General features: G+C 37.9%; 5 protein-coding genes and 1 long non-coding RNA gene across 8 annotated transcripts; 4 read left to right on the top strand and 2 right to left on the bottom strand.

Annotated features, from left to right (window-relative positions):
* The first annotated feature begins 15,136 nt into the window (after positions 1-15,136).
* LOC125469794 lies at positions 15,137-16,042 on the top strand. The gene is made up of 2 exons (XR_007252052.1): positions 15,137-15,334; positions 15,427-16,042. It is a non-coding gene; the product is annotated as an uncharacterized LOC125469794 (long non-coding RNA).
* Positions 16,043-16,407: 365 nt separating this feature from the next.
* Positions 16,408-18,223, top strand: LOC103933138 (UDP-glycosyltransferase 73C11). The gene is given in 2 exon segments (XM_048567644.1): positions 16,408-17,355; positions 17,357-18,223. Coding segments are annotated over 2 exon segments (1,497 nt in total). The 5' UTR covers positions 16,408-16,551; the 3' UTR covers positions 18,050-18,223.
* Positions 18,224-20,782: 2,559 nt separating this feature from the next.
* LOC103933139 (UDP-glycosyltransferase 73C1-like) lies at positions 20,783-24,066 on the top strand. Of its 2 annotated transcripts, XM_048567643.1 has the most exons (2): positions 20,783-20,903; positions 22,533-24,066. In XM_048567643.1, exons 1-2 carry the CDS (start codon positions 20,843-20,845, stop codon positions 23,951-23,953), a joined length of 1,482 nt encoding a protein of 493 aa, XP_048423600.1. In that variant the 5' UTR covers positions 20,783-20,842; the 3' UTR covers positions 23,954-24,066. The 2 variants fall into 2 exon arrangements, with proteins under 2 accessions (XP_048423600.1, XP_009341070.2); XM_009342795.3 differs by lacking the exon at positions 20,783-20,903 and having other exon boundaries at positions 22,406-24,066.
* A 55-nt stretch (positions 24,067-24,121) lies between these two features.
* LOC103933140 lies at positions 24,122-27,261 on the bottom strand. Of its 2 annotated transcripts, none has more exons than XM_048567646.1 (6): positions 27,065-27,261; positions 25,976-26,979; positions 25,832-25,883; positions 25,146-25,265; positions 24,938-25,057; positions 24,122-24,580 (listed from the first exon to the last, which is right to left on the bottom strand). In XM_048567646.1, the coding sequence occupies exons 3-6, from the start codon at positions 25,835-25,837 to the stop codon at positions 24,497-24,499; spliced, it is 330 nt and encodes a 109-aa protein (XP_048423603.1). In that variant the 5' UTR covers positions 25,838-25,883; positions 25,976-26,979; positions 27,065-27,261; the 3' UTR covers positions 24,122-24,496. The 2 variants fall into 2 exon arrangements, with proteins under 2 accessions (XP_048423603.1, XP_048423602.1); XM_048567645.1 differs by adding an exon at positions 25,653-25,725 and having other exon boundaries at positions 25,832-26,979; positions 27,065-27,259.
* Positions 27,262-34,629: 7,368 nt separating this feature from the next.
* LOC103933146 (UDP-glycosyltransferase 73D1) lies at positions 34,630-36,545 on the top strand. The gene has a single exon (XM_009342812.2). The coding sequence runs from the start codon at positions 35,020-35,022 to the stop codon at positions 36,487-36,489; it is 1,470 nt and encodes a 489-aa protein (XP_009341087.2). The 5' UTR covers positions 34,630-35,019; the 3' UTR covers positions 36,490-36,545.
* Positions 36,546-66,792: 30,247 nt separating this feature from the next.
* Positions 66,793-68,969, bottom strand: LOC103933148 (probable pectinesterase 15). The gene is made up of 5 exons (XM_009342815.3): positions 68,490-68,969; positions 68,209-68,380; positions 67,914-68,120; positions 67,456-67,706; positions 66,793-67,215 (listed from the first exon to the last, which is right to left on the bottom strand). Exons 1-5 carry the CDS (start codon positions 68,906-68,908, stop codon positions 67,008-67,010), a joined length of 1,257 nt encoding a protein of 418 aa, XP_009341090.2. The 5' UTR covers positions 68,909-68,969; the 3' UTR covers positions 66,793-67,007.
* Between the last annotated feature and the right edge of the window lie 2,087 nt (positions 68,970-71,056).

The raw sequence follows: 71,056 nt of genomic DNA, 5'->3' as shown, positions 1-71,056 counted from the left end.
TCTTATCCCTGATTTCAATATCAAATTCTTGAAGAAGAAGAATCCAACGGATAAGCCTCGGCTTTGCTTCCTTTTTCGTGAGCAAGTACCTCAAAGCTGCATGATCAGAATAAACGATTACTTTAGTACCAATTAAATATGAACGGAATTTATCTAAAGCAAAAACCACAGCTAGAAGTTCTTTTTCAGTCGTGGAGTAGTTCAATTGGGCATCATTGAGAGTCCGAGAGGCATAGTATATGACATGCGGCCGCTTGTCTCTTCTTTGTCCTAGAACAGCTCCTAATGCATAGTCGGATGCATCGCACATGAGCTCGAACGGAAGGCTCCAATCTGGAGGTACAATAATGGGGGCCGAGACTAGCTTCTCCTTGAGTTGGTTAAATGCCGAATTACACTCTTCATCAAACTTGAATGGCACATCTTTTTGAAGCAATCGGCAAAGAGGGTTGGACATCTTGGAGAAGTCCTTGATAAAACGCCTATAGAACCCTGCATGGCCAAGAAACGAACGTACCTCTCTAACCGAAGTTGGAGAGGGTAAGTGGCGAACAAGGTCTACCTTAGATTTATCTACTTCAATGCCTTTTTCGGAAATGATATGGCCTAGAACAATACCTTGCTTAACCATGAAGTGGCATTTTTCCCAATTAAGTACAAGATTTGTTTCAACACAACGTTTCAAGATTAAAGTCAGATTATTCAAGCAATGATCAAATGAATTGCCAAACACGCTAAAATCATCCATGAATATCTCAATAATCTTCTCCACATAATCAGAGAATATACTCACCATGCATCGTTGAAACGTCGCCGGAGCATTGCACAAGCCAAATGGCATGCGTCTATATGCAAAAGTGCCAAAGGGGCACGTAAATGTTGTCTTCTCTTGGTCCTCCGGAGCGATCACAATCTGGTTATATCCGGAATATCCATCAAGAAAGCAATAAAATTCATAACCGGCTAACCTTTCCAACATTTGGTCGAGGAATGGTAATGGAAAGTGATCTTTCCTTGTCATGGCATTTAACTTCCTGTAATCAATGCAAACACGCCAACCAGTCACAACACGAGTGGGGACAAGCTCTTGTTCTTCATTCTTCACCACTGTGACGCCAGACTTCTTTGGAACAACCTGCACAGGTGACACCCAACGACTATCAGAAATAGGATATATAACACCACAATCAAGTAATTTTATAACCTCCTTTTTCACTACTTCCATCATAGGTGGATTAAGGCGACGTTGAGCTTCACGAGATGGCTTGGCTTTCTCCTCCAAAAGGATGCGATGCATGCACGTGGTGGGACTAATGCCTTTGATATCCGCCAAAGTCCATCTAATGGCAGATTTGTGCTCTTTTAACACCCTTATCAACTTGTCTTCTTCTTGAGCCGTGAGTAAGTTTGAAATGATGACGGGTAGCGTTTGATCTTGGCCCAAAAACACATACTTCAAGTGACTAGGTAATGGCTTTAACTCAAGTGTAGGTGGCTGCACAGTTGATGGAAGTAACTTGTTAGTCAAAACCGAATCTAAAAGTGAGATTGGAGACTTACCAGAGTGGGAGGGCAATGACTCGAGGGCAGCGACCATTTCAAGTACTTCATCACAAGGGGGCACGGCAATATGGTCAGATTGCATGCCGTGGGTTGCCAAGACTCCCTCACACTTATTTCTTGTTCCTATGCCGTGGACTAAGGCTACCTCAAGTGCATCTTCGTTCATTTGATCCAAATGCACCTGTGCCAAAGAATCAACAATATCAATAGCAAAACAAGAATGGTCCTCAATTGGATGTTTAATGGTTTCAGAAAGATTAAAATGAATAATGTCCCCATCAAACTCCATGGTCAATGTTCCCGTATACACATCAATCTTTGTTCTTGCTGTTTTCATGAAGGGACGACCTAGCAAGATTGGCAATGATGGAGCATGGCTTGAATCCTCCATGTCTAAAACATAGAAATCTGCGGGGAAAATAAGGTGATTGACCTGCACTAAAACATCCTCAAGGACTCCCTTGGGATAAGCGTTAGAACGATCGGCCAATTGAATTATAACGCCATCTTGTTTTAACTCACCAAGGTTCATTGATGCATAAATGGAATAAGGCATGACATTTATGGATGCACCTAAATCAAGCATGGCATGTTCAAAACGATTATGTCCAATCACACAAGGAATCGTGAAACTACCGGGGTCTTTGCACTTGGTAGGTAGTTTACGTTGCAAAACAGCGGACACATTCTCGCTTACCTTCACTACCTCTTTGTTTGCCCTTCTTCTCTTTGTATTGCATAGGTCCTTGAGGAATTTAGCATACTTTGGAACCTGTTTGATTGCATCGAGAAGCGGTATGTTCACTTGCACCTTCCGGAACGTTTCAAGAATGTCCTTCTCGCTTTCTTCCTTTTTTTCTTGCATGAACCTGCGAGGAAAAGGTACATTGGGCAGATTAGGACGTGAAGTACATGAATTTGAACTTAAATTACCTGATTTCTCCGAGTTAGGGTGATTGGGGGCCTGCGGCATTGGGTTTTTCACTCTTTCCGTGGGTGAGCTAGATACTTCCTTAGGTTGTGTCGTCTCTTCATCTACTTTCTGGGCAGATTTGGGATTGTTTGGCTCGGTCCCAACTTCTTTTCCACCCCTTAGGGTGATGGCCTTGGCGGATTCGAATCCTCCCTTTGGATTGACTGTGGTTGAGCTAGGAAGCTTTCCTTGCTCTCTAATCTGTCCAAGGAACTCAGAAATCTGCCCTATTTGTTTCTTCATATCCATCATCTCCTTCTCGTTATTTTCTATCCGGTTGTTTTGATTTTGCAACCCCTGCGAAATAGAGGTTAGTAATTGCATAGCTTGATTACTTTCCAAGGACGTACCTGAATGAGATGATGCCGAAGGTTGTTGGGATTGTTGGGGTGCATACGGCTTGGAATAAAAACCAGGGGGGTTTGGCCTAAATCCTCCTTATTGGGCAGCTTGTTGTGGCTCCCTCCATTTGAAGTTTGGATGGTCCCTCCATCCGGCATTGTAAGTGTTCGAGTATGGGTTGTTTTGATTTTGTCCTTGGAAACCAATTGCATTGGCAGATTCCCACCCACCATTCTCGATTAGTTGAGGGCACTTGTCCGATGGATGCCCTTGAATTGAGCACACGCCACAAACTTGGTGTTCTTGTGCTTTCGGACCAATCACAACCTGAGAAACAAGAGAAGTAAGATTAGCAAGTTGTGATTGAATTTCAGAAATAGCACTCACCTCATTTACACTTTGTTGCCGTGGGGCTTCTCTTTGGCCCACTCCTTCATATTGTTGAGCGTTGAGCGCTCGATTGGCTATGAGAATCTTGGCATCCCTTGGTGTTTTGTCCACCAATGCTCCTCCCGCTGAGGCATCAAGCATTTGACGTTCGATAGGAAGGAGGCCCTCATAGAAATATTGAAGGAGAAGTTCCTCCTTCATTTGATGTTGAGGACATGAAGCTACAAGGCTCTTGAAACGCTCATAATAAGCCGGGAATGTCTCACCATGATTCTGTTGAATACCACTAATTTTCTTCCGTAGGAGAATCACTCTCGAAGTAGGGAAGAATTTCTCCAAGAAAGCACGCTTCATACTCTCCCACGAAGTCACAGTTCCCGGGGCTAGTTCGTAGAGCCAATCTTTGGCCTTGTCCACAAGTGAAAATGGAAAGGCCTTCATCTTCAATATACTCCCATCCACAGTGACGGGGGTCATGCTCGAACAAACCACCTCGAACTCCTTCAAGTGTTTGTTGGGGTCTTCCATAGACAAGCCATGGAACTTTGGAATATGGTGTAACAAACTGGATTTGAGTTCAAACACCTCAGTCGTCCCCTCTGCAGCCGTGGGGTATTGGATACAAAGAGGCAATGCATTATCCAAACCCGAGGCCGAAAGCTCCTTGATGGTTCTATTATCGGCTGCCATGGCTTGTTCTTCTTCAAAAATCTGATCCGTGGGCTTTTCTTCTATACCTACTTCGTCCTCTTCAAGCCCAGGTTGTGGTGGAGGTTGTGGTGGCTCTTGTTGACTCCTCGTTCTCCTCAAAGTGCGTTCAAAATCACCGTTAAAGTCGGAGATGTTCTCTTTGATAGGCCGAGAGCTACGAGTCATACACAGTACCTGAAAAACAAGAAAACAAACAAACTAAGAATCTGAAATAAGAATGCACGAAAAACAAAAAAATAAAATAAAAATAAAGACAAAGGATTAGCAAAGTTGCTAATCCCCGGCAACGGCGCCAAAATTTGATGCGAGATTTACTTGACACTCAAATTAAACCCTCGTTTGACAATTGTAGTAGAATGGATAAGTGAGGGATCGTTCTAGACCGGGGATTAGGAGGGCTTGCTAAAACCTTCTAAATTGACTTAAGAACGTAAAAACAATATAAAACACTAAACTAGACTCAAAGAATGCAAAACTAAAATTTAAAACATTAAGACAAACCAAAAGACTCAAAACTAATTTTGGACGAATTTAAGATTATGGCTTAATTCAAAATACTTTAAAACATAAACTAAACAGATTCTAAGCACTAAAGAACAAGAAAGTAAAGGGGGGGGGGAAGTTTTGATTTGACGAAAATTGAAATATCAAAACAAGTTAATAAACTAAGCGGAATGTAAATATGAATTTGTGATGGAATGAATGGAATGAAGGCTAGCTAAGGGGTTCTTCTCCACACATGTTATACTTGCATACAAGATTGATTCTCAGTTGGTCTTTCGATAAATTATGAAACTCAACACTCCGGATTAATTAGGTCCGCTTAAATTAACCGTCAAGTTTTCCTTAAGTTAATGAATTGGATGGGTTTGCGCAACGCAATTCACAACATTCTCCAAAAGTCCTTTACGTGAACAGCACAATAAAGATACAATCAAAGATCATTAAGCATTATGAAAACTATAAGTGTTGACGAGGCATTCATTACTATGATGAGCATGAAATTCATGCCAAGAATTCATTTAACGCGATTGTTTATAAGCAACCTCCACTACTTGTGAATATAAGTTCATAACGATTAGGTGAAATTCACTTATATTCTAGCGTCATATTTATGCATGAAAATTAAGCGCGCATTCTTAATAAACATTCATAAATAAGTTATCAATCAAACGGTTAAACAAATTGAATCCACAACTTATGAAATTCCAACGAAAGTTAATCAATTCATATTGCAAATATAAACATAGTTTCGAATCACCCCCTAGCTAAAGGGGGTTTAGTTCCTCATAACTTTGAAATCAAAGAAACACCTAAACATTCCAACAACTCAAAACTTGAATTGTATGAACGTTTAAGCACTCTTCTCTTCCTCGTTGTTGTAGCACAAGGTTTAAGGATAGGTTGTGTGATTGTATGAAGTGTTTTTGAGGGATGGGAAGTGGTTGGATAGTGGCTGCAATGGAGGAGAAAAACTGCACAGAAATGGAAGGGGAAGTGTTTGTGTATTGCAATGGAAAATGAGATGATTTGGTGAATGGAATGAATGGGTATTTATAGGAGGATTAGAGATGTGAATGGATGATTGTTTAAGGTATTTGGTGGAAGGGAAAAGGTGTGGATGGTGGGACTTATGGTGCATCAAATGCACGGTTTAGTGGGAAATTAAATGGGATAGTGCGGATGGAAATGGAATGGTGGATGCATGGTTTAGTGGGAAGGAATAATGGGATGAAAGGTAATGGAATGAATGGCTTAGAATATTTTATTTAGGGTTAGTGGAATTGCACGGATTATGGAGAGGAAATGGGAGATAATGGCTTAGGGAATAAGAATTAAAAATGGGATGGTGGTTGATTAGTGTTAAGGTTAATAAGGAGGAATTAGGGTGTGAATAAAATGCACGGATTGATGGGAAATTGAGGGAATTAATGGGGAATAATCTGTGATGGTGGCTGCACGGTTTTGGAGAGGAATTAGGGTGCATAATCAAATGGGGGGGCCACGGCTTAGGGTTTAGTTTTGGGTTTATGAAAAAGGTGCGGCTGATTAAGTGGGCTAAGATTAGGGTTTAGGTGCGGCATAGGCTTAGGGTCCACAAGGAGTTAGGGTTTAAGTCATCTAAAAGCCCAAAGCCAAGAATAGAAACTCACGACAATGGAAACCTCCAAGAATAGAAACTTCCAACTTTAGAAACTTTGGTTGCCAATTCCGACTTCTTTGCTCTTCACTTTCATTTCTTCATTTCTTGAACTCCTTTGACCTTCAACCACGTCCATTCCTCGTGCTCCATTTGCATACACCACATTCCAGCTCAGTTTTGCTCCAAAAGCTCCAAATTGCATCATTTCATGTAATATGTCCTTTAAACCTGAAAACACATGAAAGTAGCTTAAAAGACTACTTTAACGAAGAAAACATAACAAAAATGCATAAGAACTAGCTAACTAAGGCGCATAAATATGCTCCTATCAAGCGTTAACAGGCATAAAAAACCGTAGGGGAGAAATGAACAAACATAAACACTATATAGATACGTTATTCTCGTATACTTTGTAGCCTTCTTCAAGGCTTGGAATTATACAACTATTTTTTCCACTAATAGCTCTTATTTACATTTTTACTGGATTTGCATCACTTCTTTTATATTAATAAAATTAGAGGATTGCACATGCTTCTTTTTGGACGCCAAAACATTTTTTTCAATTATTCTAGTTCCTTGTGGTTGAATGGGATTCTAAGCTTCAGACTTCGAAAACGGAGAGTTTCGAAAAACCTCAGAGTCAGCACCAATGAGCTTAAACAGAACAGATGAGAGCTAATGAGATAGAGCTAAGCTACTTCAACACTTCCATAATCCTCGTCTCCACCCAAGCCTAGACATCCCAACATTGCCCAGATAGGTGTCCCATCTTGACCTACAAGTTTTACAGAGAATTGCAAAATTGGAAGAGGTTTAAGCATGAACAGATTGTAAAACGCAAAACTTTACAGCAGCAAATTGGGTTGCAAGCGAGCACTAACCATGAATAAAAAGTGGGTACACAAAATTGGCAAGAGACAAACTTGTTTCCTGAAACGCAGGTATGAGTGACGGCGATCAATCTCTCCATTTTTTACACAATTAAACTTGAACCTGTGCATAACTAATTCGGGTAGCGAGAGCCTAACTTTTATCATCTATTTTCAGGTGCTGCCTGTTGGTATTGAAAAGTTTACTAACTCAATACCAAAATATGTGGGTGATAAGTTTATAAACTCTATCACACCTCTCACTTTCACTCTCAATAAAATTGGACAAAAAATTGAGAAATGAGGGAAGCTACAAGCTTTGGCAAACAAGGCACTTTGATATTAAAAATAGATTGCAAATACACTTCTAGAATTGAATAACAAATCAGATGGGATTAATTCTTTTCTAAAGCCTTACGAGAGGCTTCCTTAAATACAACACAACCTACACCTTTACACCATCAATTGACAGCACACAGACAGCAACATATCTGCTGTCTTTAACACATGGGAACGTGAAAATGAAGAGACCAAATGTATTCCAGGTTGTCTACATTTGGCTAGCACACAGCAGCTGTCTTTCCAGCTGCAAATAACACAGATTCGACTAGCACATGGCAGCACACTGCTGTCTTCCTGCTAGCACATCACATGGCAACACACTTGCTGTCTTTCATCACCATTCGACTGAATAATGAAGGAGCAATGATGATTATATTTTGCTGGAAACAATCTGTAAAGAAAGGTTAGCATCACATGAACAGATCACATGACTTTTAATTTGAATTTCCAACATGCCCCCTCAAATTAAAACGCCTTCATGCCTAGCATTTCACGTAACAGCCGGAATGATTCAACTGGTAATGGCTTAGTGAAGATGTCTGCCACTTGTTCCTTCGTGTGACAATAGACAAGCTCAATTGTCTTTTGCTTCATATGGTCCCTTAGAAAATGGAACCTGGTATCAATGTGCTTGCTCCTTCCATGTTGAACAGGATTCTTTGCAAGCTTGATTGCAGACATGTTATCCACATGAATCACAGTCGATTCCACTTGTGGATGACACACTGACTTCAATAGATTTCTTAACCAAATTGCTTCACATACTGTTGAGGCTACAACAACATACTCGGCTTCACATGATGACAAAGCAACAATTGATTGCTTCTTTGAAGTCCATGAGAAAGCTGTTAATCCTAGAAAAAACACATAGCCAGTTGTGCTTTTCCTTTCATCTTGGTCACCTCCCCAATCACTATCTGAATAACCAAATAATTTTGCATTTTCACCAAAATTATAAAACAGACCATAGGTTAGAGTACCTTTTATGTACCTCAAAATTCTCTTAGCAGCCAGCCAATGAGACTCCCTTGGTGTTTCCATGTATCGACTCACGAGTCCAACACCATAAACTATATCAGGTCTTGTGATTGTAAGGTACCTTAGACTTCCAACCAAGCTTTTGTACACGGTTGACTTTACAAACTCACCTTCTCCTTCCTTGGACAGCTTCAATCCAGTTGCAACTGGAGTGTTGACAATATTGCACTTATCCATATTGAATTTCTCCAATATATCTCTCATGTACTTTTGTTGAGAGATGTAGATACCGTCACTTTCTTGCTTCACCTCTATGCCAAGAAAGTATGACATTAATCCATTGTCAGTCATCTCGAATTCACTGAACATGGATTGCTTGAACTCACAGAACATTGCTTCATTATTTCCTATAAACAACAAGTCATCTACATAGAGACAAATAATTAAGAACTCCCCTTTTGCACCATTCTTCATGTAAACTGAATGCTCGTATGGACATTTCTGAAATCCATTTTGGTGAAGGTAGTTATCAATCCTTGAGTTCCAAGCTCGTGGTGCTTGCTTGAGGCCATACAAAGCCTTCTTCAAACGATACACCTTTTCTTCTTCTTCTTGTACTTGGAAGCCTTCCGGTTGTTCCACGTACACTTCTTCCTCAAGAACTCCATTAAGGAAGGCTCACTTGACATCTAGTTGATAAATTTTCCATTTATGATGAGCGGCAAGAGAGATTAGCAATCTTACCATGTCAAGTCTTGCAACTGGAGCATAGACTTCATCATAGTCCACTCCATACTTCTGTTTGTAGCCCTTTGCTACAAGCCTTGATTTTTACCGATCTACACTCCCATCTGCAGTGCGTTTGATCTTGTACACCCACTTGACACCAATAGCCTTCTGATTTGGTGGAAGCTTTGTCAACTTCCAAGTGTCATTCTTCTCGATAGCATGGATTTCTTCCTCCATGGCTATTCTCCAACGATCTTCTTCCACAGCTTCATTGAATGAGAGAGGCTCGTGGTCTGCATACAAGCAGAAAAGGTTGGTTTCTTCTTCTTCTTATTGTCCATATATCTCGGTGAGACTTCTTAGCCTTACTGGAGTTGAGGAGTTGCTTTCTTCACTAGATGTCGGACCACTCCTTGCAGTTCTGTGCAATGGAGTTGTTGTGGTTGTTTGAGTAGGTTGTTGCTCAACAGGTGGTACAACTTCTGGTTCTTCAAAATCAGTGGAAATGATCTTCTCTTTACTGACTTCTTTGTTGTTCCACTTCCATGCCTCTTCCTCACTGAAGATGACATCTCTACTAACCACTAATTTGCCAGTTAGTGGGTTGTAGAGCTTGTATGCCTTGGACTCTTCACTATATCCCACAAACACACACTTTTCACCTCGATCATCGAGCTTTCTCCTCTTGGCTTCTGGAACCTGAGCATATGCAACACACCCAAAAACTCTTAGGTGTGCAACATTCGGCTTGTACCCACTCCAAGCCTCTTGTGGTGTCATCCTCTTGACACTCTTTGTTGGACATCGATTCAACAAATAAATCGAACAAGCTACAGCTTCTGCCCACAATTCTTTTGGCAAATTCTTCTCCTTAAGCATGGACCTTGTCATGTCAAGGATGGTTCGATTCTTTCTTTCGGCTATCCCATTTTGCTGTGGTGTATAGGCAGCAGTCAGTTGATGCCTAATTCCTTGCTCCTTGCAGTATGCTTGGAAAGCATTGGAGGTGTATTCTCCACCTCTATCTGATCTCACAGCCACAAGCTTGTGGTTGCTTTCAGCCTCTGTGAGTGCCTTGAACTCCTTGAAGATTTTTAGGGCAGCCGACTTCTCCTTGAGAAAATAAACCCAAGTCTTCCTACTAAAATCATCAATGAAAGTAATAAAATACCTATTATCTCCATAAGACATGGGATCCAATGGACCACATATATCTGTGTGCACCAACTGCAGTGGTGCCCTTGCTCTCCATGTATCACCAACAGGGAATGATAGTCATGCTTGCTTGCCAAGCACACAACCTTCACATACTTGGCGTGTGGCTTCAATCTGGGGTAGACCACGAACCATTCCTTCATTTGACAGCAACTTTAGGCCATTGAAATGAAGATGACCATACTGAAGATGCCATTTCCATGACCCATCTTCCATTACACCGATGTTGCAACTCCCAATCTTTGTGTTCAACTTCAACGGGAACATTCGATTTTTTGACATTTGAACACGTGCAATAAGCTTTATTCTTGCATTCCTGAGAGTGAGAAACATATCCTCCATATGTATAACATACCCTTTCTGGAGCAATTGACCAATGCTCAAAATGTTGCTCTTCATACCTGGTATGTAGTAGGTATCAGAGATGTATTCTTCTTTACCATCCTTCTGGATGATTTTGATCTTTCCTTTGCCTTCAACTGGCAACTTTGAGGAGTCACCAAGACTCACAGATCCATAAGGCCCATCTTTGAGTTCGGCAAAAAACTCTTTCTTTCCACGCATGTGGTTGCTTGCACCAGAGTCTAAATACCAGACATCTTGTTGGCTACTGATATCATGGTGTGCTAGTAAGACTGTAAGTTCTTCACCAGCATTTCCACTTGATTCTGCCATGTTGACATGCTCACCATTTTTATATGAACATTCATTTGCATAATGTCCATACTGCTTGCAACTGTGACATTGGATATGCGCCTTTCCTCGAGTAGATCTCCACTCCTGAGACTGACCTAGATTTTGTGCATAGCCTCGACCTTTTCCTCGGGCTCGTCCTCGGCTACTGTTGGATGAACTCCCACGACGTGAGTTCCACTGCCCACGACCTTTATTTGGTTTGTCAATATTCAACTTTGACTCCAAAGCTTGCTCTAGTGTTGTGGGGCTTGCATTCTTCTGAATGCGTTGCTCGTGAACTATGAGGGATCCTAGTAGCTTCTCTGCGCTCATCGCCTCCAAATCCTTGGATTCCTTAATGGCAGTCACCACATGCTCAAACTTAGATGTGAGTGACTGGAGTATCTTCTCCACAACTCGTACTTCATCAAGTCTCTCACCATTTCTCCTCATCTGATTTACTATCACAATGAGCCTTAAGTGATAGTCGGAGATGCTCTCTCCTTCATTCATGTGAGCAGTTTCAAAATCTGCTCGAAGTGACTGTAATCTCACTTTCTTGACCCGATCTACTCCTTTGTAGATTGTACTGAGTGTGTCCCATACTTGCTTGCTCGTTGTTGCTTCTGCAACCTTCTCGAACGTTAAATCTTCTAATCCTTGATAAAGAAGATACAACGCCTTCTGGTCCTTCTTTCGTAAATACTTGAGAGTGTTCCTTTGATCTGCAGTATATGTGGCTTCTTGCTCGGTAGAGGGTACAACATACCCATTACTGACAACTTCCCATAGCTCTTGTGATCCAAACAATGCTTTGAATTGGATGCACCATCTTTCATAATTTTCTTTCTTCAATGTGGGAACTTGGAGCTGCACTAAGTTGGATGCCATAACTGCTGCACCAGCCAGAATGGTATTCTGGCTCTGATACCAATTGTTGGTATTGAAAAGTTTACTAACTCAATACCAAAATATGTGGGTGATCAGTTTACAAACTCTATCACACCTCTCACTTTCACTCTCAATAAAATTAGACAAAAAATTGAGAAATGAGGGAAGCTACAAGCTTTGGCAAACAAGGCACTTTGATATTAAAAACAGATTGCAAATACACTTCTAGAATTGAATGACAAATCAGATGGGATTAATTCTATTCTAAAGCCTTATGAGAGGCTTCCTTAAATACAACACAACCTACACCTTTACACCATCAATTGACAGCACACAGACAGCAACATATCTGCTGTCTTTAACACATGGGAACGTGAAAATGAAGAGACCAAATGTATTCCAGGTTGTCTACATTCGGCTAGCACACAGCAGCTGTCTTTCCAGCTGCAAATAACACAGATTCGACTAGCACATGGCAGCACACTGCTGTCTTCCTGCTAGCACTTCACATGGCAGCACACTTGCTCTCTTTCATCACCATTCGGCTGAATAATGAAGGAGCAATGATGATTATATTTTGCTGGAAACAATATGTAAAGAAAGGTTAGCATCACATGGACAGATCACATGACTTTTAATTTGAATTTCCAACACTGCCTGCGTTTAGGTACCCTCTTCTCTATTCATACAATATTTTAGGAAACTGTTATTAGCACTTTAAAAATTTCATCTTACACTCCTCACAAATGTATTTTTTTTTTTTTTCTAATCATAGAAACTTTAGAGTGCCAAATAAGATTTTTGGAGTGCTAATAACAATTCCATATTATTATTGTTTCTCTATTCCTTCAATAATTTCCAGGCATGGCTTCTCACCAGAACAACCAGCTTCACTTTCTGGTATTTCCTTACATGGCTCAAGGTCACATGACCCCGATGATATACATTACTAGACCAGGGCTAGGGTACTTTATTAGTTTATGTTATTTTTGTATAAGTGGTGGTATTTGTTGCTTTTTAGTATGTATGAGTTTGCGTGTTTGATCTATTGTTTTGTCTCTGTGACTCTAGAAATTACAAGGCCTACATGGCAACCATGCTGAGTAATTATGAGCCAACTATGTTCTTCTTATGACTGCGGTCATGCCAACTTGCATCTCAGTCGGGTGAGTAGAATGGACATGGTGGTGGTGTCGAATGTGCTACTGACTTTTGCTCCTAAGCAACTACGGCCAAGGAAAGAACACCTCTTGGCCTAGGGTTCTAGAACCTTAAGACAATGTTGCTAGATCACTACAAAGTTCAATAAGCCGTTTGACTTTCAATGTACCGAACATGAAGTAACTTGGTATACTTTACTGCGCTGGGAAGCTAATGAAGTGACTTCTTTAGGGAAAAGAATTAGAAACTCTTTGCCCTCTGAGACTTGGATAGATAACCAACCGAAACAAAAGCAGTAATGTTAATTCAAACTAATGACGCTCCTCAATCACTTGATTCGATGACTCCAGCATTGTTAATCTAAACTGAAGATGTCCTTGGTTGCTAACACAGTATTGTTACTCCAAACTAAAGGTGTATTGGCGAGAGGGTTAAGATAATTAGTATTCTTCTCAGAGGTGTGGGAATGGTTTCGGGTGGAGCAAGGGTTTTAGTGTAGAGCGTTTGAGTTCTTTGTTGTGTTCAAAGGGTTTTCAACGTTGCAAAACCTCTTCTATTTATAGGGATGAATTTCATGATGGCCAAGTCTACCGCATGGTATAATTATTATAATATTCTGATTATTTGGCATATTCTTTGAATATACACAGAATTATTCTCGGCCAAAACTCTATTGCTGTCAAGTCTCGTCGTCTTCGACTAGGACTCTAAACCGAGATTAATTATGCGATTGACTCAACCTTTATCCGTAAACCAATCCTGATCCTCAATATTTCTCTCATCCAACAACTTACCGTATATGGATCGAGTGCGTGCAAAATCGGATCCAAACAGTCTCTCATTTCTTTATTGTTTAGATTATTTAACAGACACATCTTTATTTTTTTAAATTATTTAACGAACACATGAGTACTTTTAATTTTCTACAAGCGCTAAATTTTTTCTCAATTTTTAATCCTTATGCATATATATTAAAAAAGAAAAGAAAAAACTAGCAAATGAATAGTCTTCCTTTTGTTCAAGAAAATTAGGAAATGAGCAGTGCCACATTTATAAAAAATTTAAATTTCAAACTTTCTTTCTTCCTCATCAATGAAACGCCAAACATTTTCAATAAATCACCAAATCAATATCCAAACTCAAAATTAAACTTGTTATCTTGATTTTTGCAACCGTGCTACCGCCAAAAGGTGTTAGTGTTCTCTATTCGAATTAGCTTTGATTTTATATATTGAAAATTGAAAATCAATGAGGAACTGATTAAGATGATGAATGAAGAGATAAGATATAGTGCGTTGCTCCTTAGATTTATTTACTGAGCAAAGAGGAATGAGCAAGACGATCGTTGCAAACCCGCTCACGCTGCATGACTCAACTCCTGTGCACATCACTTGTACAACTTAAGACACACAACTACGATAAAAGTTGTCATTCATCTAGTCTATGAGCTAGTTCTAATCTTAGTCGTCCATTACAAACAAGAATATAAGAACAAATAAACCCATAAATTCAACATTAAACAAATGTAATATGCACAAATCCTTATATCTTTTAAACAATCATTGGGTTTCGAGTGTTAGAATATTTCATCTCTCAATCTATAGCTCTCTAATTTATTTTATTTTGACTTTTACTCTTGGTATCGTTTATGTATTCAGTTGTGATCTCTAGATCACATAAATTGAAGAAAGCATATTTATACATCAAAGAAAGTATGACTAATCTGTATTGAAGAAATTTGGGCTCCAGGTTGCAAACCTATGAGTACACCACTAATTCCAAGTGACAATCTGAGAAAAGAGGATGATAGTAGAACTGATGATGAAGCTCAATACAAAAAGGTTTATGGGAGCATGTTATACCTTATTGCAACTTGACAAGACATAATGTATTATGCCTGTTTGCTAGCAAGGCCCTGCATTGCCACTCAAATAAGCACTATGGGGCAGCCAAAAGAGTTCTCAATTATATTCAAGGAACTTTGGATTTTGGCTTTGAATACAAGAAAGGAAAAGGAGCAATTATGATAGGATTCTATGACAGTGATTGGAGTGGTTCAGAAGAGGTCGTGAAAAGAACTTCTAGCTATGCTTGTACTTTTTGTAGTGGTTTTTTCTTTTGGGTTTCAGTTAAGCAACAATATGTAGCCTTATTCATTGCTGAAGCTAAGTACATCAATGCTTTAGAAGCTACCGCACAAGCTACTTGGTTAAGATTTGTCCTAGAAGACTTTGGTGAAGTTCAAACTGATGCTACACTGAATTGTCCTAGAAGGCTAATGCTATATACTTCTCCAGCTGTATGCTATCTCTGTCCGATGATCAGCACATCTTGAATCAATATTATGCGCAGGTAATTTTCAGACACAAGTTCTATCTTTTTATGTCATGGTCCAAAACTAAGAGTAACATGGTATACTCACAAAAATTCATGTCTAAATCTAGGTATTCGGAACGCTAGTAGGAAAAATGAGTAAGTCAGCAGATGCAGTCGTGAGAGCTACGTGCTCTTCTGCTCTGGGTTTATTATTAAAATTCTCAAAGTCATCCTCATGGAAATCAGCTCGAGTTGATCGTACGGACTCAAGTCACTCAATACGAAAGGGCCATGATTTTTCAGTCTAGAATGAAGTAGCAAGCTATAAAGGAGAAATTAAATTGATCATCTTCATCTGTGTGCAAGGAAACATATCCCTATCTTTGATGACTGTGAAATGGAATTCCCATTGCAAGATGCAGAACAAAGCAGCGTAGGAGAATCGTGAAATTCAGCATTGACCTTCAGTATGTAGGGTTACCGGGGCCATAAATTTCTCGAATTGTTGTAAATCATGTCAATTGTGTTGTATCTTTGTAAATCAAACATTTACCTCAGGTCGCTTGTGTATTTTGTGTGTTATAGATGTAACATTATTCTGGTGCACTCAAAACGTCATCCCAGAGATTGTAAATTCGTGTTTTCACGTACTGTCGGTTTTACAGGTTTTAGGCAAACGATTTGGAACTTGAACACAAAGGAGATGTGGTTTGAGATGTTTCATGGTTTCTTGTTTTAAGGCAATTCTGAATATTAGTGTGTTGATTGTTTCGGAGTCGTGCTTGCGCCGTAATATGTAATATTTCCTGCCTCTCCTTCTATTGATATTGAATTGTCAGTTTTATTCACCCGCGGGACTCCATTTGGTCCCATAAGCTAGCTCTACACCACCCAATAGATTTTACGATTCGTGCACGTAAATATCGCGCAACTGCATCATTCTCGTAAATCTACTGGCATCATTCTCGTAAATCTATTGATTGTTCAGTTCCTTACGTGTAAATGTCGCGCAACTGTATCATTCTCGTCGTTACGTGTAGCTTTTGTGTGTTCACTAGGACTGCACGACATAGAAAGCAAGTTATGTGAAGTGGTTTAACAGAGTCCACATAACTGAGTAGAGTGAAATGTTTGGATAATGACGCCAATAAATTTGTAAGCTCTCACGTCAGCAGTAGCAAATTGCATCATTGTCCGGTAGCATGAGAGAGATGCTATATCCCTGAGTAACAAGAGAACCTCCTGCTTCGTATATGATAATCTGTCTATCCAATTTTCTTCCCAATACCATGGCGTCCGGAGAGCCCCAGCTTCACTTTGTCATGTTTCCTTTCATGGCCCAAGGCCACATGATACCGATGATCGACATCGCCAGACTCTTGGCGCAAAGAGGCATCATCATCACCATCGTCACTACGCCGCACAATGCTGCGCGATTTCAAGACGTTGTGACTCGTGCTCTGCAGTCGGGGCTCCAAATGAGGGTAGCCCTACTAGAATTTCCATGCGAAGAAGCGGGGTTTCCTGCTGGGTGTGAGAACATGGACCTGCTTCCTTCGTATGGATTGGCGGCGCAGTTCTATTTTGCAACGGGTCTGTTGCAACAGCCAGCAGAGAAGTTGTTCGAAAAGCTAACCCCCGAGCCAAGCTGCATATTCTCCGATATGTGTTTTCCGTGGACAGTGAAAATTGCCCACAAGTTTAACATTCCAAGGATATCTTTCTGTGGATTCAGCACATTTTGTCTCCTTTGCAGGAACAAAATTCAGGCGTCGAAAGTTCTTGAGAATTTAAGCTCTGAAACGGAGTACTTTGTTGTGCCTGACTTGCCTGATCGAATTGAGGCCACGAAAGCTCAGCTGCCAAGCGGGACTCCAAGTATGTCCGGGTTTTTTGACAAAATTGCTGCAGCTGAATTGGAAAGATTTGGGATAATCCTGAATACTTTCGAAGAGTTGGAGCCAGCATATATTGAAGCGTACAAGAAGACGGCAAAAGTCTGGTGCATTGGCCCAGCTTCACTGTGCAACAAAGATGACTTGGACAAGGTGCAGAGGGGGTAACAAGGCCTCCATTGATGAACAGCACTGCTTGAAGTGGCTTGATTCTTGGGAACCAAGTTCTGTAGTTTATGCTTGCCTTGGAAGTTTATGCAATCTTGTGTGTGAACAATTGATAGAGCTTGGACTGGCCTTAGAGGCATCGAACAAACCGTTCATTTGGGTTGTAAGGGGATGCAGTCAATCAGAAGCGTTGGAGAAGTGGATTTCCGAGAGTGGATTCGAAGAAAGAACGAAAGGAAGGAGCCTCTTTATTCGGGGATGGGCTCCGCAAACACTCATATTGTCACACCGTGCAGTTGGGGGGTTTTTAACGCATTGTGGATGGAACTCGACATTGGAAGGGATATGTGCCGGGCTGCCCTTGATCACATGGCCACTGTTTGGGGACCAGTTCCTTAATGAAAAACTAGTTGTACAGGTTCTTAAAATTGCGGTGAGCGTTGGGGTGGAGTATCCCGTAAAGTGGGGAGAGGAAGAGAAGATTGGCGTGCTGGTGAAAAGGGAAAATGTAACAAAAGCGATAGAGGAGGTGATGGATGGAGAAGAAAGTGAAGGGAGAAGAGAGAGAGCCAGAGAGTTTGGAGAGATGGCAAAGAGAGCAGTAGAAGGAGGATCGTCTCACGTCAACGTTACACAGCTTATCCAAGATATCATGCAACGACGCAGTAATGGCAGACAGACAAACTAAGGAGAGAAGAAGATAAGAGACTTGCTGCTCCGTCTCAACTGAAAGAGCTTCTTATCTCATGTACCGTAAACATGTCATTTGTTGCAAAATTAGTTTTCTTTTCTTTTTCTCTCTGCAGATTTATGTTTCAGAAACAATTAATACACCTACTTTCCTTACCTAAATTACCGTCACACACTCGACATCCTATACCCTTCACAGAATGTTTCAACAGGTATCTGTCGAAACGATATATAAGATTTATCAAGCGCCTCCCGAAAGAATACGAGGTTTCTGCGGCAGCCATAAAAGCTGTGCATATTTTCGGTACTCTCCGTCTAACGTAAGAGTACGTAAAAGATAACTGGTGAAAATTTTTCAGCAGGTATCCACCGAAATATATTTACGTTTTTATAGAGACCTATCAGATATATTGAAAATGAAGAAAGAAAATAATATGAAGTCGTAACTCATTTGAACCTCCAAATAATCGATTTAAGGTTCCATTAGTAAAGAGCGAGTTTTTGATCAACCTGTTTGTGTCTACAGTGGTTAAGTTTTTCTAAGGAAGTTGGGTTTCATCATAAAATTTATTGGCAGTATGAGTAGTACCCAAATGACTTAGGCATATGCAATGTTCCCTCTTTTTCTGATGTGGAATTCAAACTCTCAACATGCCACATCATATTTGGTGAATTTTTAGGCCAAACACGTGGACAACACAAATAGGATGACGTGGAGAACGTATTGCCGTTGGGCTTCATACATGGGATAACTTGCCCTGATACTAAGAAGAAAGTTGGGTTCCACCATAGAACCAATTGGCAATATGAGAAGTAGTCCAACTACTCATAAGCATATGTAAAGGTCTTTGTTTCCCCGATACTCTCAACATGCCCCCGCAAGTGTTGTGAATTTTCAAGTCAAACACGTGAAAACACACAAAATGGATGACGTGGAGTATACGTGGCCGTTGGGCTTCACACGTGGGACAACCTGCTCTGACCATGAAGTAAGTTGGGCTTTCATCATAAAATCATTTGGCTATATATAGAATAGCCCAATTACTAATAAGCATATGCAAAATCTCGCATTGGGAAAGGAAGGGATCTTGCATGTGCTTATAAGTGATAAGCTACTCTACATATTGTCAGTTGACTTTATTGTAGAACCTCAACTTTCTTCACTAGTATTTAAAAACCCATCCTTTAATCATATGTGTGGGCAAGTGAACTAGACAAGTTAAAGGCAGCATTTTGCATATCATCGTTGTTTCCTTTTCCTTGGTTTGTAGTGACCTACATACTGGTCTCTTTCTTTCCAGTAAAGGCACTATATTTCATTCACTGTTCTAAAAATTCTCGCCGACCACAGCCTAAGCACCATCTAGGCGCTAGGCGGCGAGCATCGCCGGGATTAATCCCTAGGCATTTGAAAATTAAGAAAGGGCGCCTAGACTTACTTAGGTGCCTACTAACCCGTCCAGACCCGCCTAGGAACTTGCCTAGGTCGCGACTCTCATTAAGACAGAAAATAGATAACTTTCATTTATCATTTTATTCTTTTTAAGTAAATTGTAAGAGACTTGTTGAATACTTAAATGACCACACATTTCGTAAAGGGTTGATAGAAACCAAACCCAGTCTAGGGTTGAGTGTCATTGCGTATGTAATGTGCATTATGCTTTAGAATATTTCAAAGTCAATGATAGTAAATAACAAGACATCCATAAGATCAATCCGCTTCTTACACATGATAGCAATTGACTTGGTCTTTCTTTCTTTTGATTGTTACTTTGATGGAGAGAGGCATTTGGCTACTCAATTGCCTAATTGTTAGATCAAATTCTTTGTTCACAAAGCCAATCAAAATGAGTTTACCTACTCATTAATTTGTCGGCACTATTGGTGATACCCTATAAACATGGCCACGATGGTATTACTCACACACACGCATGAGAGGCCTCTTTCTATTTGGTACCCGATGAGCATCATAAACTACAAATCGTCCCATTATATCCAAGGGCTACTGCACCAAGAATCTATTTCACGTAAGTGTCTGTGTCCCATTCTAGCGGGTAAACCGTCATTTGACCCCTTGACCTATTATTATTCCAGTTGAAATTGATCGCCTAAATTATTTTTTGGTAAATTAACTCCTTGAACTATTTGAAATAAGTCAATTGACCCCTTGTCGGTAGATTTCATCCACTATTTCGTCAAATTTAAAGGAAAATTAATCTTTCCTTTATCAATTTTTACTTGTCAACTATAATCAATAATGTAATTATGATATGTGAAAAACAAATAGTGTAATGACAATGTGAGATGACCTGCTCTGTAAACGTTTGGTTTTTTAAGTTTTCTCATTATGCTATATATTTTTGAATTATTTTGTATCCATGTGTCAAAATTTTATTGATGGTTATAACTGACAAGTAACAATTAATGATGAGGTGATTAATTTGCCCTTGAATTTGACGGAATTGATTCCGTAATCTAATGGCAAGAGGTTAATTAATTGATTTTAAATGGTTTAAGGGATTAATTTATAAATAAAAAAAATACATTAAGGGTTAATTTCAACTAGAATAATAATTCGGAAACAAGTTATGCACGTAACTCCAGAAATGCCAAATAAGTTGCAGATAAAGGGATGGGAGGACAGTGAAAGCTAAAGAATCTATCGTTGTCCACTAAACTTGAATAAAGTCTCAGCCACTAAAATCTGATCGGATAAACCTCAGTAATGTTCTATATATTACAATTCGTCGACCTCGCCTTAATTCCCAGCATTGTTATTTGTTCAATTTCCATGGATTCTCATAAAGAAAACCAGCAGATTCACTTTGTTTTGTTTCCTTTCATGGCTCAAGGCCACATGATTAGACCTGTAAACGAGTTGGGTTTATTGGATTTAGGTCGAATTCAATCCAACCCGTTAATTTAATGGGTACTCAAATCTAACCCGTTAAACTACCGGGTCATCCATTTCATCCGTTTTACCCGTTAACTCTTTGTTTTTTTTTTAAACATTTCATCCAAAACAAAATACGCGGAAACAAAAACTGGGTTGCAACCAAAATACGAACTTTCACTGCTTTTTTAAAAAAACCCAATAAAATTCTCAGGATTAACAAAAAAATGCTCAAAACGAAAGTTGGGTAGGACCGTAGGAATCAAAACACGAAATTTTAACTCAGTTTTAAAAGAAACCAAATAAAATTCCCAGAACTAACACGAAAAAATGCTGAAACAGAGACTGGGTTGAAATCAAACACGAAATTGAAACTGGGTTTTTACAGAATTCAAACAAAACCATCAATACTCAAATGGGAATCTTGACATGGAAACTTGATGCACAGTTTTGTTCAGAACTTTTTACCACTTAATTCTTTATATATGAATAACATGGAAACTTGACAGAGGTTTTCATTTAAAAGCTCATATAGTTATAAAATGTAATACTATGTCCAGGTACATACCGTAATCCCACGCTTCTTTCTGCATTTGCATGACGATGACGTTAGTGTGAGACAGGCTTGCCGGGTAATTGCTTGCCGTTATTACTTCTCGTGTGCACGAAGATGCATGGAGACAATTTTAACTTGTTTTTCTGAACTGGTGAACAGACTACTCTGAAACAAATTGCCCCATTACTGGAAATGGATGGACTCCTTCCCTTGTTCAACTGCACCAAGAATCTATTTCACGTAAGTGTCTGTGTCCCATTCTAGCGGGTAAACCGTCATTTGACCCCTTGAACTATTATTATTCCAGTTGAAATTGATCGCCTAAATTATTTTTTGGTAAATTAACTTCTTGAACTATTTAAAATAAGTCAATTGACCCCTTGTCGGTAGATTCCATCCACTATTTCGTCAAATTTAAAGGAAAATTAGTCTTTCCTTTATCAATTTTTACTTGTCAACTATAATCAACAATGTAATTATTATATGTGAAAACAAATAATGTGTAATGACAGTGCGAGATGGCCTGCTCTGTAAACGTTTGGTTTTTTAAGTTTTCTCATTATGCTATATATTTTTGAATTATTTTGTATCCATGTGTCGAAATTTTATTGGTGGTTATAGCTAACATGTAACAATTAATGATGAGATGATTAATTTGCCCTTGAATTTGACGGAATTGTTTCTGAAATGGTTCAAGGGACTAATTTATAAATAAAAAAAATACATTAAATGTCAATTTCAACTAGAATAATAATTCAGAAGCAAGTTATGCACGTAACTCCAGAAATGCCAAATAAGTTGCAGATAAAGGGTTGGGAGGACAGTGAAAGCTAAAGAATCTATCGTTGTCCACTAAACTTTAATCAAGTCTCAGCCATTAAAATCTGATCGGATAAACCTCAGTAATGTTCTATGTATTACTAGTCATCGACCTCGCCTTAATTCCCAGCATTGTTATTTGTTCAATTTCCATGGATTCTCATAAAGAAAACCAGCAGATTCACTTTGTTTTGTTTCCTTTCATGGCTCAAGGCCACATGATCCCGATGATCGACATTGCTAGACTTTTGGCTCAGCAAGGCATCATTATCACCATACTCACTACCCCTCGCAACGCAGCCCGCTATCAAACAGTTATTACTCGCGCCATCGATTCCGGGCTTCTTATCCGGTTAATTCAACTGAAATTCCCATCTGAAGAAGCTGGATTGCCAGAAGGTTGCGAGAACGTTGACATGCTACCTTCATACGGCTTGGCAATGACTTTCTTTGCTGCCACTGCCCTGCTTCAACCGCAAGTGGAGCAAGTGTTTGAAGAGATGACCCCCAAGCCAAATTGCATAATCTCTGACATATGTCTTCCATGGACAATTCACATTGCTAGCAAGTTTCACATTCCAAGGCTATCTTTCGGCGGAACATGTTGCTTGTCTTTCTTGGTCATTCATAATTTGAACGTATCCAATATTCTTGAAAATGTAACTTCTGACTCGGAGTACATTGTTCTGCCTGAGATGCCAGATCGAATTGTGATGACAAAAGCTCAGCTTCCAGCTGGGGCAGTGACACAAAACGTGAAAGAATATAATGATCGTATGGTAGCAGCTGAGATGGCGTCATATGGGATGATCGTGAATAGTTTCGAGGAATTAGAACCAGCATATGTTAAAGCATACAAGGAGGCAAGAAAGGATAAAGTCTGGTGCATTGGCCCCGTTTCGCTGTGCAACAAAGATGACTTGGATAAGGCACAAAGAGGTAACAAGGCTGCAATTGATGCACATCACTGCTCGGATTGGCTTGATTGTCGTGAATCAGGTTCTGTAGTTTATGCTTGCCTCGGAAGTTTGTGTAACCTTGTGTCTGAACAACTGATGGAACTTGGGTTGGGGTTAGAGGCATCGAATAAGCCCTTCATTTGGGTTGTAAGGGGCTGCAGCCAAACAGAGGAATTGAAGACATGGATTACAGAAAGCGGATTTGAGGAGAGGACCAAAGACAGGAGCCTGTTGATTTGGGGTTGGGCCCCGCAAACACTCATATTGTCACACCCTGCCATTGGAGGGTTATTAACACACTGTGGATGGAATTCAGCATTGGAAGGGATATGCGCCGGCCTGCCCTTGATCACATGGCCACTTTTCGGAGATCAGTTTCTCAATGAGAAACTTGTTGAACAGATTCTGAAAATTGCAGTGAGAGTAGGGATTGAAAACCCAATGAAGTGGGGAGAGGAGGAGAAGATTGGGGTGTTGGTGAAAAAGGAAAATGTGAAGGTGGCCGTAGAGAAGTTGATGGACGGAGAAGAAAGCGAAGCAAGAAGAGAGAGAGCCAGAGAGTTGGGAGAGATGGCAAGGAGAGCAGTAGAGGAAGGGGGATCTTCTCACCTGAACATTACACTGCTAATCCAAGATATCATGCAACAAGGAAATAATGGCAGAGAGACAAACTAAGAAGAGAGATTTTAGGATTATGTGTACTGTATTAGGATATTAGGGTTATACGCATGCTGGAAGCTTAAGATATTAAGATTGTACTTCAATACGCATGTTGGGCCCTTTAAAAATAAAAATTATTATTAGTAAGGGGAAAAAAAAGAAAAGGGGGGGGGGGGGGGGGGGGCGCGGTAGTGGTTGGTTCAAAACTATTATAATTAAGGATAGGGGGGAGTTTCCAACCCAAGAAGTATGGCTAGAAACCCAACACCCTATTCACTTAGATATTAGACCACACGTTGTTGTGTCATATTAGGATTATAGACTGTTACTAGCAATGGTGCCCGCGCGTTGCTGTGTGATTGAAAATTATATGTATAACATATTTACAATCCTATTTACACATAATATCCTAATCAGCAATTAATTGAAATGAATAATTAGTGAGCTACTCAATAAGGTCCGAGTACTTTTCACTTAGCCAAGAGTAATGGCCTGCATGAGGAAAGCTGAAGATGGTGACATCAAATTTCTTCCATTGGAGACGGGATGGATGTCCATCTAATGCGCATCAACTTCATGCAACACCAAGAACTCAATCCTCGTTTGCTCTTCTAAATATGACCAACTGCTCCAATGTTTTGTCTACAAAGAACATAGAACATCAAATCGATTAATCTTGGACCACATTAAACAAATTTAAACAACCCCAAAATTTAATTTGTAACCCAAAAAACCAGAGGATCAGTAGTCGTGAAATTTGATGAGTACATATATGAAAAATGTACTTGAAGATTGAAACTTTCATCAAATAAATCACAAAAAAAAAAAGCAGAAAATTAGATAAACCCAAAATTATAAATTGTATAAAATTAGATCATCCATTTCAGTCATGCGTAAATACACCATCACACATAACAAATTTGCCTATATGACGGTGATGCACAATGTAAATGTTCAGATTCAAACCACACACAATGCACTTGTAGCTCCCAAGTATACCTGTATTACATTCTGATGTTTGCTTGTTGACTTTGCTCCTGGAGTAATGACTAATGTGATCTCCTTCAATGGTGCATGAGCTTTTTCCTCCAAAGTTGCTTCCTTAAACATCCCTCTTTCCTAAAAAACAAAACCCAAAATATATCATATTAAGCATCAACGCTATTAATACTTATTAAAGAAATTGGTCGCAACAGGCTTCACATACATCAGTTCTAAACCTAAAAGGCTTCAGATTTGTAGGCTTTGGTTTCCTATACTTCTCCTCATGAGCACTGCTGGCAACAGATGTGGAGTTTTCTTTCCGAATCTTATCTGCTTGATTGACCTGCATCATTGTTTAAGCGTTAACAGGCATAAAAAACCGTAGGGGAGAAATGAACAAACATAAACACTATATAGATACGTTATTCTCGTATCCTTTGTAGCCTTCTTCAAGGCCTGGAATTATACAACTATTTTTTCCACTAATAGCTCTTATTTACATCTTTACTGGATTTGCATCACTTCTTTTATATTAATAAAATTAGAGGATTGCACATGCTTCTTTTTGGACGCCAAAACATTTTTTTCAATTATTCTAGTTCCTTGTGGTTGAATGGGATTCTAAGCTTCAGACTTCGAAAACGGAGAGTTTCGAAAAACCTCAAAGTCAGCACTAATGAGCTTAAACAGAACAGATGAGAGCTAATGAGATAGAGCTAAGCTACTTCACCACTTCCATAAGTACACGTCTCCACCCAAGCCTGGACATCCCAACATTGCCCAGATAGGTGTCCCATCTTGACCTACAAGATTTACAGAGAATTGCAAAATTGGAAGAGGTTTAAGCATGAACAGATTGTAAAACGCAAAACTTTACAGCAGCAAATTGGGTTGCAAGCGAGCACTAACCATCATGAATAAAAAGTGGGTACACAAAATTGGCAAGAGACAAACTTGTTTCCTGAAACGCAGGTATGAGTGACGGCGATCAATCTCTCCATTTTTTACACAATTAAACTTGAACCTATGCATAACCAAGGTTTGGAATCCTACTGAAATCAGGAATAGGCCATTGTTAGTTGCAGTTCCTCAAACTCCTGAAAGAAACAACAAAAACACAAACATATTCAATCTTGACATGATTCGTCATGTTAAATATTAAGAGCTACTTCTCGATTGTCATTCCAAACAACCAGCACCATCACCTAATGTGATATAACATCAGATAGAAACAGGAGATGTTCCCTGCAGTGGTTGGAAATATGTGTTTCCCAACAAAAACTATGATTCCCTCTATTGTTGCTATGATTAATCACAAATCTTTTGGATTTACACCTCCGTAGTTGGAGTTTTAAATCTGATGTATGAATAAATAGAGATTGTAAGGCACAAATTTAAGAAAGGAAAGGATGAAAACATAATTAAGGCACAAATTTATGTTCCGAAGTAAGAAAACATACAATATTAATAAGCTTGGCAACTCCCGAGAACTCTGGCGGAAGATACCCAGATAAGTTGTTGTCAAGAAGACTGCAAAAAGGTACTGGTCTATAATGTGATTTGTTTTCTTTTCAGTGGACATCTGATTAAAGTTAAGAGTTTTTCTTCTTTTTTCACTTCACGTAGAAAAGAAGAACATGTAAAAATTAATCAGAGTTTTCATAAAATATACTACCTGATTACCTACTGGAAACAAATAATAAATATACAGGGAATTTTAAAATAATTCAACTGCATGCAATTTAATTGAAATTTGTAAAGGAAAAAAAAAGAACTCAAAATATTAGTAAAATTAAGAAGAAAAATTATTAACCACACAACCAAATTTAATAAAAATAAATTACTGAAATTAAAACCCAAATCCCAGAAATGAAGAAAAATGGAACCTTAATATGGAAATGGAAGCTTTACCTGTAGATCGGCAACAACGGCAAGTACCTCAAGAGTGAAAGAGACAGAGCTGAAGATGCGTAACAGAACAGAGGGTGGAGTGTCTTGCGATCCATAGCTTTGTGTAAAGTTTGAAGACCTTGTAGAAATACGTGCGGTACTCATGCCTGAACAAATTAAAAAATTTGAAATTAAGAAATAGTTGTTTGGAAATTAGGGTTTAGGATGAGAAATGGGGAGAATTTGAAGAACCTCTGCTGCAGTGGTAATAGGGGAGCTCTCTGATTTTAAAGAATCACAGGGAAGCCCTGCCCTACAACGGAAGGAAAAAGTCGAGAAGAAAAGTGGAAGCAGTCGATGCACTACAATGATCGACGCATGGAAAGCATGTACTGAAAAGGAATGAGAGATGGGCAACCATCAAGGACAAAACGGACTTCTTACCGTAGCAAAGTGTGAACAGTACGGGAACCAAAGCAGAAACCAAGGGCAGTTCCGCCCTTTCATTGTTTATGAACAGTGCTTACTCTCACATGATGAACAGTGATTTTTTGCTGAGCTTTAGTATATAGATAATTTGTGCAAGTGTACGGAGTGTTGTGGATTTAGTATGTTGGCTAATGGAATATATTTTAATTTTCTGCACCCAAATGGTTAGTGTATTGATCTTCTGTAATCATAGTCCAAGAAGTTAGAATGCAGTATCAATGGCGGCTAAAGAAGTGGTATCATGTGGGCATAAACTTTACTAAAGAGTGAAACCTACCACCCCAGCCAAACTTAGGACGTCACAATATGGGACTCATGTCGGATTTTCACAGTTTTTAGTTTGTTGCCACCGAATCTAGGGCTCATGATGTACTCGGTTGTAGTTCTTTTTTAATATGCATTGTTTTAGACTTCAGGAGTAGGGGAATAAATTGTTCTTTTTAGGATCAGTTTGGTATTGTGTATTTTTTTTTTCATTAAAAACTGCTTCACTTTAAAGTTAGGTAGTAAAAAAACGTTTGATAAAAATAAAATATATTGCTTATTTTAACAGCAATGATATCCAAACAGTAGATTTTAAAAGCATCATATAGATTGCTTTTAAAATATGCTTTAATAAAAAGTGGAGTTGAGCTTTTAAAATGTTTTGAATTCCTGTACGATGCTCATTAATTTTAAACTATTACATTATTTATCCTTCTAAACACTGTTTTTCATACTCACAACACATTTAAAAATACAGTTTATCAAACGCTCAACTTCTTTATTTTGAAGCTAGTTATTCTTAAAGCCCAACAGAAGCAATTTATTAGAAAAACACATCAATTCCGAACTGGTCCTTAGTTAGATCAAACAAGTTCTTTCTATTAAAATTTTAGAAAGGTTTCCTTCATTTATTGGGGGTGTCAAATGACAATAAAACCACTGCTTGTATGACAAGTTGGACATTTAACGATTACAATTGGCCCATTGTGCGGTGCCGTTGATGCCCCTCATTTCCTAGTGCAAACACTGCAATGTTGTTATGGATGCTACACATGGGATTTAAATAAATGACCCTATTTAATGAGTAAAATATTATTATTTATTTTTTATTTTTTGAGTAACCGATATTATCTATACTTAGAAGAGATGATAGGCTTAACCTTACAATGAGCTAATAATAATGTTGTTTAAATTTGTTTTTGACGAAAATTGAACCTAAAATCTCTTATTTACAAGTGAAGAAAAGAATACCATTAAGTGGCAAAATATTATTGTATAAAACAAAAACAAACACTACTAGAATGTGCTTGAAAAATCGAATGGAACAGTACCTTTTATCCATGCCATAACGAAAGAGATTCTGGTTACATGGAGAATTTCTTCAGTAATTAATACAAGTCATATGGCATATTATTTTCGCAAATTCTTCATGTTACTAGTATCCACGAACAGAAGTAAATATGGCATTTGATGCCACTTAGTATTACGGTCTAGTGATATTTCTCTTTACTTGTAAGTGAGAGGTTTTAGGTTCGATTTTGGCCAAAAGCGAATTTAAACCACATTATTACTATTTTATTGTGAGGTCAAGCCCACTCTCTTCCCCTTAGTGTAGATAATATTGTTTTATTGAGATAAAATTGTTTTTTTTCAAAAGAAACAAAAGATATGGCAGTTGATGTCTTCCCTAATGTTGGTCATTTTTATGATCAACCTTATATTTGCTTTAATAATTTTCACAACTCGATTGATCTTAGATTGAATATTGACATGTACATGACTACATTTATGTGGATCTTCTTTGTAATTTATTTCGGGTCTTTAAACAAGAACGGAACAGAAGTGTTGTTTGGCGTAAAAACGTACAAGAAGTCTATTAGGTTGTGTGAAGGGTTTAGGCAGACTTTGGAGTAGGTGCTGAGTTTTGCGTCTCAAGGTTAGGATGATGCAAAAGTTAGGTTTGTGTTACTTATTTTGTTTGTTTTTGTATTTGAGTCTGGATTTGACTTCTAGTTGGATTCCTTATTTGGTGAAAAGATTTTGCTAATTACCTATTGATTAGTTACTTTCTATTAGGATTTCTATGTAAACCCAAGTCCTATGCTCTATAAAAAGGACCTTAAGGTTAGTTTATTTTGTGTGTCTTATTCGTGTGGCAATTTGATGAGAGTCAATTTGTGAATTTGTGAGAATCTTCTTCGTTTGTTTTTGGATTCTCTACTCGTTTGTTTTAGGGTTTGTAATTTGTGCGATTTAGGTTGTGAGAGTTCAAACACTTTTTTGTAATCTTCGTTTGTTTAGTTACTCGCCATACTTAGCCCATGAACGTACGCTTTACGCCAAATCACATTAAATCTTTTGTGTTCTTATTTTGTGATTGTTGTTTTTTCAATTTTGCTTACAACGTTGATATTTGGTACTTTACTAGAATTCGCTTCCGTTTGCGCATAAAAGTACAACAGTGGAAACAGCCCTTTCTTTTATTATCAATTAGACAGATAGAGGAGGGTAGAGCCAAGCGAATTGTAGCTTCTCTAGCTTACTGATCTCTAGGTTTTCTTCTTCACTACAACATAGAGGACGATTTCTAATAGTACACTTTGCTGCCACCTATAGCAAGCTGACTTCCCCAATTAAGTTCCTGAAATTGTTAAACACTTGATAGACACTAATTTGGGTAGCGAGAGCCTAACTTTTATCATCTATTTTTAGGTGCTGCCTGCGTTTAGGTACCCTCTTCTCTATTCATACAATATTTTAGGAAACTGTTATTAATACTTTAAAAATTTCATCTTACACTCCTTACAAATGTATTTTTTTTTTTCTAATCATAGAAACTTTAGAGTGCCAAATGAGATTTTTGGAGTGCTAATAACAAATCCATATTATTATTGTTTCTCTATTCCTTCAATAATTTCCAGGCATGGCTTCTCACCAGAACAACCAGCTTCACTTTCTGCTATTTCCTTACATGGCTCAAGGTCACATGACCCTGATGATATACATTACTAGGCCAGGGCTAGGGTACTTTATGAGTTTATGTTATTTTTGTATAAGTGGTGGTATTTGTTGCTTTTTAGTATTGCGTGTTTGATCTATTGTTTTGTCTCTGTGACTCTAGAAATTACAAGGCCTACATGGCATCCATGTTGAGTAATTATGAGCCAACTATGTTCTTCTTATGACTGCGGTCATGCCAACTTGCATCTCAGTCGGGCGAGTAGAATGGACGTGGTGGTGGTGTCAAATGTGCTACTGACTTTTGCTCTTAAGCAACTACGGCCAAGGAAGGAACACCTCTTGGCCTAGGGTTCTAGAACCTTAAGACAATGCTGCTAGATCACTACGAAGTTCAATAAGCCGTTTGACTTTCAATGTACCGAACATGAAGTAACCTGGTATACTTCACTTCGCTGGAAAGCTAATGAAGTGACTTTTTTAGGGAAAAGAATTAGAAACTCTTTGCCCTCCGAGACTTGGATAGATAACCAACCGAAATAGAAGCAGTAATGTTAATTCAAACTAACGACGCTCCTCAATCACTTGATTCGATGACTCCAGCATTGTTAATCTAAACTGAAGATGTCCTTGGTTGCTAACACAATATTGTTACTCCAAACTAAAGGTGTATTGGCGAGAGGGTTAAGATAATTAGTATTCTTCTCAGAGGTGTGGGAATGGTTTTGGGTGGAGCGAGGGTTTTAGTGTAGAGCGTTTGAGTTCTTTGTTGTGTTCAAAGGGTTTTCAACGTTGCAAAACCTCTTCTATTTATAGGGATGGATTTCATGATGGCCAAGTCTACCGCATGGTATAATTATTATAATATTCTGATTATTTGGCATATTCTTTGAATATACACAGAATTATTCTCGGCCAAAACTCTATTGCCGTCAAGTCTCGTCGTCTTCAACTAGGACTCTAAACCGAGATTAATTATGCGATTGACTCAACCTTTATCCGTAAACCAATCCTGATCCTCAATATTTCTCTCATCCAACAACTTAGAATACATGAATTGAGTGCGTGGAAAATCAGATCCAAACAATCTCTCATTTCTTTATTGTTTAGATTATTTAACAGACACATCTTTATTTTTTAAATTATTTAACGAACACATGAGTACTTTTATTTTTCTACAAGCGCTAAATTTTTTTCTCAATTATTTTTAATCCTTACACATATATATTAAAAAAGAAAAGAAAAAACTAGCAAATGAATAGTCTTCCTTTTGTTCAAGAAAATTAGGAAATGAGCAGTGCCACATTTATAAAAAATTTGAATTTCAAACTTTCTTTCTTCCTCATTAATGAATCGCCAAACATTTTCAATAAATCACCAAATCAATATCAAAACTCAAAATTAAACTTGTTATCTTGATTTTTGCAACCGTGCTACCGCCAAAAGGTGTTAGTGTTCTGTATTCGAATTAGCTTTGATTTTATATATTGAAAATTGAAAATCAATGAGGAACTGATTAAGACGATGAATGAAGAGATAAGATATAGTGTGTTGCTCCTTAGATTTGATTACTAAGCAAAGAGGAATGAGCAAGATGATCGTTGCAAACCCACTCACGCCTACAACATGACTCAACTCCTGTGCACATCAAGTGTACAGCTTAAGACACACGACTACGATAAAAGTTGTCATTCATCTAGTCTATGAGCTAGTTCTAATCTTAGTCATCCATTACAAACAAGAATATAAGAACAAATAAACTCATAAATTCAACATTAAACAAGTGTAATATGCACAAATCCTTATATCTTTTAAACAATCGTTGGGTTTTGAGTGTTAGAATATTTCATCTCGCAATCTATAGCTCTCTAATTTATTTTATTTTGACTTTTACTCTTGGCATCGTTTATGTATTCAATTGTGATCTCTAGATCACATAAATTGAAGAAAGCATATTTATACATCAAAGAAAGTATGACTAATCTCTATTGAAGAAATTTGGGCTCCTGGTTGCAAACCTGTGAGTACACCACTAATTCCAAGTGACAATCTGAGAAAAGTGGATGATAGTAGAACTGATGATGAAGCTCAATACAGAAAGGTTTTTGGGAGCATGTTATACCTTACTGCAACTTGACAAGACATAATGTATTATGCCTGTTTGCTAGCAAGGCCTTGCATTGTCCCTCAAATAAGCACTATGGGGCAGCAAAAAGAGTTCTCAATTATATTCAAGGAACTTTGGATTTTGGCTTTGAATACAAGAAAGTAAAAGGAGCAATTATGATAGGATTCTATGACAGTGATTGGAGTGGTTCAGAAGAGGTCGTGAAAAGAACTTCTAGCTATGCTTGTACTTTTTGTAGTGGTGTTTTCTTTTGGGTTTCAGTTAAGCAACAATATGTAGCCTTATTCATTGCTGAAGCTAAGTACATCAGTGCTTTAGAAGCTACTGCACAAGCTAGTTGGTTAAGATTTATCCTAGAAGACTTTGGTGAAGTTCAAACTGATGCTACTCTGAATTGTGTTAAAATTTCAGTCACGCATCACTAAGAATCCCATTTTTCATGAGAAACCCAAGCATATAAATAGAAGGTTTCATTTCATTAAGAAAGCACTACAGCAACGAGCAATTGATTTAGTTCATTGTCCCACAAATGAGAAGTTGCTGATATCTTTACAAAGGCACATGCAAAAGATCAATTCATCTCAGAGATCTCCTTGGTGTGAAATCAGTTCACAATTTAAGGGGGCCTGTTGAAGCATAAATTGTAAACTGATTTGTTGAAGACTCGGTATTAATCCTAGCTTACATTGTTAGATTAATTAGAATAGGTATTAATCTTAGCTTACACAAAATCACTGATTCAAATTCCAAATTCTAACAATAACATGCTTAGTTTTCCTGTCATTTTGTTGAACAAGTTTGCATCAAATCTTTGTTTAATACAAGGTGCATAATTAGGTTATCTTATAGAATTTAAGTTGTTGACCCACAAAACTATCAATCGCTAATTAGTAGGGACGTGAGCAAGAATCTTTAAACTACACCTCTTTATTTTTACTGAACTGGTAAAATACTTGAAATTTTTGTTTAATACAAGGTGCATTGGATTTTTCTTTGCGAGGATTTAAAATTATTCACGCACAGACGTACATAAATAACAAAAATTATTATAATATAGAAGAGCCTCTTTCTTTTTTTTTTTTTTTTGGAAACTAAGAGCCTCTTTCTTTTCACTGAACTACTTGACAAAACGTAACATCATAATGTCCAGTTCAATGAGCTAGAGTTCAATGGAAATCAAGACTCTGTGGGTAGAAATGACAGTTGCAGAAACCCCGTTGGTTCGTAAAGGGTTAATAGAAACCAAACCCAGTCTAGGGTTTCTTTTTATCAAATGATAACTTTTATTAAATTCTTTGCATATGTAATGTATATTATGCTTTAGAATATTTCAAAGTCAATGATAGCAAATAACAAGACATCTATAAGATCCATCCGCTTCTTACACATGATAGCAATTGATTTGGTCTTTCTTTCTTTTGATTATTACTTTGATGGAGAGAGGCATTTGTCTACTCAATTGCCTAATTGTTGGATTAAATTCTTTGTTCACAAAGCCAATCAAAATGAGTTTACCTACTCATTAATTTGTCTACACTATTGGTGATACCCTATAGACATGGCCACGATGGTATTACTCACACACACGCATGGGAGGCCTCTTTCTATTATTTGGCCTCATCTGATTGTTTATGATGCTTGTATCAGTTGCTGTAAAAAATTACAAGATATACAGAGTCTTTATCTAAAGAGATCTTTATTTTTTATTTTTTATTTTTATGAAAATAAAGATTTGTTGTGGGGTCCACTCCACATCAAACTTCAACCGTCTATTTTTTTAATCTTCATTAGTAGATCATCATTGCAAAACATTAATCCAGTCCAAAACCACTAACCATTTGATTGTCCTGACGAAATTTCAATATTTGTTAGAACACAATGTTCGTCAATTTTTTTGAACTCAATTAGATGCTTCAAACATTTTCGATTTAGCTAATATTTTGCAAAGATGATCTATAAAGTGCAATTTGAAAAATAAACGGTTTGAACAGTTGAAGTTTGATTTGAAATGGGTTCCACAACTAGTTCCCATTTTTACAAAAAAAAAAAAAAAAAAAAAAAGGGCCTCTATTCATATATCTCTACTAATTAATAAAACACTCATTGTCAATCAAAATTCTATGAAATTATCAATTTAACCCTCTAATTAAAACAGAATATGAATAAGAAATATGGGGCAGAAATGTAATTTCACACAACCAAATTTTTCTGATTTTTTTTTTCAAAGCCTCACCTACATATAATCCTAACATATCTCTAATTAAAAAAAATAACAATAAAATTAAACTTCCCACTCCCACATTCTCTATCACGTTCTAAGTTTTTAACATGTAATCAAAAGAAACAAAAATATAGAAAAGAATGCACTAGAAGCATTACAATAGTATCATCTGAATGGACCTAAAGTATTTTACACCTAAGAAAACAAAAACAAAGAAAAGAAGAATACACGAACTAGAGACATGTAGGTAATGAAATTGCATGAGAATATGACTCAATAACCCCCGTATAATATTCAAAGTCAAGCTCACATTAAGAGACATTTTGCAAAATATTGAACCAGTTTTTGGAAATGCAAATGTATCATTTATATGTTTAATCTTAGTAGCTGATAAGCGTTGCAAACCAATATTTTCTTTTTCCTACTATGGCTTCCCTAGCCAGGCAAAAGCAGCCTCATTTTGTCCTAATCCCTCTCATGGCACAAGGCCATATGATGCCCATGGTGGACATGGCTAGACTTATTGCAGAGCGTGGGGTGATTGTTAGCTTGGTCACCACTCCATACAATGCCTCGAGATTCGACACGACAATTTCTAGAGCAAAAGAATCTGGGCTTCCAATCGATCTTGTACAAATACCATTTCCACGCCAAGAAGTCGGACTTCCAATTGGGTGTGAGAATCTTGACAGTTTACCCTTAAGAGACCTGCTCAGAAAATTTTATAAGGCCCTAAGTTTGCTACAAGAACCGGTCGAAAACTATCTTCGCAAGAAAAAGTTTCATCCCAGCTGCATAATCTCGGACAAGGCCCTCTGGTGGACTTTGAAAACAGCTCAGAAGTTCAATGTTCCTAGGATTGTTTTCCATGGGATGTGCTGCTTCTCACTGTTGAGCTCTCACAATGTGAAAGCCTACAATGCTCACAATTCTGTCACCTCTGACTTTGAACCTTTTGTGGTGCCAGGGCTGCCCCATAGGATTGAGATCACTAAGGCTCAGCTGCCTGGACCATTTGTTACCCAGACCGATTTTGATGACTTTCGGGACAAGATACAAGAAGCAGAATTAACATCCTATGCGGTTGTAGTGAATAGCTTTGATGAACTGGAGCATGGGTGTGCTGAGGAGTTGAGCAAGTTACTTGAGAAAAAAGTTTGGTGCATTGGGCCGGTTTCCTTGTGCAACAAGAACAATATGGACAGGTTTTCTAGAGGCAACAAAGCCTCAATTGATGAGAGGCAATGCTTGGAATGGCTCGAATCCATGAAACCAAGGTCAGTTATCTATGCGTGTCTTGGTAGCCTTTGTAGGCTAGTTCCATCACAACTGATTGAGCTTGCACTTGGTTTAGAAGCATCAAGGCAGCCTTTTATTTGGGTGGTCAAAACAAGTGAGAAGTATTTAGAATTAGAGAAGTGGTTAGTGGAGGAAAGATTTGAGGAAAGGATCAAAGGGAGAGGTCTTCTGATCAAGGGTTGGGCTCCACAAGTTCTTATACTCTCCAATCCTGCAATTGCAGGATTCTTAACTCACTGTGGTTGGAACTCAACAATAGAAGGAGTATGTTCCGGTGTACCAATGATTACATGGCCTTTATTTGCCGAGCAGTTCTTTAATGAAAAAATGATTGTAGAAGTTTTGAGGATCGGGGTTCAGGTTGGTGTAGAAGCCCCGGTTAGGTGGGGGGATGAAGAGAAAGTTGGGGTGTTGGTGAAGAAAGAAGGAGTGAAGAAGGCAATAGAATCGCTGATGGATGATAGCGAAGAAGGTGAAAGGCGAAGAACGAGAGCAAGAGAAGTTGGTGAGATGAGTAGAATGGCTATGGAAGAAGGAGGATCATCTCACTCAAACATGTCATATCTAATTCAAGATGTTATGGAACAATCTGCTTAAGGAAAAGGAAGCTTTATTTAATTTCAGTACTAATGGATCTTATGCCAAATGCATGGCATCTGTCACTGTTCTATAAGGCAGTTAATCCATTTTCTTAATTGGGTGCATATGTCTTGTGAAGGTAATAAATAAAACTAATGAAATTATTGCAGGTAAAGATGATTGCAAATTCAATCGTGATTACTAGTTTTCCTTCATTTTAATATGTATTTTTTATATCAATTTATTGTTGTATTCCTTAGTGTAAACGTATCTTTGTACAAAGAAATGCACTTTCTTCTAATTTCTACTTTTCCATATTAAATTGGTACTGTATCTTCTTCAACATTAATAAAATGCATATAGAATAAAGAACCCCTTCATCCCATCGTAGCCGTTAATCGCATCTATTCGGCAACAAGTAGAGTGTAAGTTTGTATTCCTACTCTTGAGTCCTAAGCAATTCCATAAAAACTGAGGTCACAAACCCAACGGAATTGGCATTGGGTTCCAAAAGTTTATCCCCTTTTTTGGTACAATGAGGAGTCAAGGGTCAATACAAGCATAATAAAACAACCTATGATTTTTGAGCAGTTTTTCAACAACCACAGTAAGATAAACATCCATGTACTAATAATACAGCACTACAAACTAATACAATGGTACACCCTAATAGTCTCTCACTCAAAAATGAAGATGTATACCACTAGATTGTAGCGCTTAGTCGTACAAGTTTGAAAATGGACTTGGGATATGATGTAGCCTACAATTGCACAATCATCATCCTCCAGGTTGTCTCAGTAAAACGTACGAAGAGCTCCCAATGGATTTGTGAGATGCTATCCATTGGTCATTTTCTTTTAAATGGATTTGTGAGTTGCTGCATCCATTGGTCATTATTTTCCAAATGGATTTGTGAGAATCATGTTGCATTTGTAAGGAAGGTCCTGGAATAGCCTGTTATAAGCACTCACAATTTAGAAATTGTCCAAAAGTATTTCATTCAAGAAGATCACTAAGATAAGACGTAAGGATTTTAAATCAAGCCTAAACATACAACCCAGTTGGCAACTTACCACATAACCCTTTGATGGTTGCACCTTATGGGCTTTTTACATGACAATCTCAAGGGATGAGAACGATTTCTTGAGGTTGAAGGATGAGTATTTGTTGGAGTTGTTATCGAGATTTCACATTTAGCCCTAAGAAAGTATGACATATATAAATCATTTACCTCATCCTCAAGAGGATCAGATTTTTAGCCTTTTATGTGTTGATAACTCTTCATCAGCAGAAACAATGCGTGGCACAAAAAGTTTCATCACATCCTTCCACACGCATTTCTTGCAGCAGAAACAATGCGTGGCACAAATGTCTTGCCCCTACACACCCCAACATAACGGAGTGGTTGAACGTAGACATCATCATATTGTTGAAAAGGGATTGTGTTTGTTGTCTCAATAACAACTTCCCTCTCCAAATTTTGGGTATACACTTCGTGAAATGTGACCTTTGATGAACTGCCATTTCCATTTAATGAATTGTCTTCCAGGAGCACTCATATACTACAGTACACACTGCCTGTGCCTGCAACTCAAATTGGACATGTTGTATTTCCTTCTCTTTCCCTCCCGGCAAGTGACTCTTCTTCAGGTGTACTGCAACCTTCCGCATGTGCCTCCTCTGATTTCTCATCAGATAGTCCTTTGCCTTCCAAAGAGCGCTGGAACTCACTTCTCTTGTGTCTACACCAGCCTCTCAGCCTTCATCAACCTGCCAGATGATCCTGCTCCAAGAACACAGCAGCCTGCCAGACGATGATGCTGCCATATTTCTCAGGAACCTGCTGCTGCTCGGCCCAATTACATGATCATTGGCTGACATGCTATGCGAGAGGAATATGATGCTTTGATGAATAACCAAACATGGTCTCCCATTCCATACTCTCCATCCATGAACATTGTGGGTTGTAAATGGGTATGTAAAGTCAAGAGAAAGACTGATGGATCTCTTGATCAACACAAAGCACGTTTGGTGGCGAAAGGTTTAATCAACAAGAAGGCTTGGACTATGAAGAAACCTGTAGTCCTGTTGTCAAACCTGCCACAATCTGCATTGGCCTTTCCTTGGTTATATCTAGGGGTGGTTCGGTATGGGATCCCATACCGAAACCCTTGTCCCGATTCCCAAACCGAAATTTTTGGGAATCCCAAATTCAATACCAATCCCAAACCAAATTTTCGGGAATCCCAATTTTCGGGAATCCCGAAATAATTTCGGGATTTCGGGACAAATCGGGAATCCCGAAATGCTTTTGGGCTTTTGGACTAAAATTTGACATGTTATGTTTTTGGGCTAAAATTTGACATATTATGCTTTTAGGCCCAAATTGCCAATTTGTTATTTCTACTAATTTGTCCACTGCCCACTGCACAAATTTGATATAATTTCATAAATTAAGTTTCAATCTACTCATTACCCATTTCCAAAGATTAATCACACTAGTGGCTAGGTATGCAGGAAACTAATATCCAAAGATTAATCACATTAGTTGAGACAACTGGAATATAGAAACAAACAAATTGAACAAACAAACATTAGTTGAGACAAAGATTAATCACACTAGTGGCTACCAATACCATTAATGTAACCCTATTGGTAAGGCAGTACAATATGGCATTGTTCTGCTACAAATCTAGGCGAGTTAGATTTTGTTCCAACCATTTCACATGGGTGGATCTTGTTGCGGATTTAGAAATTATATAATATAATTACAATTAATTCACAACAATTTTGCTGAAGGATTCATTTCCCTGATTTTGGGATGAACATCCACATGAGAAGCATAATCTCCAGTTGTCAAATTGGTATGTTAATTAGGAAACAAATTCACATACATAACAGATAACACACAAAAAAACATTTATGAAAATCTCAATTTACATGATATTGAGTAACTTTCATCCAGCAATTTGGTTTACTTATCTAGGAAAATGCTAAATAAAACACAAGTTTTATAAGCAAAAGTAGTTGAATTGGCATGCTGCATATATCCAACATTCCCAAATCCCAATCCTATGTAAGCATGCTCTGCTGCTATGCAGGTTTTGCACTGTTTGCGTTAGTTTGCTAGTTCAATATTAGGCTTTTAAATGAAATTCATTGCATTGGTTTGCTGCGATGCCCACCTCTAAAACCAAATAAAAGGAACCAAATACAACCCACATGGGTGCCGCAGCGCATCATCAATAAAAGAAACCAAATACAACCTGCCAAAACTAAATACATACACAACTAAAGCGCCAAATACACAACCAAAACCCGCCAAAGCCAAATACATGGGTGCCGCAACGCATCATCAATAAAAGAAACGATTTTCAAAAAAGAATTACAGATAAAGATGGAGTTACAGATGAAGATGAAGATGGAAGAAATGACTGCTAACAAATAGAGTTACAGATGAAGATGGAAGAAATGTATAAGTTATGAACACACACAAAAAAAATTGCCAACGGCATAAATTAATTACCTAATTTGGGTGAGAGTGAGACTCGGACTCAGTGCTAGATTGAGAGTTCTGTCTGTGAGGGAAAATTGCCCGAGAGAGAGAGATCGCAACTCGCAAGTGTCGGAGGAATCGTGAAGGAAGGCTGGAGAGTTTTGTCCTTGATGCTTTGGCGTGGCGGTGGCTAGGTGTTGATTTATGAAGGAAGGCTGAGCTGCTGGAGAGTCAGAGACGATTCGAAGGAAGGCAAGCTGGGTGGTGATTCTGGTGAACGAAGGCTGGTGGCACAGCACTGGCAGTGGCACAGCGGCTGCGCTCTTGATGGAATCATGGAAGTATGGAAACGGAAGTGAAAACTGAAATGGGGGAAGGGGATCTAACCTAAAAACAAATGAACGGCACAGATTAAATCTAAAACAATGAACGGTTAAAATAATTCTCTTATAATTAAAAAATAATATATATATATAATATTTATTTCGATTCGGTATGGGAATACCGAAAAAATGGAGATGCAATACCGAATCCCATACCGAAAATTTCGGTTTGGTTCGGGATGACATACCGAAAATTTCGGGAATTTTGGTTTGGGATCGGGATTTTTTCGGTTTGGTTTGGGATTTTTGGGATTTTTTTCTAGCCCTAGTTATATCTATGGGCTGGCCTCTCCAACAACTCGACTTGCACAAAGCATTTTTTAATGGAATCTTCAAGAAGTGAAGCAACCACCTAGGTTCATTAATCCTCTTCGGCCCGAATATGTTTGTAAGTTGCATAAGGCGTTATATGGCCTAAAACAAGCTCCTCGAGCTTGGTTTCAATGGTTTAATTCATTTCTCATCACCCAATCATTTTTCCACAATCATTTAGATGCTTCCCTATTCATCCACCATGATTCCTGCTCTTCCATCTTTGTACTTATCTATGTGGATGACATCATTATTAATGGTCATGATACTAACGCGATTTCATCATTTATTGACAACTTATGCTCCAAATTTGACAACCGCAAGATGGGTGATCTTGGATTTTTCCTTGGCATGGAAATTCAGTGCACACCTATCACTATCTCACTCACCCAAACTCGCTATGCACTCGACCTCCTAAAAAACTTCAACATGAAGTCCTGCAAATCGAGCCCTACACCCTTGAGTTCGTCTGCTAGGCTCTCCTGTTTGGATGGTGACCCATTATCTAATCCATCTGCTTAACGAAGTATGGTTGGTGGTTTACAGTACCTCACCATTCTCTCGTCCTGACATCGCACATGTGGTGAACCAAGTGTGTCAATTTATGCATCCTCCAAGCACCATCCACCTTCAAACTGTTAAGCAGATTTTCCGGTGTATAATGGGAACTCTTGAGCATGGCCTTCGTCTTCCATAAAAGTTCTTAACTTTCTCTTTATGGCTTCTCCGACTCCGATTGGGTTGGCTTTGCTGATGATAGTGCTCCACTATTGTTGCGTGTATTTTTCTGGTCATAACATCCTCACCTAGTCGGCTAAAAAGCAATCTACCATGTCTTAGTCTAGCACAGAAGCTGAATATCATGCATTGGCTACTACAGCGAGGAGTACCTTTATGCATCCCTCCTTGCATTTTTGTTGACAACATTTCTGCTAACCTTATCTTTCATGCGTGAACATGCCATATTGAAATCGATTATCATTTTGTTTGCGAATTGGTTGTTGGAAATACTAGCGATGTGGATACTACTGCTCCCACAACAAATCATATAAAATAAATATTAGCATATCACAATTTTATCACCACAATTTATTAAATAAAATAAACCAAATAAGATTAAAACTTATCTTTTGTATGGTTTCTACCGCTCTTTGTCAATGCTTGATTAGAACAAGGTTTTAGGTTGAGGCGTGTCAGTTCACTGTCCTTAAGAGTAGATTTCGCCCCTCTAAGACAATTTCTTAGTGCAGCAGGTTATGGCGCCCTACTCTCCAGGATACAACAACCTATAATCCTTATAAGCGTACATTCATAATGCTTGGATCGGGTGAACAACTCGATTCTTTCCTTTGATAAAGAGGAAGTGAAGAATGTAAATGTACTCGGAAGAAAGACAAATCAAGGAAGGGAAGAAGAGATTAATAATGGATATAAGGGGCACTTAAAAGCCCTCTTTTTAGACAAAGGAAGAAAATGTTGTAACCTATTTTATCTGACAAAGGGAAGATGGCCCATGGCAAGGAGAGAAAAGAGAGAGATGTGTTTGTAGAATTGTAAGGGAATGTCTGTGTTATTCCCTCCTACGTAGTGCCTTTATTTATAGTAATAAGAGGCAGAAGAAATCCTTCATCCCCAAGGAATACAAGTCCATATAGCAAAGAATAACTAGAATCAAATCTAATCTAGGATTTACACAATCACACTTAAACTAGGAAAGTTTATAACACTCCCCCTTGAGTGTGTAAATACTGAAGGTAAAGTCAGCATGATGTCGAAGTTGAGGAAGTAGACTCGTCGGCACTGATTTTGGGAACAATGCTATTCTCAATAAGGTAAGAACTTGCATAAGGAAGTAAGTCTCACTAAAAAAAACCTGAGTAAGGAAAAAATCCATTGTCTAAGGAAAAATGCGTGAGAAATGCAAAGTCAAATGAAATGTCTACAGGGCGTCATCAGGGATATGATCAACCCAAGATGGGTGCCTTATCAAAACCTAGTTAGGTAGCAAAAACCCAGTGGAAAAAATGCTCCTAATTGTAGGGAAAAGAGTACATTAATATCAAGCAAGTATACTTCAGGATACTCCCCCTGAATTTGACACAATTCCAAAGAGAACTAGCAAAGTTACAACTCAGAAAGCTTACGCTTACCAATTCCTTGAACAAGCTTCTGAAACATTGCATTCGGTAGTGATTTGGTGAAGAGGTCAGCCAGATTGTCTTATGAACGGATTTGCATGACTTCAATCTTCTGATGTTCTTGTTGTTGATGTGAGAAAAAGAACTTTGGCACAATGTGCTTGGTGTTGTTTAATTTGATGTAACCCTTTTTAGGCTGTTCGATGCATGCTACGTTGTCTTCATAGATCGTCGTTGGGACATCCATGAAAGGGTAAAGATAGCACAAGCTTTGAATGTGGCAACTAAGGTCTGTTTAGTTGACCTTTAAGAGTAAAGACATAACCCATATAAGAACGCGCCTTATGCGGATCAAATAAGTATCCTGCATCAACAAAACCAACAAGTCGAGAATCAACTTGAGAAATAGGGGTGTGGCATCACTTAAGGATCCATAGAGATAGAACAAACACAAATCCGTAGTACCCTTAAGGTAACATAAAATGTTTTTAACACCAATCTAGTGTTTGTGTGTTGATGCATTACTGTATCTTGCAAAAAGATTAACAACGAAGGAGATGTCGGATCTAATGCATTAAGCCAAGTACAATAAATCGCCTATTGCACTTAGATAAGGAACTTCAGGCTCCAAAATCTCTTCATCATCCTCTTTTGGATGGAAATGATCTCGTTTTGCATCCAGCGATCAAACGATCACATGAGTACTCGAAGGCTTCATCTCGTTTTGCAACACCTTCTGGTGTAGTTCGATTAATATACTAAGATTCTATCCGAACGGTGCTTTATCTCGAGACCGAGATAGTATTGAATCTTTCCTAGATCTTTCATCTCAAATTTTGACTTTAAGTGCGATGCAGTTCTCACGAGCTTTTCAAGAGTTCCGATGAGGTTCATGTCGTCAACATGAACTGCAATTATCGCAAAACCGAAGTGTGACTTCTTAATGAACACACAAGGGCATAGTTTGTTGTTCACATATCCCTCACGAGTCAAATACTTATTTAGACGTTATACCACATTCTTCCGAATTGCTTCAAACCGTAGAGTAAACGCTTTAGCAGAATTGATAGCGTGTTCTAGGGTTTGGAAATATTTGATCCAGTCAATGTAAATCCTTTGGGAACTTTCACATAAATTTCCATATCAAGAACCTCATGGAGATACGTAGTTACTACGTCTATCATCTGCATACTCAATTTTTCGAAAACTACCAAACTGATAAGGTAGCGAAAAGTAATCACATCTATAATGGGTGAATAAGTTTCGTCATAGTCAATCCCGGGGCATTGTGAGAAGCCTTGTGCAACAAGACGAGCTTTGTAATGCACAATTTCATTATTCTCATTACGCTTCCGAACAAAAACCTACTTGTAGCCAATGGGCTTCACATGTGGAGGAGTAGGGGATACAGGTCTAAACACCTTACGTTTTGCAAACAAATCGAGTTTGACGTGGATTGCTTGTTTCCAGTTTAACCACTCGGTTCTACGTCGACATTCATCAACGAAACGGGGTTCAATGTCATCGCTCAACATGATCTTTCTCGGGAGGAGGATTCGTCTCTTCAATGATGCTTCCATAATTTAGAATTTCCTCATGAGTTGGATAGAATGAGTAAGCGATAGTTAGATTCACGATAGGCTTTTCAGGTGGTTATGTTATGGGCTTCCTCTTCTAGGGGTGTGAATCCTTTGAACCAAGACGTCTGCCATGTTTATACGGTAGGGGCAGATGATTGGCTAGCCGCTAATGTACGTGGATCACCAAAGTTGGCATCCCGGGCCTCCCAGGAGGGAAGTCTATCATACATTTGGTACATTCATCTTTACAGGCACATTTGCAATTGGATTATGTGATCTTATCACTCGTGCTAGATCGGTGAAAGCATCTGGCATGCTTTGAGTTATGATTTGGAGATCTAATATGTGCTGGACTTTAGTTTCAAACTGAGCGGTGTGGGGATCTAAATGAGAAAAAGTGGGAGTCGTCCACTATAATTTGCATCGTTCTTCAGGAACGTTGACGTTCTTATCTCCCCCTAACGACGGGAAGACTGTCTCATAAAAGTGACCATCTGCAAAACGAGCGGTAAACAAATCGCTTGTCAAAGGTTCTAAGTAATAAATGATTGAAGGAGAATTATATTCGACATAGATTCACATCTTTCGCTGAGGCCCTATTTTTGTACGTAAGGGCAGCGAAATTGGCACATAGATCTCACAACCAAAAATGTACAGATGCGATATGGCAAGTTCATATCCAGTAACCAACTAAAAGGTGCTATATGGTTGGGTCACAACAGGCCTCAGGTGAACCAATATGGTTGCGTGCCATATTGCACGGCTTCAAGCAGTGATTGGAAGCTTGGTATGTATGACCAACGATCGAGCAATCATTTGCAAGCGCTTAATGAATGCCTCTGCCAAGCCATTTTGGGTGTGAATATGGGGTACTCGATGTTTAATTTCAACCCTAATCGACATGCAATAGTCATCAAAAGTTTTAGATGTGAATTTTCTAGCATTATTCAATCGAATAGATTTGATCGGATAATGAAGGTGGTAAGCCCTGAGCTTGATAACCTGAGCCAATAGTTTGTAGAATACAACGTTCCTTGTGGAGAATAAGCACACGTGTGACCAACGTGTGGAGGCTTCAACCAAAATCATAAAATATCTAGATGCTCCGTATAGTGGGTGAATCGGTCCACAAATTTCCCCCTAAATCTGTTGTTGAAAAATAGGAGGATTCAAATGAATCTTGTTGTAAGAAGGCTTAGTAATAAGTTTTCCTATAGAACATGTTTGACATACGATTCTTTGAATCAAACATAACCTTCGGGCTAATGGATGCCCATGTGATGATTTGAGGATACGACGCATCGCTATTCATCCAGGATGTCCCAAATAATCATGCCAAAGTGTAATTTCGTGTGCGGTCCCAGAGGTAGGGCTGGCCACATAATGGCACATGGTCGTTGTATATAGACCACTCAGGATACGCTCCATCTTCTCTAGAATACACTCATATTCATAGGAAGCTAAACACATAAATTCAACTCTGTTTTCTACGTGGGTTTTAGCGTGGTAATTATTATCTCTAATGTCCTTAAAACTCAACAACGTTCTTCCAAAACACAAAGATTAAAGTGCCTCATTAATAGTCAAAATTGCACCATTGGACAACATTATACGTGCCTTACCATATCCTTCGATCAAGTTGGATGGGCTTGAAATCGTTGTCAGAGGTGCATTCTTAGGTATGAATTTAGTGAAATAGATGCATTTATATAAAACGGTGTGCGTGGTTGCACTATCTGCCAGACAACTAATTTCCCCACTAGTCATACCGAGAATGAAAATTACTTTGAATCGGTCACATGCATAAAAGTTCTTAAAACAAATATCCATTCAAAATAATTTTAAGTATTCAAGGACAAAAATTAATTAAAAACTTAATATCCAAAAAACAAATCACCAACCAATAATCCAAACATAAGGGAAAATTGTTCAAAATTAACCAAAAACACAAGAAGGTTCTGCCACTACTTTGGAATTCGGCCCCATTGTCTTATTTCAACTAAAAAAAATAGTTTACGTCTAAGATTCTAATCTTCCATAGGGGTAACGGTCTCTTGAAAGTCAGAAACCTCCATCTTGGAATTCTCCGGTTCGTCCACTTGCACAAAGTTTGATTCAAACTTCTTACGATGAGAATGATATTCAGCTACAACCTTCTGGGGAGCTTGGTAAACACGAGATCAATGGTCCTTTGAACCACATCAATAGCACATGTTCGCATATATGGTTTCAGGTGCTTTGCCTTTATTCTTGAAGTTTAGGGCCTTGGGAGAGAGGTTAGGGCGCTTCTGGGCTTTGTTTCGTCCTTTAGATGGGCTTTGGCTCTGTTGACCTTCACAAGGTGGCTTCTGGTTGCCCCTACCACGCCTTTTTTGGCCTTTTGGGCATTGGTTTGTGCTATAGTGTGATTCAGGCACAATAGTCACCCCAGTAAGTCAAGCTTGATGATGTTTCATCAACAGTTGATTATGCTTTTCAGCGAGAAGTAAAACAGAGATCAAATCTGATTGGTGAACTACTGAGCTCTATATTGTTGCTGCAGGATAATATTAGTAGCAGAGAAGATCGAATAGGCCTTTTCTAGGTGATCCTCTTTGGTCAAAGTTTCGTTACAAAACTTGAGAAGTGATTGGATTTGACAAACTTCAGAATTATATTCATTCACATACTTAAAGTCTTGGAAGCACAAATGATGCCAGTCATGTCTTGCTTCAGGCAATAATATGTCATTTTGGTGATCAAAGTGATCAGCCATATCGACCTATAGTGCTTGTGGATCCTCCTCAACAAGATACTTAGTCTGCAGTGCGCCATGAATATGTCTTCGGATGAAGATCATTGCAATGGCTTTCTCAGCTTCGCCAATAGGGTTATTCCTTTTATCTTCAATGATAGGACACAAATTCTTTACAGGGAGGTGAAGCGTCGCATATTGGACCCATTTGAGGTAGTTATTTCCAGAGACCTCCAAAGCAGTGAAGTTGAGATTGTTCAAATTTGACATGTTCCTATCACAAAATAGATGGACAAGATATGGTTAGTGCAATGGAGAAATATATCAGTCCATTCACATAAGAGTAAAACATTCAGTTTCTAATAGACATGTATTGGTTAAAATTCGCATGAAAAAGCTTCGGGTTTTCATGGGTTATGTTTTTAAGGAAAACTTTAGGTTTTCAAACAAGGCATGTTTCTAGATACTTTAGGTTTCAAAATAATTATGAACTTTAGGTTCATAAGTTATTGCAGACAAACACAAATATATACACAGAAACATGTAACAAGAAAATAAGCAAATAGAACTTCAGGTCTATAATTATAATTGAATTAATTATTTGGACTTCGGGCCAAATTAAAAGTGTGGGTGAAAAAATATAAAACCCAATTGTCTAAAAAAATAAACAATTAAGCTCGAGGGCCTAAAAACATGGGCCAAAGCCAACGGGTGGGCTGAGCAAATTGGAGTCGTGTGGCCCAGCCTAAAAATGGACTGGGATAGGCTCAGGTTAATCAGGCCTAAAATACATGGTGGGCTGCAAGCCCAACAATAGCAAGCGGGCTGTAAATGGAGCCGGGTCCAAAACAGAGGCCTATACTAGGGCGTGATCAGGTGTGATGCGACGCAGGGGAGCACTAATAACTGGCTTTGGGCTAGTGTTAGGTAGGCTAGGTCCAACATAAATCCAAGTAGGTTTGTTGGATCTGGGCTGGGACAATAATCAAGCAGCAAGCCACAAAAAAAGGGCGTTGTGCGATGCAGGCCGAGGGTTCGAGGCCCATTAGGGCTCGGGTCAAAAATATATGAGACACCTCAGTGGCGCTAGGCGTTAGAATTAAATTGAGAGAATCTTCGGCGTCGTTTCAGGCGACTTTCCTTAGGGGTCACGGCACGTCAAAGCACGGAGGTTCAATTAGGAACCCAAATTGTGGACGGAAACCTAGGTTTCGACATCGGGGGGTTCGAGAACGTTGAGGATTCGAAGAATCCATCGAAGAATTCTTCGATGTTCATTGGATTTCTGAGACATGACAGTAAGGCCGTGGTCGACTTTGGGCAGCGCCGGGTCATGGGTTTGATGCCAAAATAGCATTGTCTCACATGGAGCAAGGATTGTGCTGTGGTGCATCATAGCCTAATGGGGGCTCCTGTGAGCCCAGTTTGGTCTCCAAGGTCAAGGGGTCGAAGAACCCTAGGGTTTTTTATTTCTTTTTTTTTTTTTTTCAATTCAATTTAATGCTTATATAATTTGAGTGAATGAACATATATTTGATGCAATTCATGGCAATATCAAATTCACATAATTCAACAATTATGAATATAATGCATACACAATTTATGTAGAATCTAAAATTCGAAAAACATAAAGTTGGGTCATGCATTATGGTGAATGTTCATGCTATCAGGGCTACAAAAATATCAAGATAAAAACCATTGTTTTGGAAGAACCTAATTGCGTGCTGATATGGATGAACTGGTTTGATGCAGAAAAAATTTCAACGTTAGATTCCTAAGCACGCGGTAGGAGCATGCTAATAACATGTTGTAGCCTATTTTATCTGACAAGGGGAAGAGGGCTGGCGGCAAGGAGACAAAAGAGAGAGATGTGTTTGTAGAATTGTAGGAGAATGTGTGTGTTATTCCCTTATACGTAGTGCCTTTATTTATAGTAATAAGAGGGAGAAGAAATCCTTCATCCCCAAGGAATACAAGTCCATATAGGAAAGAATAACTAGAATTAAATCTAATTTAGGATTTAAACAATCACACTTAAACGAGGAAAGTTTATAACAGAAAAGAATATTTATGAGAAATCAAAATGGTGTAAACCGTTATACTCAATAATTGCCCAATTAATGGGTTAATCAAGTTGGAATCTTCAAAGATAAAATATGATTAAGAGCCCCGACATTATAATCCTTTTAATGTGTTAGTTTTGGTTTGCAAACAAAACTGAAATTAAGATTAAAGGAAATCATTACGAATGATATTAACATGAAAAATGAATTGCTTTGACTAATGAGTTGTATTTTAAAATACCCAATCAAATATTCGAGCAATCCCCACATATTACAAATACAAATCGAATTACCACAAGGGAATTTGAGAAACACAAGAATAATGAGGACAGTGAAATACCAAAGGAAAGTGAGAATCCAACGCATCAGAATTGGTGTCTTGTGGATTATGAACGCTTAGGACGAACTAGTCGTAACTCACATAAATTTGGTGAAAAATAAATTTTCTATGAACCAAGATTTCCTTGTGTGAATCATAAGACTAACGATCCACATTGAATCCTCTGAATCAAGCTTGTTTAAGCAGGTGTAAATAGCCATGCGCCCACCTGGATTTTCATGAGTTTTTCTAAATTGCCTAAGCTCTCATAGGAAGTGGCTCCACTCCCACACTTATACAGGTGAATCCATCAAGCGTGCACTGCAGTCAAGCACACCACCCATATATAGGCTACGATATTCATTAAAAACATAAATTCAACATTGCATGCTGAAGTAATTGCACTATCTACACCATAGGGATAGACACTCAATAAAGTTATTGATATAAATTGATAATGCACGCCCAATCAACAAGTGACTTGTTCTTACCCATATGAACTTACTTCCTGAGATCTCCATTCACATAAGTTAGGTTACGATCACTCTTAATCAATGTTATAGGCATAAGTCTCATCCCCCTTGATGTAATAATCATCACTACTATTTAGCTTAGTGGATTTGTCCGAGAATTAGCTAGATCCAATTGTGACCTCAAAATAATTATATCAAATACATTGCATAAGTCATTCAGCTTAAGCTCTCATAACTCTAATATCACACTTGATGAACCAGCTAATCTCTTCCACAAATAGTGGGGATGTCTCAAACCAAACATAGTGGTTTCTTCCACAAATAGTGGGATATCTTAAACTAAACACATTGGTCCCTTCCATAAAGAGATATCACAATAATAGACTCAAACAAAGTTGGTCTCTTCCATATAAAATGGAATATAACAAAAAGCTTGTTAAGCCTCAAATAAATATTTTTTTCAAAAGCTATCAACTAGGGTTCCATAGTGGACCTGCGTATCTAGTTGCTCTATCTTTAGAAATATAACATTAGCATGAATAATTTTTACAAGAAGTATGACTCTACTATTAAGTATAACATAAAGTTAATTAATAATACCTTTTACATATATAGTCCTCAGAACAAAACAGTAACTTGACACCCCCTATATTTCCCTGTATCACTAATAGAAAAGACAGCTTGTGTGACGATATTTTGCTCGACGAACAACAATTCATCACACAAGACGCACTTGCACAACGGAAAAACGTATTCGTTGCGCAAAATAGAAAACATATTGAGAAAAAAAAAAAAAAAAAACTTGGGCGCAACGAATTTTTTCGTTGCGCAAGAATACTTAGCATGACAAATAATTGTTGTCATCGCGTAAAGTCAGCACGGGGTAATTTTATTTGGCGCGGAAGACTTGCATGACCAATTGTTAGTTGTGCAAGTTCCAGTCAGCCTTTACCATTTAATGTAGGTGAATCAGAGGACATTTAATACAAATGTTTGCGCGATAAAGCATTCGTCGTGCAAAGATCCTAACTTTGTTATAGATAGGCGCTTCTACTGTCCTTATTCTTCACAATTTTGTTATCCTTATTCTTCACAATTCTATTTGTTTCTAAGATGGAGGATAAAAACAACGATAAGAGTGTGCACGACACCAACCTGCATGAATTGAGAGAGCATTTTGAGTTTGTTCATGAGATTGCTGTAGCTATGGGGAATAATTACCCCATTGTTGAGTGGCATTCTTGGAAAGATGTGCCCGGGAATGTGAAGAAGGTTGTGATAGATGAACTATTAGTAAGTATAATTTGTGAAATTTTTAGTTATATGTTGGAATTAATTATTTGCATATATGTGTAATAGTGTAAGTATGTTTTTGATGATGAACTGAAAGAACAATTGATGAAGTATCTGGAGGATGCGTTGGAGGGAGGTTACAATCGGTGGCATTATGAAATCTTGCGGAATGGAGCAGGATCATCCAAATAGTAGTTTAAAATTTATGTTTTGTATGACAATATTTAAATTTTAGGTTTATATTATTATTTTTTATTTTTTTTTTATTTTTATAATTTTTAATTTTTATAATTTATGTATTGGGACTTAATTAGGTTTCAATTCATGTTGGGTTTTTTTATTTATTGAGACCTAATGTAAGCACCCTAGCTATCCTCGGTTTATATGTCTTTTTAATCTTTAATGAATATCGTACTTATGCTGAAAATAATTGTATGGATTAAGCCATTAATTATTTGCAGAATAAATATTTAAGGTATTAACTATTTATAGAATAATATTTTAGGTATTAATTATTTATAAAATAAATATTTCAAGTATTAATTAATTTTAGAATAAATATTTAAGGTATTAAATCATTTGTCAATATTTGTTTGTAATTATAAAGTTTACATAAATATAGATATCTATGTTTACGTAAACTTTGTAATTACAGTTATTTTATTCGTTGCGCAATATCTAAGTGCGACAGCTCCTTCGTCACTCAATATATTCGTGACGATACTTTGTCGTGTAAGATATTTTTGCACGATGAATCCATGTGTTTGTCGCGTAAATTACGGCCACACTGCGTTCAAACCTTCCAATTTATTGCGCATTCATGACGCATTTTGCACGGCGGACTTAGAGGTTTGCGCGACAAATATTTTGTCGCGCAAAGGTGTCCTAGTGCTATATAATCAGGGTTTCAAAGGCGTGGTTTTCAAAAATTTTTTGTTTAAAAAAGAATGGCCGATTCTGGAGAAACTTTTGGCAAAAAGAAAGTTGTTGTGCGATTAGAGAGGTATATACGAAAGCAAGTGCCGTACTTTGAAGGCAAAAATTTGGCTAAGGCGTATGCCGAATTTAAGTATGATATTAGGAATTTGGTGCACAGGGATTGTTCTGCCGAGTTTGAGTCTTGGAAAAAGGTTCCTGAGGAGGAGTTGAAGATGTCCATGTTGGGAGAGTTATCGGTAAGTTTGTGGTAAATAATGAACAATTTTTTTTGTTAAAACGTAATATTTTTTAAATTACTAATTTATTGTTATTGGCATTAATGTAGGTTTATTGGGATGTTGATGAAACCGATGAGAATCAACTGATTTATGTGGATGGGCTTTCCAAGCAGAATTTCCGGCAGTGGAAGTTTGATGTGTTGTGGGCAAGGAAGGATTGAAGTTGATGAGTGTTGTTTTTTAGTTTATTTTTTAAATAAGATTTTGTGGACTTTATATTTAATTTAATGAATAAATATATGTTATGTGGATGAGTATTAATATTTGCATTAATTATAATTTTTATTTGGGATAGTATATTAGTTTTGTTAATTAATTTAATGTTTAATTAGGTTTGAGGTTTTGATTTGTAATAAAATAAAAATTTACAAAACATACAAATAAAAAAAAACAACATAAAAAAAATAAATAAAAAAGCATTGTGCGATGAATGTTTCTTTTTTGTCACGCAAATGGCATTTGAGCGACGAAGACCTTCTTTGTCGAGCAAATGTCATTTGAGCGACGAAGACTTTTTTCGTCACGCAAAGATATCTTACGAGATGAATTACATGTTTCATCGTGAAAAATCATTTGTCCTTTTTATTCTAGATTCAACCATGTGCAGAGGCAAACTGCAAAAAAATTGCAGATTGTGCCTCTGCACTCATCCCTAATTTTGCTTAATCCGGCATCCATCATTTCCATTTTCTCTCAATTTCTGATAGGAGCATATTTATGTGACTTTGTTAGTTTAATTCCTTGCATTTACTTAGTTAGTTCTTAGTTATTTTAGTATTTTAAGCTATTTTCGTGTGTTTGTAGGTCCAATTGACTAAAGTGGCAAGAAAGTGCATTTTGGTGCATTTTGGAGCAGTTTTGGGCTTGGATTGGATAACATATGCTTGGAGCAAGATGGATGGATGAAATTGAAGTCCAAAGGGGGCTAGGAATCTGCTAAGGAGACGGAAGAAATTAATTCAAGACTTGGAAGAAAAGGAATCAATCACAAAGAAGGAAAATTGAGTCAAACTTCCTTATTTTGACTTAGTCAATCCTCATCTTTTCGTACTTAAATCCCAGCTGCAAGGAGGGTTCCTAATTGATTTAAGACACTTAAATATATGTTTTAGAAGCCCTAAGCCCTAATCCCAGCTGCAAGGAGGGTTCCTTACCCTTTTCTTCCAAAATCTGCCACATATCTTCTTTCCCCTTTTCTCCTAGTCTTTGCCGCATATCTCCTTACCCTTTTCTTCCAAAATCTACCACATATCTTCCTTTCCCTTTTCTTAAAGATGTGCCGCACCCCACATTCCCTTATTCCCCCTTTCCTTGCAATAAAATAGCTTTCCTTTTCTCCCTAGGTGCTGCCGCACCTTTTCTTTTAGCATTCTGATTTGGACCCTTTTCTTGGAGGATTTGGAGTCTCAAAACCTTCCCAAATGAATTAATTAATGCCTTAACCTTTCTCTCCTAAATTATATATAATCTGCCGCACAAATCCATTGAGGGGGATCCATCTTTCACCACTATTAAACCTATCCATTCACTCCACCATCCACCACAAGCCGCACCAACCATCCATAATACACCACAACCCAATTTTCAGCTATTCCATACCTTGTGCCGCAGCCTAGCAAGGAAGAAAGAGAGAGGAGAAGCCTTGGACGTTTTAGCCATTCAAGCTTGGATTGTTGGAGCGTTTCTAGGTGTAATCTTTCTTATTTTTAATGTTTAATTTATATTCTCTTTGTTTTGCTGTGAACATGAGAGGCTAAACTTGTTTTAGCTAGGAGAGGCTTTGAAACCATGATTATATTTGTTATATGAATTGATTAATTCCAGTTGTGATTTCATAAATTGTGAATGCAATTTACTTAACCGTTTGATTGAGAACTTATTCTTGTTTGTTGATTAAGGGTGCACACTTAATTTGCATGCTTGAATTTGATGCTAGAATATAAGGGAGTTTCACATAATCGTTACAATCTTATATTCACAAGTAGTTAAGGTTGTTTATCACAATCATGTTAAGTTAAATTCCTGGCATGAGTATCATGGTGTCATAGTTACGAATGCTTTGTCAATACTTATGATTTTCATAGAACGTAATGATCTTTGATTGTATCTCTACTATGATGTCATGTAGGGAACTTTTGAAGAATGCTTTGGGTTGTCGAATGATGTCATCCAATCCAATAACTAAAAGAAAATCTGAGGGTTAATTAGTGATGTCACGGTTAATCTGGGGTGTTGAGGTTCATGGTTTATTGAGAAAGCAACTGGAAATCAATTTGTGTCCAAATGTATCATGTGTGGAAAAGAATCCTCTAGCTAGCTAATCATCCATAGGTTTTCCCCAAATTCGTCCAAATCTTATTTAAGTTTTTAAGTTACTTGTTTTTACTTTAAATTCGTCCAAAAACCCAATCCCCTTGTCTTTGTTGTGTCTAAATAGCTAGAATCTGTCTAAATTGTGATTTTGAGTGTTTTGAGTCAAAACCAATTCTATTTTTGTCCAAATTAAGTCCTAGAGTCTAGTTTGAGTCTATTTGATTGTTTTGTGTTGTTTTGAGTCTTTTTAGTTTGTTTTGAGTCATATAAGTTTAGTTAAGAGTCTTTGAGTCTATTTAGGTGTTTTTAAGCCTAGTTTTGTATTCTTGAGTTAGTTTTTATTAGATTAGCAATCCTTCCTTATCCCCGGCCTAGAACGATCCCTGCTTACATCTTTACTAAAACTGTCAATAAGAGGGTTTAATTTGAGTGCTATTATTTATCACATCAATTTCATCATCTAATACACCCTCCATCTTCTTTTCTAGGTTGATCGAGCTATCTCGGTGTGTTTGGTAAGCGTTTTTTGTCGTTATGGTAAAAGTATTAATGTAAATTCATACTAATGCCATTAATTTCGTTGTCTATAGGGATATTGTGTGTGAATAGTGATTGGTGGAGAACGATTGAGATGGTATATTCTTTGTTTTATTTTTTAAACATATAAAATTAATTAAATTATGTTGAACTTAGTTTGTTATGTTTATATTGTGTTATGAACTTATATTTATATTATGTTGTTAAATTTGTACGTGACGTACAAATATGTGTTGTGATGTACAGAGTTAATTGAAATTAACTTCGTACTTGTTTTTTATTTTTAGTAAAACTTAGTTTCCAGTTCGAGGATTAGTTGGATTTTCGAGCATGGATGCGAAAGCATGACTGTGGTCCAATTAATTCTTGAATTGTCCCATTATTTGGATAGTTTGGGAATGCACAGTAATGATGCATAGTTTATGGTTGAAGGATTGGTTTCGATTGTGGAGATTTCAGTGTCATCTTTGTATGTTCTTCGGGTCGTACACCTGAAGAACTATATCGAGATGCTGCTGAAATTCATCTACGTCGAAATCTAATTTGATGTAACCGTAAGTTACGTGACATGACTATGCAATCTCGAATGGGATAGGGCCCTTATAGGAGGCATAAGATGACATTATCATTTTGTATGAAGTTGTTGTGATTGTTGTATTGTTATTGTGGTTCCAGGGATTATGGACAGGATGTGGATACAAAACCCGAATAGATGCGCGGACAAATACTTGGATGGAATCGAGGATTTTATTGACTTTGCACGTACACACAACCCGAGTGCAACTAGAATCCAGTGTTGTTGTAGGAGGTGTAACAACATGTTAAGGGAGACAATTGAAAATGTTCGATTTCATTTAGTAAGGAATGGAATGATTGAGACATATAATGCTTGGAACCATTATGGGGAACAATTAGACAATACTTCATCTTTAAACGCCACAAGAATGGATAATGTTGAACCTATTATGGATCCTAATGAAAAAGTCATGGATATTATAAATGATGTTTTTCCATTTGCATCGACAAACAACAATTAGGGGGGACAATGACGTGCCTACACCAATGGACAATGCAGAGTTCGAACAATACGAAAAACTATTAAAAAATGTCAACCAAGAGTTATGCCTGGGGTGCGAGGGCTTTTCCGTTCTCACGGCTATTGTGGAACTAATGCATGGAAAAATAAAGTATCGTATGTCGAACCAGTGTTTCGATTACTTTTTGGGGGTTTTCAAGAGAATGCTTCCGAAGGACAATTGTTTGCCGAAAGGCCATTGACACGCGCAAAAGGTGTTGAATGGTCTTGGATTGGGTTATGAAAAAATTCACGCTTGCAAAAACAATTGTATTTTATTATACAAAGAGTATAAAACGTTGGATAAATACCTTATATGCAAGGATTGAAATATTGGCCGATATATCGATATTTTCAACTGTTGATACTGATACTGGGGGGAATAAGGCCATATCTTCCCCTATATCGACGATATATCCCCGCTAAGTACGATATCTTCGATATTTTGCCAATATTCTCGATATTTCCCGATACCTATAACAAAACCCAAAAAAATTCAAAAGTTTTGAAGCAAATTGAAACCCAAAAGATTATTTGGAGGCAGTGATTAGATATGTGTGAAGGCTTTTGGCAATATCCAATTCAAAAGATTTTTTGGAGTATCCATTAATTATTACTATAAAGAATCTATGCACAATGAATTGAGGGGACATACGTGTCTTATCTGAAGAGAAAGAAATACACAAATCCAAATATTAAATTTCTGGTCAAATATATCTTTAATACCCGCAAGAAAATGATGCACATGTGTCTGAGCTTCTTGTGGAACTCTTTATCATTTAATATTTGTTTTGTTTTTTGGTTGTTTCTTTTTCACTTTTTGAAGTCAGGCAATTGGCAATATGCAATGCACTGCCCATATACCTCCAAAAAAATCTGACTACCTTTATTTCCATCAAAGCCAGAGAATCATCCAAAAGGAATCCATAAAATAAAGTTTGCAAAGCCCATATACCATTGTCCCCCAACCCCTAAAACTTCCCATTGTTATCACGAAAGATGCCCTCTTTAAATCTGAGGTTGTTTTCCTTTTTTTGGGGCACCAAATCTTCACTTCTCTTCTTTCTCTGCGAGCTTTTCAATTTTTATTTAGTCTGTGAGCTTCTTTCCTTGTTTGCAAGTTCTCTTTGATTGCTGTTTCAGGTAGGTGGCTCTCCTTCATGGTCTGTATTATTTTTGTGATAGATATGATATTGTAAGTTAATTTAATATATTTAAGTGTGATAGATTAAAAATGGCAAGTAGTAGTAGACCAAGTGGAGCTAGTGTGCCTGGTGGTCTTGATGTGGCATGGAAATATGCTCATCCAATAGAAGGCAATAAGCATGGCACAATATGCACATTTTGTGAATCCACATTTCAAAATGGTGGAATTACACGGTTAAAGTATCATTTGGCCGGATTTGATCCAGATAAGAGTGTAAAGAAGTGCAAAGAAGTACCACCAGATATTAAGAAGGAGGTAATTGCATGGATAAAGGATAAAAAGTCTAGCAAACAACATAAGAAATCTATTGAAGAAAACGTAAGATCTACATCAAGAGGAGGATACATGGGCAATAAAAGTAGCAATCCTGTTGATGATGATGATGATGAGGATGGATATGCATATCCTCCATACATGCACCTTGCGGAGAAAGAAGATTACCTTGTTGCCATTAAAGCGTCGAAGGAAGAAGAATGGTTTAGACAAGGAGGAGTTTGCGGAATAGGAAGCAAACAATTTGCAAAGGGAGCAAGTGGTAGTAGTCAACTGCAATACCGTCGCACTCAAGCTTTCGAGACCTACTCCGATCTCCACTGGTACCAATGCCACACAAGAACACTAGAGCAAAATGGAGAACAATCAAAGTCATGATTAGAAACTCAGTAGAGGTACTTGGAAGATACTGTAGCAAATTCTTCATATTTGAGAATGTGGCTCCTCAAAAAGTAAGTTCCCCTCATTTCAAGAACATGATTGCTGCAGCCCAACAAGCAGGTTTTGCTTTATTCCTTATGACTTTCCTTTCTTGAACTTAAATATTCTAAACACACCAATTGCTAATATGAGTTTGATTATATTAGGTCAAAGCTTAGCCACACCATCGCTGTATGAAATAAAGTATAAGTACTTAGATATGGAACACACAGATATGCAAGCCTATGTGGAAAAGGTAAAGGAAGATTGGGGCGTGTATGGATGCACCATCATAAGTGATGGATGGACTGGGCCGACGAGGTTGTCCATAATAAATTTCATGGCTACTCAAACGGGAAAACAATTTTTTTGAAATCAGTGGATGCTTCAAATAAAACCAAGGATGCAAAGTACATCGCCAAATTGTTGAAGGATGTCATAAAAGAGATTGGGCCGTCAAATGTTGTTTATATTGTCACTGATAATGGTTCAGCCTTTGTTAAGGCTGGAGAGATAATGATGGAGCGATATCCTATTTATTGGACTCCTTGTGCTGTACATTGCATTGATCTAATATTTGAAGATATTGGGAAGCAAGAGTTGGTGGCTAATGTCATAAATAAAGCTAGGAAATTAACCAACTACATTTACAATCATGGTTGGCTATTGGCTCAGATGAGGATCTTCTATCAAGGAGATTTGGTCTGACCCTGTGCAACTTGGTTTGTGACAAACTACATCACCATCGATAGCATCTTAAATAAGAAAGCTGGGCTGAGGCAACTTTTTACAAGTGAGGAATGGTATAATAGTTGAATCAGTGAATCAGAAGAAGGGAAGAGAATTGAAAGTCAAGTCCTTGATCATAGATTCTGGGATGCCATGGAAGGAGTGCAATCCATCTATGAGCCTTTGTGTAGCATCCTGCGAATTGTTGATACAGAGGTAGTTCCTACAATGCCTACCTTATATGATATGTTTCACATAATGAAAGAGAAGATATCTAAGTTGAAGGGAAAAAAATGGATTCTCAAAATCATCAATCACAGATGGGATGTCACATTATCTCGTCCATTACATCAAGCTGGTATGTTTTAATCTCTTAGTAAAAACGTGCACCAATTTTTAAATTTATACAACGGGCATTAACTAATCTTCATATTTGTAGCCCACTACTTGAACCCTAGATATCAATATGAAATAGGAGTTGGCCACAATAAAGAGTTACTTTCAAGACTGCAACGCATATTTGAAAGGTTGAATCCAATTAGGGATAAAGGTTTGCACGCATTTGGGGCCGAGTTAAGTGAACACAAAACAATATCTTCCTCATTAAGTTTAATTTTATGCATACTGAACACAAAACATTGTGAATCCAGGTGATAAATTTTAGAGACTGTAGAAAGACATTTCGCATTGAGATGGCCGTCAAATCAAGAAAATTGATCCCCCCAGCAGAATGGTGGAATCTTCATGGTGATTCTGCCTCGAACTTGCAAAAAATTGCTATGCGTATATTGTCACAGACAGCATCATCATCGGCATGTGTTCGAAATTGGAGTACATTTGCTCTTATTCACACGAAACAAAAGAACCATCTCGCTTATACTAGGCTGGAAAAGATTATATTTTGCTATTATAATATGAAACTTAAGCTCCGTGATGAAGAAGCCGAAATGAACAAGGTCGCAGAAAATGACTATATAGACCTTCTTAACATTGCAGGGCAACCATCTGATGATGATAATAATCCAATTCAACAATGGATTATGATAGCTCACTTGGATGATGAACAAGGCAACCCTGATGCCATTATAGCACAACATACTACCCAAGAAAGAGTTGATGTTGATAGAATCATATCCGAAGGTGTCAGGAGTGGAGATACTTCATCGTTTGAAAGGGATATGCTTGGCACTCGTCAAGGTCAAAGACGTCCATTGAGAGACGATGCCAGTATTAGTAGAAAGGAAAGTTCATCCAATTAGTTGGATAATGATGGAGGAAGTAATGCTAGATCAAGAGGTAATGAAGAAGGAAGACAATTTACTCATGCCACCCAAGATGAGGATCATGGATGCAGAGAAGCTGGACCAGGCATTGGCGCAATTGGGAAGCAATACTCAGGGAAAAGAAGCCAACCAATCAATCCATCTGAAGATGACATGGCAGTCAGTTTTGGATCTATGAGCATAGGAACTAGATCTAGTACTAACTCAAATGAATCTTAGAATGGTTATAGGTATGTCATGTCTGATTATAGTGGAACTAGTTATAGAGCTCAAGATGATGAAACAAACTATAGACCTATTAGTTGGGTTAATCCTAACTATCCCATGTATGGGAAGACAGTAGGGAGCTCAAGAGAGACATGTGCACCATGTTCAAACATGGCTTACAAACTACTCAGGTTACATGACTTAGTATGACTATTGTATGAATCTAGATGGTTGTTCCTCATTGTTTGAACCTCATAGGAACTCTTCATTTATGTAGTTGGACACTTATCTAAATTGTAATCTAATGTTTAAATAAACTATGGATTTATGCATGGTTTATTCATTCTAATAAACATTTTATTAGAAAACTTTTCGTTAACGTGCATTACATACCACTTATATTTCTTCATATGTATATCTTATTATTAGTAAATTTTGAGTTTTATTTGTTCAATACATTCATTGATAATGTACATAACATGTATGAAAGTTTTAGACCAAAATTATGTGTTTCAATGCCTATATCTATCATTTTTGTTGATTTTTTCCCGATACCTAAATCGATAACGATATATCCCCCGAAATATCAGTAAATTGGAGGCTCGATATTATTTGCACGGCCGATATTTTAATCCTTGCCTGTATGCAATGAGTCGAGGTTCAAAATGACATCTCAGAATATAACGACTAAGTTCCCACAAAAAGTCATGCGTTATTTGCCCCTGAAACCTAGGTTGCAGGGATTGTAAATGTCGACGCATACTACTAGAGACATGAGATGACATAAGGAAAAACGGGTAGACGACGATGTGATACACCATCCTGTAGATGGGGAGTTATGGAAAGAGTTCAATCGAACGTTCCCCGAGTTTGCTGCTGATTCTCGTAACGTTAAATTGGGACTTGCCACTGACGGATTTAATCCGTTTGGGGTTTTAAACCAACACCACAGTACCTGGCCGATTTTCGTATTTCCATATAATTTGCTGCCATGGAAATGTATAAAAAAGAATACATGATGATGACTATATTGATAACTGAGGATCCTGGTAAGTCAATCGATGTATACTTACAGTTGTTGGTGGATGAGCTAAAAGATTTATGGACACACGATGTGTGCACATACGATAAATGTACGGGTAAGATGTTCACTTTGCAAGTTATAGTGAAGTAGACTATGAACGATTTCCCCACATATGCAATGGTTTCTGGGTGAAGCACTAAGGGTTATATGGCATGTCATGTATGTAAGGAAAACATAACATCTAGTTGGCACATCGGAAAAGTTTGTTACCTTGGTCATCAAAGATGGTTGCCTTGGGAACACGAGTGGCGAGAAAAGGATAAAGAGTTTAATGGGGAGAAAGTGCATCGCTTTAGACCCAGAGAATGGTCCGGTGCTCAGATTTTGGAACAGCTTGACCGCTTGGGTTTTGCTCTTTTCGAGACCAATGTCAGTAGGACAAGATCTTCTACACTTATGAACTGGACGCATAAGTCTACGTTTTTTGAGCTCCCATATTGGTCCACACTAAAATTGAGACACAACCTCGATGTTATGCATATTGAGAAAAATGTATTTAACACATTGGTTAGCACAATTCTAGATGTTGAGGGCAAGACAAAGGATACAATTAAAGCTCGTCTTGATTTGGAAACAATGGGAGTACAACGGGGTTTATGGATGAATAGGGACAATGATAAAGCCAGAAGAGATCTTGCATTTTTTTCAATGAAACCGAATGAAAAGAAAGAATTTTTAAAGTTTTTATCGTCTGTAAAGTTTCTCAATGGGTATGCTTCAAATATTGTGTGTTGCGTGAACGTTGACAGGGGTAAATTAGCTAGCTTAAAGAGTGATGATTGCCATGTGGTTCTACAACACTTACTTCCTGTGGGTATTCGACGTCTCTTGCCAACCGATGTAGTGAAACCAATCATGTTGTTGTCCAGTTTTTTTTTCGCAATTGACGTTAAGAACATTGTGAAAAACAGATGTTAATCAGTTGCGCCATGACATTGTGCAAGTTCTATGCAAGTTTGAAATGATATTTCCTCCAGCTTTCTTCATATGTATGATACACGTGATGGTTCACTTACCAGATGAGGCATTGCTTGCTGGACCAGTCAACTTTCGATGGATGTATCCAATAGAAAGGCATATATTCCTTGTCTTTTTTATTAATCAATATTAAATATATTACAATTAGTACTATGTGTATCGTATCATTTTCTTTTGGCAGGCTTCTCGGGGACTTGAAGAAAGGTGTACGAAACAAAGCAAAGCCTGAAGGATCCATCATACAAGCTTGGGTAGCATATGAGGCGCTTACATTTTTTGGAATATATTTAAAGGATGTTGAGACAACTTTCAATCGTTCTCCTTGCAATAATGATAGGGGTGTGAGAAGGGAGAAACTTTTGTTTTTTGCCAAATTGCTTGACCATTCGGAGATCCGATTTGTGGCGAGTCGTTTTCCAAGAAGGACATGGAGGTACCACATTGGTTCGTACTAAACACTTGTGACGAGACAGTGTCATACCTTGACGAACATGAAAATATGATGAAGCAAGCACATCCTGCACATTTGTATGCCAAGAAACACCGTGAATTGTTTCCACAGTGGTTTCTTGAATATGTAAGTTTGAAGTGTTTTGTATTGGACATATATAATGTACCAATTAAGTTGCTTGAACTAACAGATTTAAATGTTTGTCTAATTTTAGGTGAATCAACTGAAAGCATCGAATTCCCCTGCGTACAGTGAATAGTTATATAACTTGGCGTTCGAACCAATTTGTGTTGAATTGTATTTGGGTTGCCATGTCAACGGCATCAAGTTCTTAGCGGGTGCATGAGATGACAAGTTGTGTACGCAAAACAACGGTGTTCAAGTCCCGGGGGAAGGCAAAAGTACAGACATTGAATTCTATGGTAAACTAACGAGTGTCGTGCAATTGCTTTACAAAGACTGGTGCCAAGTGATCCTATTTAAGTGTCGATGGTTTGATACAAACCCAAATAGGCATGGAAGTGTGAAAAGAGATCATGGATTACTATCAGTGAACATTACCAAAACTTGGTACAATGACGACCCTTACATCTTAGCGACCATAGCAAAAAAAGTTATGTATCTAGATGACCCTAAAGCCAAGAGGGGTTGGAAAATTGTTCAGACGATGGATCATTGGAAAATGTATGGTATACCAGAACAAGATCGTACTGACAACGACATCTACAATGTTGCTGACCAACGTCTTGAATCTTTGATGGAAAGTGATGCGAAAACACTCTAAGATACTAATCTTATCCAAGAACCATTTCAGATAGAAGGAGTATCTTCAATTGAAATACCGATTCGGTTGATCACAATTGACCTCGGTAATAGTTCAGGGACTCTCTTGTGAGAGATTTTCTTCTCTTGTTCCCAAGCTCAAACTCCACTACGTTTCGTCTCACTTGAGGGGGGTGACGAGAATCATGGGATCTCACTTCAGCCACCAGCTCCTGAAATTATGTAGCCATCCTTAACAACAACTAATCATTCTCAAGCGCCTCGTTCATAAGGATTCCATATTATTCTAGGAGTTGACTGTATCTTATCATTAATTTGTATTGATTTGCATTTGTTATACTTTCTGTAATTAGGGCTCTAGAAGTCTACTGTTATAAACATAAAGACAACAATACACGATGAGAATATCACCAAAACTTTCAGCCAAACTTAGACTCTTATTCTCCAAAACGTTGGTCCACTTATATAAAAATGACTGAAAACGCTTCTAAAGAAAATGTCTATGAGTTCCAAAAGCACTTAAAGTGTTTTGTGCAAGAAGCACATGGAGGAAGTATTTCAAATGATTTTCTATGATTCACTTACATTTTACTAAAGATTGGTTCAAAAAACATTTGCAAAAAGTGTTATCAGGCATTTCAAAAGCAGTTTCAAATGAGCTCTAAATTTTTACTTTTTGTACGACTAAAATAAAAAATAGCCTAAAAAATAATGGGATGAACCAAAGGAGATGATAATCACTGTAGGGTGTATTTCGTAAGGAAATAGGGCAACCTATGGAGTCCCTTCACTTGATTGCTACCAATTTCATCACATGCCACCTATTTGCATCGTATTGTTCTTCTCCGCTTGTGTCCACCTTCATCAGCCCCATTTCTTGACCTTGTTTCTCGAGCATTTCCATCGCCATTATTTCCTCTTCTTCTAAGTTGACTTCTTTCATCTTCTGAGAAGGAAGGCTTACACAAGATGAGGCAGCAGAGTCTCTGGTAGCACCATGGAGATCAGGGCTGACGACGGAGAGATGAATCGGCAATTGAGAGGAGTGAGGAGGTACAAATGACATTGCAGAGTAAGCAAAAAGAAAGATTTTCACACTCTAATTTTCTCTAGCCGCACTATTCTACTTGATCAATCCTTAATTCTCTTATAGATTTTAGTTTTTTTTTTTTTTTTTTAATCAAATATAGTTTTAAATTTTTATTTTATGTGCAACTCCGAAAATGAAATTCCTCTTGAGGTTAAATTGTGAATTGTTGTTCAAAAAAAAAAAAAATAATAATAATAATTGTGAATTTGAAGTCATCGAATAAAAGGCTGTGCAACAGTCTGTAACACTTTTTGACGAATTTCTCAAAACTGAGATTAATCTTTTGTGATCACTTAGTACTGCGGTCTAGTAGTATTCTTCTCGCTAGTAAGTAAGAGGTAAAGGTTCGATTTTTGCCAAATGCGACTTTGAAACACACTATTATCGCTAGTCCAGTGTAAGGTTTAGCCCACTCCCCCACTCCCTTAGTGCAGATATAATCGTTTATTAAAACAAAATAAAAAAATATTAATCTTTTGTGAAAATTAGGTCAGTAGTTCCAAGGCCGTCCAATTATCCCGGAAATGGATTAGGCTCGTGCCGAAAAAAAGAGTTGAACGGCTGGGTGCAAGTTGAAACGTCCTAGATACCGAGGCTTGAAACTAGAGTGAAATGCATGTATTTTGATGTAAAATTGGTGAATGAGAAAAGCTACAAAAATAATTGAAAAAAAAAAACAAATTGGACTCTAATTTTTGGTAGTTATCATTTTTTTTTTAATTAGTTTCAATTCTTTGAAAACTAAATATTAAACTTGGTCACCAAATAATTTTTTAGTTTTCAAAGAAACTACAAATGAAATAGTTATGAAACGACCTTTTAACATTCATTCATCATGCATTCTGGTTTGTACAAAGTCTCCTAAACCAGAAAAATCTCATTACGGAAATTGGAATTTAATATAACAAAAAATAAAATTAATTTACTAATTTGAGATATCCATCATGATCTTTATTATTTATAGAGAGAAAGATCATCAGTAAAATTTTAAGGATAGTATGCTCTCGGTGTATCATGCACACTAGTTAAGATGTTCAATATTTATCTAATGTCCAAAAATTTCGATGTAGGATGCAACGGTTTTTGGCTTGCAATCTGTTAAAGGCATTTGTTTTGGGTACACAGGGCCGTATGGTTTAAATCTTATCCTTGATATGGCAATAGAAAATAATGTTGGAGAAATTACACGATTAAGCAGAGTTATTCTCCTAGGTCCTAGGGTTCAAGAAAATTGCAGTCACCCAGGATTCGATCATAATCTAATGGTAGGTGATTATTTAACTTTTTTGGTTGTTCTTTCTCCTTCACGTTGGATTCAAATCAAATGGTGGGCTACCACATCTTTGTTGGACCCTGAAATCTGGGAGAATGAGGCCCTACGATTAAGGTAGGGAAGTCATTTCCACACTGTTAGCCTCTTATACACCTCTGTTTAATTATAGCCGTTGATTCCACTTGACTTACTCAATCTGATAGTCATAAATAAAGAAATGTTCATAAGAAGCTAATAAAGATGTGTGAAACTCACTTCCTTTAAGGTATTGGGTCGAATGTAGTCCTTTTTGTTTGGACAAAACTTGTCTTTTAGACGTCAATGGATGAAAAAGAGAGTCACTATCTATCGTTGTGGGTAGTGGAGAGAAGCCATCTTATGCTTTGACCTTCAATGAAATCTGTTATTCTGGTCAGGGAGAAATTATCAAACGTCTAGCATGAGGGTGGAGAGAATGTAAGAGCCACTCATATCAATCACGAAGATTGTCATTATTCTAATTTCTAAGCCAAATAAATCCATCATATATAGCTAAATCATAACTTGCATCGGATGACAACATTACATAATCCACAGCAACCAAATTAAAAATGGGTTACATGGTCGGTAATATCGTCGCTGAATTAACAACAATAAGTCACGTATCTTAAGAGAATACAAATTTAAAAAGCCACATCACTTCTTATTCACTGGATTAGTATGGTATGTTATAATACCAGACTGCTACTTAAAAAAACACATACAGGCATGATTATATTTTTCTTAAGGTTGACGGGACGACACAGCGTATCAGAATGTTTGATAAATAAAAACGCTACGAAAATACTAGAATGTACGAGTCAACTGATCGTTGAGATTGTGATCATCGTGAAGGTTGAAGAGTGGAGGATGTAAAAGCCAATCATTTCCATCAATGTAGGAAATGTCCAAGAAAGGAGCTGCTTCAGATTCATTCAGTTGCCTTCCATACGAAACCCTATACGTATAATTCGCACCAGACCCCATGCAATCGTACTCCCCAAATAATACTGTCCTGTATTCAAATAAATTTCTTCGGAATTAGAAGACAAAGAAAATGAGAACGACTTGTTTGACATGAGTACACTGTCACAATGCATAAAGTGTCAATAATACAAGAAATGCATTAATTTCTCTCTGTGTCATTGTATTATTGGCACGAGACACTACTGTGGCAGTGTACCGTGCCATACAAGTTGCAATTTAACTTTTGGACATAAAAGCAATGAGGAGGAATTAAGCAATTAGTACTGACTGGTCTCTAGAGGGGTCTTTCCAGTCATTCCATCCATCTGAAGCAACAACATCAGACATGTATGTTTTCGAAAACACAACAGTTGCATAAGCTCCCCATGCTCGACCAAGCCACACTTTCCCACTTCCTTCAACGCTACAATTCACAAAGGAAAACCCGCTTTGCTCCTGCATCGACTGCCTTCCTTGCGCCGTTATGGCTCCACTTATCCCCGATTTGACTGCATTTGCTATGGAGTTAAGGATGCACCCCTGTTGGAAACATTATGTGAAATGCCTTTTTAGTATCAAATGAGTGCTAATACTGTCAGATCAAATGAAATAACAGACATTAGCATAAGGTATGTGGAAGGTAAAAGGGGATGTGTAGATAGCACCACCCCTATCTGACAGATAACATATTGACATGTCACGCCATTTGGTGATTAAAATTTAAGAAAAAGTTTCCTTGTAATCTACCTCATATAGTGATCTAGCCTTTCCAAAAATGAAATCAATGGAGCCCTGAATGAAACATTCTCTAAAATAATGTCTCCCACGATCATCATTAAGCGTGTCTTGTGCACCATAAAAGCCACATCCATAAAATGCAGCTTGGTCTCCTGCAATTCTCAGGGCCACTGCCTGTGCTCCAATTCTTCCCGGAGCTGGTGGCGGAGCAGTGTTCTTCTCGAATAAAAACCAAAGAAAATAATTTACATACTGAAATCCCACATTTAAAATTAAAATACGAAACAGTTTACATGTTCTTTACCTGAAAGCTAATGTTGTAGGCAGTGAAACAAGGAGCAAAGATGGCAACTGAAGAGCTAAAAGCAGTCCCTCCAGTAGAATTTGCAGTGTCATTCCATGCTATGATAGTGTTTAGATAGCCCTGTCCTTGAATTATCAAGTTGGTCTTGTTAGCACTCACTGTCACCTTTTCCCTGCCATCATACATATTTGTCATCGTATAGTTTGTAATTTACATAAATAGGTCTTGAAATATTAATGAGATTCCATTTCGGGTTTAGGGTTTAGGGTCTTGAAATATACCTGTAAGTGCCGGAGTTGATTATGATGAGGGTTTTATTAATACTAAGCTCCGGAACAGCATCAACCGCGCTTTGGACACTAACAAAATTTGAGCAACCTTTGAAGCCTACTGTCAAAACAAGGGATACATTGTATTCGGACATGAACCTAGAGTTTTTCCGTTTGGTCTGGTCACATGTATGCCTACGCTGACGGTGGTGGTGGTGTCTAGACACAATGCTTGTTAGGGTGGACAGTAAGCTCTCGCCGGTTTGCTCGAAAACCTGATCAAATATGGCAAGCTTGAAGCTGTTTCGAGCACTTTCGGAAATAATGGAAGTTGGGGAAAGAAAGGGGGTGAGGGGGAGACATTTAAAAGTGGAGAGGAGTGCAATGGCAAAGGCTGAGAGCCAGAAGAAAAGGGTTGTTTTGGTTGTCATGGGTTAGGGTTTTGCGAATAATTAGTTGAGATTTTATTTATGTTATTTTTTTATTATTTATGTAAAAATGGTTGTAAAGGAGGTGAGTGATGATTGGCGTGCGAGGTAAGAATTGTATGGGGCGGCTTTATATGATGTTTGTGCGTTTGAAGGTGATTACAAAATCTATACTTTTAGGAGTGTTGGTGATGTGAGAGAGAGAGAGAGAGAGAGAGAGAGAGAGAGAGAGAGAGAGAGAGAGATGGGGAGGTCATGGTGGTTGGAAGATGCATACGCAAAGCTTCTGAGAGATTTTGGACATGAATCATGATGAAATGGGGGCAGATCAGGCATGTGTGGTGACGCAATGAGACTTGAACTTGAATTCTAATTATATCTTTTGAAATATTGGGAGTGGTGTTTGACTATTTTAGCAACAAATTTGGGGCGGTGGGATTCCTAGCTTGATTTGATCATGGTTACTCAAGAAAAAAGTGACTTGCAATCAATGTCACTGTAGAAAAACCAATTAGGTTTTCTATATTGATTACTTAATGAGGTTTACAACGCACACTTATATACATGAGTGCATGCTAAAATAGGTAAGAATAAGTTGACTTACAAGAACAGAAACTAAATATTACAATGATACTTTCCTATACAACTGCTATATGACCAAATCTTCATCTTTGATTCTTGCAATCTTTAACACTCCCCCTCAAGTTGGAGTGTATGTTGATTACACTCAACTTGCTAAGAAGACTTTCAAACTGGGAGGTACTCAGTGCCTTGGTGAATAAATCTGCCAATTGTTGTAGAGTTCGTACATGAGCAGTTTGGACAACTCCTTCTTGCATCTTTTCTCAAACCAAATGACAATCGATTTCGATATGTTTTGTCCTTTCATGGAACACGGGGTTGGATGCAATATGAAGTGCAGCTTGGTTATCACAAAACAAAATAACTGGTTGTGAGTGATCGACACATAAATCACTAAGCACATACTTCAACCAAGTTATCTCGTAACATGTAGACGCCATGGCTCTATATTTTGCCTTTGCTGTTGATCTCGCTACTGTGGTTTGTTTCTTTGTTTTCCAAGATATGAGTGAATCTCCAAGCATGATGCAATACCCCGAAACTAACCTTCTTGTGTCTTTGCATTTTGCCCAATCTGCGTCGCAATATGCTTTCAACTGAAGTGAGCTTGTTGAGTGAAGCATGATGCCTTGCCCTGGTGACCCTTTTATGTACCTCAAAACTTGGTGCGCTGCATCTAAATGCGGCAGTCTAGGCTTGTCCATGAATTGACTTAAAATGTGGACAGAGTAAACAAGATCTGGCCGTGTTATTGCCAAATAAATTAGACGTCCAACAAGTCTTCTATATGCAGATGGGTCTTCCAGTAACTCTCCATCTATTTGTGTGAATGTCAAGTTTTGATCCATGGGAAACCGTGCCGGCCTTGCTCCAAGAAAACCAGTATCCTCCAATATATCTAAGGCATACTTTCGTTGTGATAATGAGATACCTTGAGATGACCTTGCAACTTCGATGCCCAGAAAATACTTCAATTTTCCTAGGTCTTTGAGTTTGAATTTGTTAGCCAAGAACTCCTTTGTCTTCTCAATAAATGGTAAATCGTTGTCTGCCAATATCACATCATCCACATACACTAGAATAGTAGTAAGGCTAGTACCTTTGGATCGGACGAACAAAGAATAATCCGCATTGGACTGGCGATAACCTGCGGCCTTGAATGCAGAACAAAGCTTAAGGAACCACTGTCTCGAAGCCTGTTTAAGCCCATAGAGAGACTTCTGAAGTTTGCATACTCGTGTCTCCCCCTTTCGTCCGTATCCAGGTCGAAGTCGCATGTAAACATCCTCAAGTAAATCGCCATGGAGGAAAGCATTGTTGACGTCAAGTTGATACAAATGCCAACCTTTGGCAGCAGCAAAAGCAAGCAATAATCGAACTGTGACTAATTTAGCAACAGGAGCAAAATTCTCGGTGTAATCGAGGCCTTCGACCTATGTATAACCTTTGGCAACCAAGCGTGCTTTGTAGCGTTCCACTGAGCCATCGGGATTGAGTTTGACTTTGTAGACCCATTTGCAGCCGATGGGTTTCTTCCCAGAAGGAAGAGGTTGAAGGGTCCAGGTGTGG

The sequence above is a fragment of a genome, unplaced genomic scaffold (genome assembly GCF_019419815.1).
Source record: "Pyrus x bretschneideri cultivar Hongxiangsu unplaced genomic scaffold, Pyrus_bretschneideri_v1 Contig45, whole genome shotgun sequence".
In the NCBI taxonomy this organism is placed as follows: domain Eukaryota; kingdom Viridiplantae; phylum Streptophyta; class Magnoliopsida; order Rosales; family Rosaceae; genus Pyrus; species Pyrus x bretschneideri.
This window is presented reverse-complemented; position numbering and strand designations above follow the sequence as displayed.

Excerpts from the sequence above, each read along its gene's own strand:
- LOC103933148 (XM_009342815.3), bottom strand. The coding sequence starts at position 68,908 with ATGACAACCAAAACAACCCTTTTCTTCTGGCTCTCAGCCTTTGCCATT. Across the intron at positions 68,121-68,208 it reads CCTACAACATTAGCTTTCAG|AACACTGCTCCGCCACCAGC; the intron begins GTAAAGAACATG and ends TTATTCGAGAAG. Across the intron at positions 67,707-67,913 it reads AGGCTAGATCACTATATGAG|GGGTGCATCCTTAACTCCAT; the intron begins GTAGATTACAAG and ends TGTTTCCAACAG.
- LOC103933140 (XM_048567645.1), bottom strand. The coding sequence starts at position 25,691 with ATGTCCAGGCTTGGGTGGAGACGTGTACTTATGGAAGTG. Across the intron at positions 25,058-25,145 it reads CTTTTAGGTTTAGAACTGAT|GAAAGAGGGATGTTTAAGGA; the intron begins GTATGTGAAGCC and ends TTTGTTTTTTAG. Across the intron at positions 24,581-24,937 it reads AACATCAGAATGTAATACAG|ACAAAACATTGGAGCAGTTG; the intron begins GTATACTTGGGA and ends TGTTCTTTGTAG.
- LOC103933146 (XM_009342812.2), top strand. The coding sequence starts at position 35,020 with ATGGCTTCCCTAGCCAGGCAAAAGCAGCCTCATTTTGTCCTAATCCCT.
- LOC103933139 (XM_009342795.3), top strand. The coding sequence starts at position 22,406 with ATGTTCTATGTATTACTAGTCATCGACCTCGCCTTAATTCCCAGCATT.